Source organism: Vicia villosa, linkage group LG1 (assembly GCF_029867415.1).
Source record: "Vicia villosa cultivar HV-30 ecotype Madison, WI linkage group LG1, Vvil1.0, whole genome shotgun sequence".
Taxonomy (NCBI): domain Eukaryota; kingdom Viridiplantae; phylum Streptophyta; class Magnoliopsida; order Fabales; family Fabaceae; genus Vicia; species Vicia villosa.
The window spans coordinates 249,735,010-249,807,098 of NC_081180.1; the positions used below are offsets into that span (position 1 = coordinate 249,735,010).

General features: G+C 32.5%; 1 protein-coding gene, 2 long non-coding RNA genes and 1 pseudogene across 4 annotated transcripts in view; 1 reads left to right on the plus strand and 3 right to left on the minus strand.

Moving 5' to 3' along the window:
- The window catches only part of LOC131645134 (uncharacterized), a 1,195-nt gene extending 738 nt beyond the window's left edge, over positions 1 to 457 (minus strand). Inside the window, exon 1 of the long non-coding RNA XR_009296880.1 lies at positions 1 to 457. This exon is cut by the window's left edge and continues 323 nt beyond it. This is a non-coding gene — a long non-coding RNA (uncharacterized LOC131645134).
- A 16,492-nt stretch (positions 458 to 16,949) lies between these two features.
- Positions 16,950 to 23,184, minus strand: LOC131625484 (uncharacterized). Of its 2 annotated transcripts, XR_009290866.1 has the most exons (5): positions 22,717 to 23,184; positions 22,552 to 22,640; positions 22,317 to 22,441; positions 21,136 to 21,278; positions 16,950 to 17,111 (listed from the first exon to the last, which is right to left on the minus strand). It is a non-coding gene; the product is annotated as an uncharacterized LOC131625484 (long non-coding RNA). The 2 variants fall into 2 exon arrangements; XR_009290865.1 differs by lacking the exon at positions 16,950 to 17,111 and having other exon boundaries at positions 20,882 to 21,278.
- Positions 23,185 to 24,666: 1,482 nt separating this feature from the next.
- Positions 24,667 to 27,234, plus strand: LOC131599008 (uncharacterized). The gene is made up of 2 exons (XM_058871535.1): positions 24,667 to 25,168; positions 27,167 to 27,234. Exons 1-2 carry the CDS (start codon positions 24,667 to 24,669, stop codon positions 27,232 to 27,234), a joined length of 570 nt encoding a protein of 189 aa, XP_058727518.1.
- Positions 27,235 to 64,705: 37,471 nt separating this feature from the next.
- Positions 64,706 to 66,009, minus strand: LOC131599018 (UDP-glycosyltransferase 88F4-like; annotated as a pseudogene).
- Positions 66,010 to 72,089: the final 6,080 nt, after the last annotated feature.

The window sequence follows — 72,089 nt, forward strand, 5'->3', positions numbered from 1 at the left end:
CTAACATATGCCAGTCAGTCCCAAGCCCCGCCCTGCTACAAGCCTACAACAGATTATTAGAAATATCTATAAATAGATCTAACTCAATTGTAATGATTCAATAAATCAATAACATAATTTTTCATAGATTCCAAGAGAATCGTGAACAATATTAATCCTTCCAACATGGTATCAAGATTCATATATCGTCTCAAGATTCATATGCAGTGCTCGTAGCCATGCCACCACTGGTGTCGTCGATGACACTGCCCTCATTCTCTTTGCATACATAGTTTTTTTTAAGACACCTGACTCTAAAAACTATCTCATTTGGTGTTAGTAGATCTAGCTAATGATCAAAGCTCACAAGTTTCATCACTATCTTGTTAACCGGATGAATCATGTCAAATTCACAACAATAACAGGTAAATATTGTTGAACAAAAGAAGAAAATGGAATAATGAATAAAATACACATTAAATATTGTTCTCAATTTATTTCGGCCGCACATCCTTTACCCATGGTTGACTTCTTCATCTCTTTCAATGTTGCTCATCTGAAATGCATAGTTCTAAATCTCTAGATAAAAAAATCTACACAGCAAAGAACCATAAAAATCCACTAAAACAGCTAAGAAATTAAAAAGAGAAAGAAAAGGAGAAATTGGAAAAGGAAGCTTAAATAAAATACTTAATGAAATCAAATAAAGTCTTAAACTTCTCTATCCCTTCATTTTCTATTGAGATTTGTAGATCAATCTTTATAAAGGAAGAGAAAAAGGATCTTAAATCAATGTATATATCCCTTCATTTTCTTACCTGGTAAAAACATGAAAGGGAGGATATGAATGCAGTTCACCACTTTTATCCTTAAAGATGATGTCTGTTTCTTGTTTTTTACATACACCGCCTTTAAAATGCAAATGTTTTTTTCTTCACCCGAGTTGAGCTTTTGAAAATTAATTGATTTGTGATAGCTTTGTTTATGAATGATATTGTTCTTCCATGTTTCTAGATTTGAATCAGAATAAAGAGATAGAGAGAGAAGTTTGGGGTTTATTATTATTTTTTTTTTTATGATTTAAGGGTTTCAGGAAAGAGAGAGTTGAGCTCTCAAATATGTCTGCCCGCTCCGTTTTTTCGCAGGCTTTTGCAAGGCGGACCTAAACGGGGTGGACATGTCCGTTTGCCACCCCTAACCTCACCCCACTACTTCTCAAAACTTTACACAAATGTTAATAGAAATCAAGAAATTAATCATGCATTAAAAATTGTTTTCTTTGTTATATATTGGCTTTGAAATTTTTTTAAATAAAAAATTATGTTAACTTTTTAATATAGAAATATTTAAAATTGATTTTGTTGTTAATTACTTATTTTGATAGATTATTTGAAAATTATTTTAAAAATTGTTAAAAAATAATCATAAAATTTATCATATGATGTTTCAGGTTATGATCTCATTGTTATATATATATATATATATATATATATATATATATATATATATATATATATATATATATATATATATATATATATATATATATATATATATGATCTTCCCAGTTAATCAAAATCAGAAAGTGGGTCAGTATGATCTGGGTCAGTATGATCTTCCCAGTTAATCAAAATCTGAAAGTGGGTCAGTGGTTTCGAGCACAATGTTATTGTTGAGGGGAGAGGGTGTACCTGCAAGCACTTTGACGATCAAGTCAGTAGGAGCACAAATACGTTTTAGTGTTTCAAGGGTCTGAAATTGTGTTACCTGACCCTATCGAATGAGAGGGTTTATATAATGCCCCCAGCGCTTGGCCATTGGTCCACGTTTTGGGTCAGATCGAGAATTTAGGCCCAAAATGCGTGACTGCCAAGATTCTAGGAGTAAACTTTGGAATCCTGGGAGGCTGCCCGAATGTAGCCGTTGGTTGGGCAGAGGGACGTTCCTGGTCGATAGGGATGCTTAACGAGCAAGAGTTGGTATTCTCTTCGACGGGGAGCAGGACACATGTCTTGATGGTGGCGCTGAGGTTGATCTGGTCGAGCATAGCAAAGGTGAGCTATGCTCGACATGAAGGGGAGTGAGTTCGACCGTAGGGCAGGGGAGATGACGTTATGACTGCCCTTAGGTGATCGAGCCAAGGATATTGGGTTTTCCTGGGATTAGAAGTGGATTGGGCCATGCTTAGCCATTGGGCCAGTCCAGAACAAGAGCTCCCCAAGTCGTTGCTCCGAGCATGAGAGTGATGACTTAAGAGTAAGCCTTGATCCGAGAGAATAGACGGAGATAGTTCCCGTTTTCTAAAGAGATGGTTTGTTTCAGCCGCCCGAGGAGGGGAGGCAGTCGAGGAGACTAAGCATTGTCGAGGAGATGAACAACTGAGGGAAAACGAAGGGGTGACATTGCGTGCGTGCGTTAAGCCACGTGCTCCCATAAATGCATAATGATGACTAGGCTATGCTAGGTGCGTGCTCGGGCACGCACTGAGAGGGACCTCTATAAATACGAGGGAACTCAGTCATTTGTCACTTTTCGCTTCTCTCCCTTCTCAAGCACTTTGCTCGATGCTGCTTTCGCCATTAACCACCGCGTGACGCTCCAACCATCGTCAATCTCCTTCCGACCACGTAAGTGTTCCTGTTCCTTTCTTTTCCTTAGTGTTTGAATTTAGTAGAATGTATGTGGTTTAGGATACGAGGAACGTAGTTTTATGATGTTTACCGATGGAGTGTTGGTGTTTGACGGTGGTTTTGCCACTTTCAGACGCCGGCGCTCCGATTATGACGCGATAGAGCGGTTCGCATGAATATTTTGATGAATAACGATTAAAAACCAGGTTTGTACGGTGGTTCACATGAGTTTTCGGATGAACTTCATGCGAAGCTTAAACCCCAGGAGTCGAGGAGGCACTTCCTCGGGGTAACTTTAAGGTTTACCCTCTTGAGGAGGTCCTCGGTATTCTTTTCCTACTATTTGAGTTAAGGGCTCTGGCCGAGGACGTCATCCTCGTCGCCTTTGCGCACACCCTTTCACTTGATTAGAAATGGAAGGGTAGATTTGATGCTTTAAGTCGAATTCACTTTTTTCTACTGCTTTTCAAGTAAATGGCTAATCAATCCGAGGAGTAGAAAATGAGTAAGGCCACCCACTCGGAATTGGGAAGCCCGGCGAGCCACAAAACGACTGAGCAGACGTCCTCCGCTCGAATAGATCCCAGCCAAAGGGAGGATGCCGCCACTTTTGGGGACGAGTGGGTGTCCGATGAGCCCAAAGATACTACTTATTTTGTTGTACGTCTCGAGGATGCATTCACGATGTGGGCAGCCGAGACAGATCCGCCCGCTGGCGAGGAGGAGTGGAGAGTTATTTTTCTTGATGAAGATGATAGGGTCTGTTCGTCATATCTGGACGACTGATTCCCGATGTACGATATTTATTTTTGAGAACTGGGGCTCCGACTACCCTTTACCGACCTCCAGGTGGCCGTATTCGACTACTTGCACCTCTCGCCCTCCCAGTTACATCCGAACTCGATAGCTTTTCTCCAAACGTCGAGTTGGTTTGTGACTACCTCCAGATTGGGGCCACAGTGCCCTTATTTTTCTATTCCTTCCATCTTCAGCGGGGCGTCCCTCCTGGTAGGTATGGCTGGGTTTCCGTGAAGCAGCCGAAGAAGCTCTTTAAGGCTTTTTCGGAATTCGTTCGAGGATTCAAGGATAAGTATTTCTTGGTTAAGCTCGTCTCGAAGAGGGCTCTTCTCAACGTTTTCTCCCCGGATTATATATATGGGTCGGACGGGCAGCCGATGTTGAATGACCAGGGGAGGTCGAGGAGGCAACGTTTTATTTTGCTTCTTTTTCTTCTTTCTGGTGCCATAATTGTTGCTTCTTTCTAATGACTGGTTGTCTGCTGTCTTCCTTACTCTCGATATCTGAATCTTCAACAATCTCGATACCTTCGTATGAATCCTCATCCTCAGGAAACTTATTCAAATCAAAAAGATTTTTCACTTTTCTAGCATGAGATTTTTCAATCTCAGTACTTTCATTAGTGTGATAAGAGTTCATATCCATGCTTTTCTTTGACATATGAGTAATATAGTAGTACTAGTTGTGAGATGCTTCTCTCCTTAATAACTAGTGGGGAATTTTCTTTCCCTCCAAATCATTAATATGAGGGGAAGTTAAATAGATTTTGTTTCAGATGTACTACTATTAAGTGTATGGGGAATACACACGAACAAATTCCCTCCAAATAATTAATGCACAGTGTTGTTTAACAAGGATATAAATAGAATTACTCAATTAATAAAATTAAATTTTATATTGTGTCTCTTATAAATAGGACCAAAATAAAGTTTTCATTTGTCTCTTACAAACAAACGTGTTTTTTTTAAATAAAATTTAATTTTATATTTTGTCTCTTATAAATAGAATTTTTATAAATTATACAACCAAACCTGTTTTTTTTAAAACAATTTAAAAAAATTGAATTACCAAATGAGTTCTTTTTATTTTTTTCTCAAAATCAAATTTGCAAAAATTTGCAAAATAGATTTTAAAAACTAAAACTGAAAAAGGATTTAAACATACCCTAAATCTCTCCTTGACTTAACATGTTATCTGAGACTATTGAATTTTGAGGAAAATACACTTGGTGATGAAATGACTATTTTGCTCCTAAATCTTGAAATTCCATTAGTTGATAAAAAAAGCATATTTCCAACCTGTATTTTTTGGGTTGTATTGAAACTGAAAGTGCTCTGCACTTTTCTATACTTTGTATTATGTGAAATGGTTAACAGTTACAAGAGAGTATAGCACACTATATATATGTGGCTTATATTTTGTTACAATCCATTATTGTATAACTACTGCTAACAAACTAATCAAGCTATGTGCAAAGATAGTGTTGACTAAGTCAACACATAAAAACTATATCATATCAAATAGTCCCCCACAAGATCATAGTGGTGAGACTTGCACAACTTTGAGCTTGTTCCTGAGATCCTGAAATGCAGCAGTGGACAGAGGTTTAGTCATAATATCAGCTATCTGTGCAGAAGCTGGGACATGTTGTATTTTCAGCTTGTTGGACATGACCCTTTCTCTTACAAAGTGGATATCTAGCTCCACATGTTTCGTTCTTGCATGGAGAATGGGGTTATGGGAAAGAAGCACAACACTCACATTATCACACAGCAGTGTGGGAGACATATATTCAACCTTTAATTCAGTAAGAAGAGATTCTAACCATAAAATCTCAGAAGTAGTGTGAGCAAGAGCCCTATATTCAGCCTCAACACTCGATCTGGCTACTAGAGACTGTTTCTTGGAGCTCCAAGATATCATGTTAGGCCCTATGAAGATACATGTTCCAGAGGTGGATCTCCTATCATCAGGATCATTGGCCCAGTCAGAATCATTGTAGGCTCTCAAAGACAGTGCATGACTTGGATTAGTTGGAGATAGTAGCAGCCCATGTGTAGAGGTACCACTAAGATATCTGAGTATCCTCTTCACAAGACACCAGTGGCTATCAAGAGGAATTGCCATGAATTGGCAGACTTTGTTTACACAAAAAGCAATTTCAGGTCTGGTTAATGTGACATACTGGAGGGCTCCCATAACAGACTTGTACAGTGTAGAATCTTGCATAACATCAGTGCCAAACCTGGTGGGTTTGCTGTGACTTAGCATAGGGGAGTGAACACCATTGGCATCTTCCATATGTACTCTTGAGAGAAGGTCTTTGATGTAATTTGTTTGTGTTAGAATGAGAGATCCATTGGCCTGATACTTTACTTCTAAACCAAGAAAATACTCAGGTTTGCCTAACTGTTTTAGGGCAAACTGTTGATGCAACCTAGTAATCAACTGATGAATGAGAGTAAAAGAGGACCCTGTTATTAGTATATCATCAACATATACTAAAGCATATAGCACAATGCCCTGATTACTGTAGGTGAACGGAGAATGATCACACTTACTAGCTTTGAAACCAAACTGAAAGAGAGCTATATTAAGTTTTTCATACCAGGACCTTGGAGCTTATTTGAGGCCATATAAAGCTGTATTCAATTTGCATACAAGAGCTTTGTTGGAGTGTTCAAACCCTGGTGGCTGTTGCATATAGACTTCTTCATGAAGTGATCCATTTAAGAAAGCATTATTTATTTATATTTGTTGTATTTCCCACTTGTAGGTTAAAGACAAAGTGAGGATAACCTTTATTGTGGTTGGTTTCACAACTGGGGAGAATGTTTCATGGAAGTCAAAGCCATACTGTTGGTGAAAGCCTTTGGCCAAAAGTTCGGCTTTAAACTTATTGAGACTACCATCATAATCTTCTTTGATTCTGAACACCCATCTACAACCTATTGACTTTCTGTGAGGAGGTAAGGTTGTGAGTGTCCAGGCATTGTTGGCAAGAAGAGCTTCATACTCTTGCTTCATGGCTTCAAGCCATTTTGGTTGAGCCAGATCTTGCTTAACTGTAGAAGGTTCAGTGAAGGCAAGATAAGCCTTTGGTTTGGAGTTACCTGTCTTACCTCTGGTAAGCATGGCATGTTGGTTAATAACTAAATTGGAGGGAGGTTGTTGCTCATGGAAGGAAACGGATAGAGAGGTGTTTGTTTGAGTATGAGGAACATAAACAGATGAAGAGTTAGGAGCATTTGTATTTGACTGAGCATTAGGGGAGATATTTTGTAAAGAGAATGGAGCAACTTCATACTCATTTTGAACAGAGTTATATAAGGATCCTGTGGATAACTGGGTGATATGTTTGGCACTAGGAGGACTCTGGGCATGAGGTATAGACTGATTTTCATGAGCTGGCATAGCAGCACTATGTTCTGTTACAACAGTAGGAGTATTAGGTACCTCAATGGGTTGGGAATTTACAGGCTGTCCTGTACTAGGTCCAACAGTGATAGAAAGAGGAATTGACTTGGAGGGCCCAATTGTACCTGTTACTGAAAAAGACTTTTTAAAACCAGTGAAAGGAAAATGAGTTTCATTGAAAACCACATCTTTGGATACATAGATTCTGCCTTCCCTGCTTAGATATTTAAAACCTTTGTGATGAGGAGAGATTCCTAGATAAACACATTCATCACTCCTAAGTTGTAACTTGTTTTTGTTATAGGGTCTGATATGTGGAAAACATGAACAACCAAAGGTTTTGAGGTTAGCATAGTCTAGGAGTTTATTGTATAGTGAGTGCAAAGGAGATGTAAACTCAGGGTATGTTGATGTGGGAAGTCTATTGATTAGATACACAGAGGTAGAGAAGCTACGGTCCCAATACTTGATAGGTAGATTGGCATGTGCTAGAAGTGTTAGTCCCATTTCAACAATGGTTCTATGCTTTCTCTCAACTGTCCCATTTGGTGGGAAGTATGGGGACAAGTAAGCCTATGAACCATGCCTAACTCATTTAGATACTTGGTAAAGGGGCGAAATTCTCCCCCAAAGTTTGATTGAACAACTTTGATTTTGGTGTTAAATTGGGTTTGAACATATGCAACAAACTGTTTGAACACAAAAAGAGCTTCAGATTTTTGTTTTAAGAAATATATGCAAGTGTATTTGGTGTATGTATCTACAAAGGCTATATAATAGGAATAACCTTCACTTGAAGGATTAGGGGATGGTCCCCATAGATCTGTATGTATGAGCTCAAAAGGTTTGAAATATACAGTTTGTGTTAGTGGAGCATAAATTCTATGAGACTTCCCTATACAACAAGAATTACAGAATTCAATAGTGTCTTTATTGCTCAAGGAAATGTTACAAAATTTGAGTACATTTTTAACTGCAACAGAATTAGCATGCCCTAATCTAGAGTGCCACAAAGAAAATTTATTGAAACCTGAGTCCTGAGACTTGCTATTTGAGGTATTGACTTGGACACTAGCAGAGTTGGCTGTAGGTTGTAAGGAGGACTCCATCAGTGGTTTGTGAAAGCAATACAGTCCACTGGAATCAAGTGAGCCCTTTAGAAGCACTTGTTTAGATGCCTGAGATTTGACATAATACTTGTCAGCATGAAACTCAAAAAGTACATTGTTGTCCTTGGCAAATTTTGACACAGAAATAAGATTATGGGAAATGCTAGGTACATGAAGCATATGATTCAAGGATAACACAGTATTAGGCAATGTATTAGATTTAATCTTTGCTAAGCCTATAGACTTAATGGATAGACCTTGACCATTTCCTATTAGAACTTCATTGGATTCTGCATAGGGACTATGACTATGAAAATAAGAGTTATGAGAGGTAATATGGTGAAAGGCACCTGAGTCTGCAAACCAAGCTTGGGATTCAAGGTTTGCAAGTATGGTGAGGTCATCTTGATGAGCCAGGAATGCTGAAGCTTGAGCTGATGTTGTGGATTGAGGTTTCTGCTCTTCATTTGCCTGATTTACCTGAACATTTCCTTGAGTTCTGGCTTGAGCAGGTTCAAAGTTTTCATCATACCCGTGCCAACAGTCAGCTACAACATGCCCATACTTTCCACATAGTTGACACGTTGGACGATTTCCTGAAGTGTACGAGCCTCTGGCTCTGGCTCGTCCTCTGCCTCTGATAGTGTTCCCACGACCTCTTGCAGATTGGGGATTTCCTCTGGTGTTCTTGGTACTTTGATTCTCATTTGTGTGTGCTACATTGGCTGTAGCAGTTGTAAGAGATAGTTCTTGACGATACTTATCAAGTTGTGCTTCTTGCACATAGAGCAAGGCTTCAACATCATATAGTGTTGGGAGTTCAATCTTGCCATACACCATCATTACAAAAGGATTGTATTCTTCTGGAAAACCCTGCAATATAGCATCAATTTGGTCACGTTCAGAGATTGGATCTCCAATAGCTAGGAGTGAATCTGCTATAGCTCGAATTCGTAACACATATTCAGAGATGGATCGATTCGCTTTCTTGGTAATCTTTAGCTCAGCGCGTAACTGATGAACACGAGCTCTCATTAGCGCATTGAAGTGTTTGTGAATCTGGTCCCAAATCTGATAAGAGTGTTTGCAAGAAAGAACCCTAGGTAGAACTGCTTCAGAGATTGTAGATAGAAGCCATGTGAATAGAGCTTGATCTTGCACAATCCAAGCCTCATATTCTTCAGATATGATGTTTCCGATTCGATCTCCATCAGTCTTGAACATTGGAGGAATCTGCGGATTCACCATAAATTTGTGAAGCTTGTGTGAACGAATCACTCCTTCAACCTGTTGATTCCAAAGAAGAAAGTTAGTTTCTTGAAGTTTGATGGAGAGCTTTGGTCCGAACGCATTGTGACTCATGGCATTTGCGAACTGCGACGAAACTTGACCGTGTTGAGAGCTTTGATTGAATTCAGCCATGGAAGATTCTTCTTGGAAGATGAGCGCGATGCGAGTTTTTCAGAAACTCAGAAGCGATTGAGAGCGGAAGCAAGAAGATATTGGATCTAGGCGAGTGATACCATATTGAAACTGAAAGTGCTCTGCACTTTTCTATACTTTGTATTATGTGAAATGGTTAACAGTTACAAGAGAGTATAGCACACTATATATATGTGGCTTATATTTTGTTACAATCCATTATTGTATAACTACTGCTAACAAACTAATCAAGCTATGTGCAAAGATAGTGTTGAATAAGTCAACACATATAAAAACTATATCATATCTAATAGGTTGAGATATTACAGAAACATTTAGGATGAAAGTAGGATTTATTCTTATGAACTTGAAAGAATATTTTTTTTAACTCATCTTGCAATCTCTTTTAATCTCTTGTAAAACTTCTGAAGTATAATGAGTTAAAGAGTCACTTTTACTCCACAATACATCAATTTGATTGAACTAGGTACACAAATTAGTTGTGTATTCGTGTTTTATTTTATTCTTGCTCGTGTAGATTTGTTAACACTTGTTGCTAAAAGTTAATTTTACTTGAGCTCATTTATTTTGATTGTTATTAATCTCCGTCTCACATATTAAAAGTTGAGAAATAGTTAGCTAGAAACTAAGGTTTATTCTAATGGATTTGGAATGATATTTTTTTGTAACTCGTTTTGTAATTTCGTGTATAACTCTTGAGGTATAGTGAATCAGAGAGCTATTTTTACCCTATAGTACATCGATTTCATTAAATTGGGTAACAAAAATTTATGTGTGTACCGTTCCTCTATTTTATTCTTGCTCGTGTGAATTTGCTAACAGTAGCTACAAATTAATTTTACTAGAGATCATTTATTTTAATTGTCTTTAATCTTTGTCTTACACATTAATGGTGTGTGTATGGTTGAATCTTTTAATTTTACAATAGTTAAAATCTTAAACTCAAATATAAATAATAAAAATAATGGTCTTTGTATGGTTGAATCTTTCAATTTTACAATAGTTAAAAACTTAAACTCAAATATAAATAATAAAAAGAAACTTGATTTTACATTTTTTACATTGTGAAAACTAAGACGAAAAATAAAAAATTATTTACATTTTTTAGTTTATTTGAGTTTTCTCTAAGGGTTAGCAAGTTTACTCTTACGCAATACAAATCCAACAAAAAAACTTGATTTTATTACCGAGTTGCCTCTATTCAAGTTTACGGGTCTGTTTGTTTTGACTTTTTATAGAAATGATTTTTATAGTATTATTAGATTTTATGTAAAAAAAATTTAGAAAGAAACTTTTTATAAAGTTTCAAATAAAAATTTGGTTTGAATAGTTATACTTAACATGTTATTTTAGATATTTCATCATTTTATCGAAATTTTTTTGAATATCAACATTTCAAAAATCACTTCATTTTGAAGCTATTTCAAATAACTTTTCATAAAAATCATTTTTAAAATATAACTTTTTTTAAAAATGACGATTTCGACTATATTTTGATCTTCAATAATATATGTTAATGTTATAGGATGTTAAAATTATTTTTTCTATTTAGAAATAACAAATATAAAAATTGTAATATTTAAAAAAATAGTTTTATAAAAGAGAATTTCTTTCCTGATCCCCTACCTTCTTGGTCACCCCTGGCGAAAACCCCAAAATACCCCTAAATTTCGGAAATGCATTTTCGAAGTTTTTTTTTTTTTCAAAATTTTTCCAAAATTCGGAAATGCACTTCCGAAAACATCAAATGGGAGTGTTTTCGGAGATGCATTTCCAAAAACTCTCATTTTTGAGAGTTTCGGAAATATACTTCCGAAATAAGCTCTTGCTTTTCCCTCCTTAAACACTCGCATGGTCTGTGCTCCACTTTTTAAAATATGCATATTGTTTTGTCATGTGTACTGCGATTTATTTTGAGAGAATAGTTTCTTTTAGCTAATGTTTTTGCCCATTTAATCTTTTTGGTATCTCTCTCAAGGCCAGTGAAAAAATCATAGTATTACAGTAGTTGATAATAAGTATTAAAGATGATGTACCCTTTTTGCTTCTTGTTTTGTTTCTTGTTTTCATTAGTTCTGTATTCTTACTCATAGAAATCGGTGAAGAAGAATTATATTAAGATTAGATAGATTTTACTTTTTGGACATGGAAGCATATATAGCCTCCTTTTTACCTTATCAAAAAATAATTTAGGAAAGGTATTTTCCAGTGAGGTTCAGCTTTGGTGAGGAAGAGGATTTTGTTATTATTTTTTTGTCTTTTTTCGGAAGTATACTTTTGAAACTCTAAAAATGGGTGTTTTCGGAAATGCATCTTCAAAAACACCCCTCATTTGATGTTTTCGAAAGTGCATTTCCGAATTCTGAGAAAATTTCAAAAAATAATTACTTCGAAAATGCATTTTCGAAGTAGGGATATTTTTGATTTTTCGCGGAAGGTGACCCCATAGGGGGTGAATAAAAAAATTCTCTTATAAAATTCATTTTAAAAATACAAAAAAGAAAAATCTATTTTTAAACGTTAAAACAAACATACAACCCTATATCTGATTTAACTCAAAATTGATATATAAATTTAGAGAGAATAAAACTATTAGAATAATACTCTATGTTTTCATACCATCATCTTAGAGTATAAAATATAAAATGCAAAGTACATAAAATTAAAAATAGAAAAATAAATTATAAGGTTCAAATACAATAATTAAATAACAACTTATGTGATACTATTTCATAAGAAATATTACACATTTATTTTTCTAAAATTATATCTCTATCTTCTTGATAGAACATTTTTGAATTTTCATGAGCTTCATACTCATTGATTCAGTGAATTGTAGCAAAGATTTCACATAAGTTATTAACACAGTGACAATATATATAGTCGACTGTAAATTGGGGGCAATCAGAATCGGTTACACATGTAACATATTTACCTGTGATGATAATAGTTGATAGAATAGTGTTACAAAACCATGATAAAGAATGTGTGCAAACTACAAATTAAAGAATTATTTTGATAAAAATGACAAAAATAACTTACCATTATTATTATTATTATTATTATTATTATTCGTCACTGCAACAAATATGGAAAAGGATAGAATCAAAGTATAATAAAATTTGAGAATTTCAACCATATTTTTAGTATCTTGTATATAAGAACTAGAATGCAGTTTTATCTCTATAGTGTTAAAGTTGATGCTCTCCTAATTAATTGATTGGAAGTTTTAATATTTATGAATTTGTAAGAATCTTTTATATAATTTTATTATTTACTATTAAGTATCTCTTGAGGATAATAGTTGCAATAATGCATCGTTGGGGCGATAGGTATTTATGCACAAGTAGAACATAACATATTGCAAGATCAATTTATTTGTTGATAAGATTATTAAATAAAAAGAAAACATACTTAATTTTTATAATGACATGATTATTCTATATTATGATTCACTTATTGTAAATCAATATCGTCTTTTAAAATAAATCAAATGTGTGTACCCTTCTTTTATTTTATTCTTCCTCGTGTGAATTTGCTAACACTCGCTGCTACAAATTAATTTTACCTATAAAGTTTGAGATTAATCTATAATAATTTACTATACCATTAAGATATCCAAAGATTAACATCAAAATGAACTTTCATATAACGTTAATTTTGATGTAATTCAATGATATAGTAAATCATAATAGATTATTCTCAAACTTTATATGTATGATCTATATGATAGTATGTTTCAATTCAACGGTTGGTTTTAAAAAATATTTATTCAAAATGAAGTTACGAGCGAGTGTAACTCTACGGGTGTAATTTGATCCATCCTCTCTCTCTCTCTCTCTCTCTCTCTCTCTCTCTCTCTCTCTCTCTCTCTCTCTCTCTCTCTCTCTCTCTCTCTCTCTCTCTCTCTCTCTCTCTCTCTCTCTCTCTCTCTCTCTCTCTCTCTCTCTCTCTCTCTCTCTCTCTCTCTCTCTCTCTCTCTCTCTCTCTCTCTCTCTCTCTCTCTCTCTCTCTATATATATATATATATATATATATATATATATATATATATATATATATATATATATACACACACACACACATGATCCATTGATACCCGGTGTATGTCTAAAAGACTTATACCAAATCTCAACCGTTAAAAAAATTGATTAGACAGTCATATTAAACGAAATAAAAAAATAAAAAAATATATGGCATATTCTTTCTCCTATAAAGTAGGCTATTTATAAGACAGTTTGATCAAATACTATTAACAGTTGAGAAAAAATTTACACCTCGTGTCAATGGATCCTAACATATATATATATATATATATATATATATATATATATATATATATATATATATATATATATATATATATATATATATATATATATATATATATATATATATATATATATATATATATATATATATATATATATATATATATATATATATATATATATATAGGGCCGGTCCTTTGAATTTGGGTGCCTTGGGCAAATCAAAAAAATGGTGCCCCTATAATTTTTTTAAACAATAAATACATAAGGATAAAAGAAATAATTGAATAAAAAACACATTTTCATTTTACATTGTGCAAAAAGAATACAAGTATGGATCTTTGAATCAATGTATATACTACATCAAAACATAAACCACTATAACAAGAGTTATTTTTCTTCTTCTTGATCTGATCTTTTTTCCTATAAAAATATTGAACAAACTTTTAAAATTATTTAATTATTTAAATATTACCCTCTTATCATTTTTTGTTGCAAAATCATTAATATTTTGGTCATAATCAAGATTCTTCAAAAAAATATTTTCAATTGAAAATTTGAAATCAACGCAAGACTATTTAATCTATCTTGTGACATAATAGATCTCAAATAAGATTTTAACAATTTTAATTTAGAAAAACTTCTTTCATCAAATGCAACACTGATAGAAATAATCAATATTATTCTATAAGTTATGTGTGCATTAAGAAAACAATTAAAAGTCTTTAAAGAACTCAATATCATATAGCTTGATTTTGATTCAACGGTTAAAACTTCTCTAATAAATTTCAGTTCTTCAAACAAAATCTCATCATCAAGATCAACAGCTTAATCCAAATTTGACACGGTCAGAAGATTTCTAACCTATCTAATAACATTATCAGTAATATAAAATATTCTCTATATCAATATTTTAATTTTAGTGCCTCAATTAAATTCTTTAGTTGCTAAAATTATGGATATATTAATTGATTTTAATTTAGGGGAATTAATTGATTTTATTCTGCTCTATATTTTATTAATTTTGACTTTGTAGTGCCTCTATAATTTTGTTAGCCAGTATTTTTTTCAAAAAAAATTCTAACAAGTTTTTTTATAATAGAAAATTTTCTTTTAATATATATATATATATATATATATATATATATATATATATATATATATATATATATATATATATAAAATACCTTTTTTTATATGAGAATGTGAGAATGAATCTGAACCATTGGATTTTAAAATAAATGGTGGAGATTATGGGTGAATCTTTTTTTTCTCTCTCTCCTACATCATTTATTTCAAAATGTAGGAAAGAGAAAAAAAAGATTCACCTATAATCTTCACCATTTATTTTAAAATCCAATGGTTCAGATTCATTCTCACATTCTCATATAAAAAAAGCATTCTCATATGATATGCCCTATATATATATATATATATATATATATATATATATATATATATATATATATATATATATATATATAAAAGCATTTTTTTTATTTAATTTTGATAAAAATTTGTCAAAAGTAGAAAATATGTTATTTAATACACATTCACTTTGTAAATTTACTTGAAACTTAAATTTATTTAATATAGGATTCCGTAATACATTTTATTTATTTTAAAAACGATATTGATATACAACAACTGATTCATAATATAGAATAATCATGTATATGTAAAAGCTTGAAAACAAAACTACACAAGATTCAAACAAGTAGTAGAAACTCCCAATAGTTCATCATTCACGAGAAATCTCAAAATAGTTGATAAAAAAACTAAATCATGCTCCAAATTGTCTTCCTTTTAAAGTTGATATTTGAAATTGTCGACAGAATCCCATGAGTAGCCATACACCTTCGATTGGGTAAGCAAGGGCTCTCAAGTTCGAGTAACACTGGCCTGTAAAGTTTGTATCTCCATAAGAAAGCATTACAGAGAAGAGGCATTATGTGATGTGTTTGATATGGATGTTTATCATATTTTACTTGGTAGGTCATGGAAGTTTGATAATGATATCACTTATTGAGGTTGAAATAATGTGATGATGCTTCCATCAGACACACATACAATTTTCATGCCTCCTGTTTTGCATTTTGATAAGATTTCAGGAGGAAAGAAGTCTAGTTTCTTGGTGATGACGTAGAGTGAAAAGGAGCATGATGAGCCTGTTAAAGAAACTGATTTTTTATGTCCATTGGTGATTAAATGGTTAATGAGTGTTGTAAACGAGGAAACAACAATTCCTGAAGAAATGCAAGGGATCCTATAGGAATTCGAAATGTTGACCGCAAATGATCTACCAAGTGATTTGCCTCCTATGCGAGATAAATGTAAGAAAGTTAAAGTTTTCAATATGGGAGATAATGTGATGGTATTTCTGCGTAAGGAGAGGCTTCTAGTTTGTACTTACATCAAGCTGCAGTTACGTAAGTATGGCCTGTTCAAAGTGACGCGAAAGATAATTGATAATGCTTATATGGCAGCTCTCCCAGATTCCATTAATATGTCCAATACTTTCAATGTTGTTGAAATTCACGAGTATACAGAAAATGAGACTCTTTATCAAGAAGAGAACTCAGGGTCGAGTTCTTTAGAGGTGGAAGAAATTGATGTAGGAAGGTTGGTTGCGCGTATCAAAGAAGAAGTCACCCATCGAAAAGGTTTGATAGGAATTGTGCAAGTTTGGCGTCTGATATCATAATGATAACAATAAATGATCCTTTTTGGGAATCGACTCGAACTCATTGCTTCGCCTTGCAGTGATATATGAGCCTTTTAAGCCATCGAGTTTGCTCCATGCCTGAATACAATATTTTAGTATTTTCTGCAATTTTTTATTTTTATTTTTGTATTAGATTAAAATTCTTTTAGGGTTTCTTTTTCTGTTTTGGATTAAATTTGCCCTAAAGAACTAAGGGATCATAAGATATCACCATATAGAATTTTGGACATGAAAGATATAGGTTTAAAGGCTTTTATTGGTGTTCTATTGCTGAATCTAATAGAATTACGTGTTGGCCATAATAATTATTACGCCCGTAATTTTTCATAGGAATAACCCAATCTCACACTAATGTTCATTGCAAGGGAAGAGTGTAACACCCCATTTCTACCCGACAAATATTCAAGAATCAGAGTTTCAAAATTTCTCAATGAACAAATGAGGCGTCACATATTCACTTAAAATAAATCACTTAATCGCATTTAGCGGATACATAGCACTACCTTTAATCAATCAACAAGTACTCAGGCACATAATACTTTTTTTAAAACAGAATGACTTCTTTCATTAAAACAGCGGAATCATAATTCTCAATCTTTGAATCAATAACATCGTATTCAACTAAGATAAAACAATAAAACAACAACATCATAAACATCATAAATTATCCCCCCGAGTGCTACGTATCAGAGCGACAACCAACTCGATAAATAATAACTAAATCTTCATACTCGAACACCTGCACGTTACCATTATAAAGGCAACATCGAACAAGAGAAAAGGGTGAGATATCAAATCATATAAGTGAGCGTATGATAAATTGTATATTAGGATTCAAACATATATTGTTATCACATCGCAAGTGTTAATATTGCCATACACTTCATACTTTCACTAACTCACAAATCTCACATACTTCTCATCGCATCAATTATATATAAAAATATCAGTCATTCGCTTGCAATTCAAATCATAATACATCACGAGTATAAATCACAATTTTAGTCTCAAAACATCACAGCATATAAGTCACTCATCTAGTCACAAAACATCACATCTACATTTAATTACAAAACATCACATATACGGCTAATCACAAAACATCACATGTAAGTCACACCAGAAATATTCAGTTAATCGCATTCACAAATATTGACATCATCATACTATTCATAAAATCATTAATTCACATCTTCACATACATTCATCATTTAACAAGTCACGGAATACAGTCACGATATAGTCACAAAACGTCACAAATATGAATCACATAAGACACATGGGACATGACTCATGTATATGCATGTGGTACCAATCGGAGTTTCAGCCCCCGTCACCAATTACCCGAATCTGAGGCATAAGGCAATAGGCTTCGTCACTAATTTGCCAATCCAGGCCGTCACTAATTTGCCAATCCAAACCATCACAGAGTATGCATATGATATGTGACTCGTCAAACAAGACATACACAACATACTCATCACAATCACACATCATCACTAGGCATACACCCACGTCACTTATAATTACCAATTATTAGGGGTAATTCAACGTCATAATTAATCATTCATCTTCACTTAGTTACAAAATTATCATCTCAAATATATATGATAAGTGTAAATTGTATCTGTTTTTGTGTATAAGTTTTGTTGCACTTATCTATTCTTTTTGACAATATCGTTTGAATAAACGTCATTTTGTTGTAAATACGTTTACTTTACGGATTATTGTATTTTATTGTAATTGTGTACCATTTGATAGTTTTAATGTCTTTTTGTAGGTATTCTTGCATGTTTGGAGTCTCGAGTAATAAAGTGTCGAAGGCACGGCTCCGGATGCGCGTTTTGAAGAAATAAAGAGCCAAAGTTCTGTCAAACACGCTAAGGGCAAATTCTAGTGTGCTATGGCCCTTTTTGTGTTAATCTGGCAGTAACTTTTGCTTCGCAAGCTCGCTTAGCCAGCTTTTCTCGCTTAGCCAGAAATAGCTCACTTAGCCAGATCAATTTTTGTTGTTTAGTGTAAAATATCTGTAAATAGTGTACGGATTAGTGGAAGCTCGCTTAGCGAGATCTGTGTGGCTTAGCGAGGTGTGCGAGTTCAGAATTGTATATATGTTGTAAAATCAAATTTTGTTAAGTTTTATCATCTCTTCTTTGACAAGTTGAGCTCTGATCCTTTCTTGATGGTTTAGAGGATTAGGAAACACCATTGGGTGCTACATCATGTGGATTGGCTATGGATTTGTCTCGATTGCCTTGATACGGTGAGAGTTTCCAGTTCATCTCCTTTCTTCCCTATGTTTCATTCCAATGGTGGGTTTTGTATGTATATTTATACTCTTATTGTATGTACATTTTTTGATCTTGGGATCGTTCTTATATATTTGCTTTATAAATCATCATTGTTGTTGTTCTTGATCTTTGTGCTTAAATGCTCTGGATTTGTGTTGTTTTAGAAATAGACATCATAGATCTTGATTAGGAATGATAACTGTTAGTTTCTAGATTTCAAAAATGGATTTAGGGCTAATAACCGTATTGGGTATCGAATTAAATGCCTCTGTGTTGTTTGTGTCGGTTGAGACATCGCTGATGTGAATAGTACGGTTGAGCTTTCGTCGGTGTTTCAGACATGGACACTGATGTGGCGTCTCGATTGATGCTTGGTGATTTTGATGCGTATTGTGAGTGTGTTGCGATAAGATCTTCAGGTTTAAGTATTCGACAGGTAGAACGAAATGCAATTCCTTAACTATTTCTCTTAGACTATTAAGATTGTTTATTTGTTTTTACTTACTTTTCCCGCATTTACTTTTCGTAACCCAATCATGAAACTTAAAATGCGAGATAGTTGAACGGCAGTTTTTCTCACCAATCTCTGTGGACACGATAAATCCTAGATAAATACTTCCAAAACTTTTGTTGCTTGCCGCTTTACCGCTTCAACACTATACAACATCACATATTATCAATCATCACAAACATCGTCATGTTTCGACACATCATCGCAATTGTACAACTTCTCATTAGGGGTGGCAAACGGGCATGCCCGCGCCCGTTTAGCCTGCCTCGTAAAAGCCCGCAAATAAACGGGGCGGGGCACGGCGGGCATAGTTGAAGATGCGGGCCTAAAACCTAGCCCCGCCCCGCAAAAAAGTGAGGGCGGGGCGGGCAAAGCCCGCGGGCATTGCACCTTTTAAGCCTAAAAACATAAAAAATTATGAAAATGCACATGCCCGCAAAAGCCCGCGTTGAAAACGGGGCGGGGCGGTCACATTAGAGGGTGAGGGCCTAAAACCTTGGCCCGCCCCGCACTAAAGTGCGGGTAAAACGGGCATGCCTAACGGGCCGGGCCCGTTTTGCCACCCCTACTTCTCATATAAACAAGATCATCACAATTATCATCATGTTCGGCACGTCATCACAAATACACACTTCATCAGGACTATCACAATTATCGTCGTAATCGACTAAACTAACGACAACTCGCTAGGATTCATGCCATAAGGCTAATCACATATGATGCACTTTAATAAACATATTGGCAATCACAACATTATTCGCAACAAAGGCATTCAAACCGAAATCACAATTTTCGATCGGTTCGTAGAGTAATCTCAACATGCTAATTTTATCAAGTAAACCGAATCAACTTCCAATTAACATTTAACTAAATTAGATATCATGTTAAGTATCAAAACAACAACGTCATGCTTCGTTATATCACAACAATTCGACTCATTAAGTCAATTCAAATTAGTCTCATAATCCTCTATAATTTAGTCTTCTAATTAACTCACTAATCCACTATCAACTAACCAAAATTATTCACAAAGCATACTTCAACTAATTGTGCAAATCTCGCGTCGCTACCGGTTATCTAATTTTCGGTTATATTCTTAATATTCACGACTTTATGAGTCTTCGGGTTACACTTCCAAGTCACCAAAAACACAACTCAACCGGTTAATTCGGATACAATTCTATTCTTTCCCGGTTATTCGATTCGTTCGGTTAAATTCTCAAGATATCGTAATTTACCGATAAAAACCGAATAGTTAATATAAATTCAAGTTTATTCCAATTAAATAGGCTTATTAAAAATTAATTCAACTATTAATTTAATCGACCGATTAATATCACAATTTCGACAAACGAACACCACCATGTTAATGTACTAATTAAAATTAGCTACCACGTAAATTTTCATCAAATTCCGGACAACTAATTATACCGATTAATTCAACTATTTCGGTCAAACGAAACTGTTTTGAATTACATTTTGTTTTCTAACTACTGTTACATAATTCAACATACTACTTATGTTTCTATTGTATTTCAATTTTCATTAATATCCTATCATTTCTAAATATAACTTTCATTTTATCATCATGGTTCCATTTCATGTTTCTATATGTTCATTTTTTAGAAACAGCATACCATATGAATAGGCACATAAGAAAACAACAAGGAAAACAACTAGCATACTGTTAATAGCTGAAACGAAACATAATTACGGTACAAAATGAAATAACAAGAAAATGAAATGGCCATGGAGTTACCGGTCGGCACCCCTCACCATACATCCAGCATCATACATTTATTAACACAAACGGCAACAATCAGCAACGCACAACAACGACAAAAACTCATAATTTCAAGTTTCGGTAACAATTTAACACAAGAAAATAATAACTTAAATCCCTAATCGCCAACATACAAGGTTTCATAAGCCCCATTATAGGAAGAGAACCTCACCCTTACCTTATCAATTGAAGCAAGTCAATGGGTCTCCAATTGCATCTCCAATTTGACACCATGAATAGAAATCTCCAAGCTTCTAGTCTCCCCTTCAAGACATAGCCTCCTTCTCTTCTACTCTTGTTTTCCCCCAAATCTCTAAAACCCTATTTAATATTCCAATTGGGCTTAATAAAATCAAAATATTCTCCACAAATCAATTTAGGCTCAATAAAAATAAATAACTCCAATTAAATCAAAATATCACTTTTATTAATATTCCAACAATATAATAAATTTCGATTTGTAAATAATATTATTCTTAATATTATTCTTCGACCGTCCGACTAAAATCCGACTTTTAACTTAATAAATTCAAGGCTTAAATGCACTTTTGGTCCCTGTAAGTTAGCGAGTTTTTGATTTTCGTCCCTGTAAGTTATTTTTTTGGATTGAGTCCTTATATTTCACTTCCGCGTTCGTTTTAGTCCCTAAAATCAAAATCCGCAGGAAATTTCGCAGGAAAATTCGAAGGAAACCTGCAGATTTTCCTGCGAATTTTGGCTTTAGGGACTAAACCTCAAGCAAAAAGTAACATATAGGGACTCAAACTAAAAAAAAACTTAAAGAGACGAAAATCAAAAACTCGCTAACTTACAGGGACCAAAAGTGCATTTAAGCCTAAATTCAAATACACTTCTTAAAATAACACCGACAATCCAAATTCGACCAATATATCATATTTCCGGTCTAATCTTAATTACTCAGAAAATTCCCAAAACTTCAAATATTATTCCAATAATATTTCTAATACTGAAAATATCAAAACTCTTGATTAAGTATCGATCCGCTATCCCGAACTAATACCGACTAAATCGTCTCAAAATACGAAAACTTCACTAAACACTCCGAACGTCTAGATTAAGAAAATAATTGAATTTTCGGGCGTTACAAAGAGCATATTATGGATGACCCATGAATATTCATCATGCCCATAATTTTGCTTAGAAAATCCATTTTTTCAACAACATACCCTAGATAGAAAATTTAGGTGTCAAACCACCCACACACTCATATCCATTATCAACTAATGTTTTGAGAATCATTAAACAACCATAATATAATAATTATAACATGCGTTCACTGATTCTTATATTAGGATTTGTAAAAGGTAGAATCATAACTTAAAGGAAGGGAAATCGCACCTCTTTCCAGAAGTTGAAGAAGATGACAAAGATGATGATGATGATGAAATCTTCCTTCCTACCCACTTACATGAACTCCAATTTTTAAAACTATATGCGCTTTCCTTCATTTCTTGAGGCAAGGGCTTCAATTTATCATTTGACGATTTGATCATGGAATACAATTCGAAATAATTATTAGAGAGATTAAACTTGGATAATAGGATGATGATGATGATGATGTTAGATTTCTTACAAAATTTTGAGTTTGAGACTGGAATAAGTGAAACCCCATTGCCTTCCTTCAAGGGTTGTTCTTGATGATGAGTTCCTCTTTCTCTCCCCCTTTTCTCAACCGCAGAATGATGGTTAGAGGGATGAAACTTGGATAAGAGGATGATGATGGAGTTAGATTGCTTACCAAATTATGAGTTTGTGAGTGAAATGAGTGAAACCCCTTTCCTTTCCCTTATTCAGGGGTTCATCTTGATGATGACGGGGGATCAAGGTACAATGTTAACTTAAAAGGAGTGGAAATCCACCTCTTTCTCGAAATGGAAGAAGGTGACAAAGATGATGATGAAATCCTTCCTTCCTAGCTACATGCATGACCTCCAAACCTTAAAACCCAATATTCTTTCCTTCACTTCTTGAGACCAAAGCTTCAATTTCTCATATAAGGGTTTGATCATGGAATACAATTAAGAATGATGGTAAGAGGGATTCAATTTAGATAAGAGGTTGATGATGAAATTAAATTGCTTACCAAATTTTGAGTTTTAAAGTGGAATGAATGAAACCCCCTTTCCCTCATTCAAGGGTTGTTCTTGATGATGAAAGTGAATGAAGAGGTCCTATTGCTCTCTCCCCTTTTCTCAAATATGTTCTATCGATTAGAAGTGAAGGATAATACTAATATTTTCTTATGTTACCTATATATAGGCCTTGCCAACCTAAAAGAGCAAAACACTATCCACTTAAAAAGTGGAATCTCAATTTTACCTGTTTTGCTCAAGTGAGTGGATTAATGACTCTAAACATAATTTTTATTACATTAAGTCTCTAATTGACTTAATATGTTAGGTGATACTATTGGAAATTGACCATTATATTATTGGTGGTAAAATATAATTGTACCCTAAGGTCTTTAAATTATACTCTCTCCGTTTTTTTTATTATAAGTCGTTTTGGAAAAAAATTTGTATTTAAATATAAGTCGCTTTACAATTCCAATGAATAATTAATGCTATATTTCCTATTATATCCTTAAATATTTATTATTCTATCTCCTTTCAATTGTATAAATTTATCTTCCACATGTCATTAATGAAGGATAATTTTGTAAAAATCTTCATAATATCTTATTTTCATACAACAATTATTATTTTTCTTAATTTGTGTGAAAAGTCTAAAACAAATTATAATAAAAAACAGAGGTAGTATGTTTTCTTTAAATTATATTACACTACCGATTTATCGATTATCCGTTATCTTTAATTGGTTTTTTTTAAACAAAATTGAAAGTGCAAGAACCAAGTGTCAAACCCAAAACTTAGTGTAATGGAATACCACCTTACCACTACACCACTTGAATTCTTTTGTTTAAAAATCTATTTAAAAATATATAAATAATACTATTGAAATAAAAAATTTTAAAAGTTTGAAATAATATTTGAAACATTAATAATTACTACCTCCGTCCCTAAATATAATACCCCATAGACAAAATTATGCTAATTAATAAAGTTTCTTAGAGTATTAAATTTATTGACTATTTGAACAAATTTACAAATTTACACTTAGGGGAGATAAATAATTGATTTTCATACATGAGTATTTATTATTGATTGCAGAAAAAATGTGGTATAATTAAGGGTGTGTTTGGAAAAAAAATAATTAATGCATTTTGAAAGATGAAGAGAGTCTTATAAAAAAGGACAAGAAAAAAACTCAAGAGGTCTTATAGTTAGGGAAGGTAGTACTACCTCTGTTCCTTTATATAAGAGACATTTCACTTTTTAGGTTCATTGAATAATCAATGTATCTGGTATGTATATTGACTAGATACATTAATTATTCAATGAATCTAAAAAGTAAATTGTCTCTTATATAAAGGAATAGAGGTAGTATTATTTTATTTAATTGATGTAATGAAATTTAAATTTAAATTTATCATACAATTTTAATATGCAGATATAAAAATCGTGTAATAAAAATAAATACATATATAAAAATAAAATTGCATAATTTTTTTAGATAAATAAATTTTAATTGTAAAAATAATAAAAAGGAAAATTTATGGAGTCAACGGGAGATGGTACCAGCTATACAACCTTTATGGATAATGAAGGGTATCCTGCATCAACGGGAGATGGTACCAGCTATACAACCTTTATGGAGTCAAATGCAGATAAAGTTCCAGCTGGGAGCAGACTACAAACTGCTAGCAGATGATGGACAACGGGTTCCGTGGATAAACATTATCCATCAGAACAATGCGAGACCTCGGGCGATTTTTACTCTGTGGCAGGCATGCCACAAAAAGCTGGCAACACGGGACAGATTGAGACGGTTTGCCATATTGGCTCATAGCGAATGTAGTTTCTGTCCTTATGAGGAAACTCATGAGCACCTCTTTTTTGAATGTGAGGAAACAAAGAAAATCTGGAAATCTGTTTTACTTTGGATGCAAGTAACACATGAACCTCTCTCTTGGTGTGATGAAATCTCATGGCTGGTGAGCAAAACTAAAGGAAAAGGGAAACTTGTTGCACTTCTCCGCCTTGCTATAGCTGAGACTATTTACAGTGTATGGCGACATAGGAATGATACATGTTTTGGCATTAGACAACATATAGATACTATAGTCAAGGGTATTATAGACACAATCACATATAGGGGTGGTATAGTCCAAGGCTTAGAGCATACCTAGCTTTTTTGATGTTATAATGTTTCTTTTGGTGGGATGGATCTATGGTCGCCATGTTTGTAACTGCTTTTTGATCTAATAAAAGTTATTATTTCAAAAAAAAAAGGAAAATTTAACAATAAAATTTCCTGAAATTAAAAATTAGGGGGGAATGAAAATCTTTTAAAAATAAGATAAAAATTATGAGTTAATTAACAAGTTAATAAAGAGGAATAAAAAATAGTGAAAAAACAAAATTGTTAGTGACCGAAATTTCAGTCACTATTTTTTTTTTTTTATAAATTAGCCTTTATATCAAAACAATTTTTGAAGACTGAATTTTTGGTCACAAAATTTCAGTCGTTAAATAAATAGCTCATTTTATTTTATGATCGATTTAGTGACATATAAAAATTTACTCTTGAATATTAAATTTTAGTGGCTAATTCGGTGGTTAGTATGATTGAAATTTGTTAGTCATTAAAAGCGAATTTTCTAGTTGTGTTAGCTGATAAACAAAGCGGATTTTCAGCCTATATTATGGGTTGGGATATTACAAAAACACTTAGGTAAAAGCTAGGTTGTATTCTTATGAACTTGAAAGGATATTTTCTTGTAATTTATATTGTAATCTCTCGTAAAACTCCTAAATTAAAGTGAATCAGATAGTTATACTCCCATTTTATAGTACATCAATTTGATTGAACTGGACACACAAATTATGTTTGTGCTCATATTTTGTGTTATTGTTGCTCATGTAGATTTGTTAAGACTTGTTGCTATAAATTTATTTTACTTGAGGCCAGTTATTTTGATTATCATTGATCTTTGTCTTACACATTAAAATTTTCTGTGGTCGAATCTTTCAATTTTACAACAATTAAAAACTTAAACTCAAATTTAAATAATAAAAAAAACCATTGTCATAATGAGGGAAAGTGTAAAATCCAATTGTGAGCAAAACATAGAGAGACACAACTAGAAATTCTTAGGATTCGTTGACCTAAGAGCTCACGCACCTTTGGGGATATCTTGAGAAACACTTAACTGAGATGTATTTTTATGACCTTGTAATTTTTAGTAAAACTCTTGAAGTATAGTGAATTAGGGAGGTACTCCCGCCCCATAGTAAATCAATTTTATTGAACTTGGTAAACAAATTATGCATGTAGCCGTCTTTTATTTTATTCTTTTTCATATGAATTTACTAACATTCGTGACTACAAATTAATTTGACTTGAAGTCATTTATTTTGATTATCATTAATTCTTGTCTCAAACATTAAAAATATTTATATGATTGAACTTTCCAATTTTATTACGGTAAAAAAAAAATAATAAAAAAAACATTAATAATTTTTATATGAATGAACCTTCAAATTTTGTTAGGGTTACAAACTTAAACTCAAACATAAACAATAAAAAGAAACGTTTGTGAATACTAAGACAAAAATAAAAAATTATTTACATTTTTAGTTTAGAGTGAAGGTCCATTTTAGTCCTTCACAAAAACTGCTAAGGTTAGATTAGTCCCTGAAAAAAAAAGTCACCATTAAATCCCTTACAAAATTTAACTGAGTCATATTAGTCCATCTACTAATATTATTTTCAAACCAGTTTTTTTCTTACTTTTGAACCGTGATTGGACTGCCAGTGAAGACCCATTTTAGTCCCTCACAAAAAAGGGAGAGTCCAAATTAGTCTCTGAGAAAAAAAAGTCTCTATTTAATTACTTACAAAATTTAACTGAGCCATGTTAGTCCCTCTCTTAATATTTTTTTCAAACAATTTTTTCCTATTTCTAAACTGTGATTGGACTCCTATTTTACGACTGTCGATTTGAAATTATTTGTGAAGGAATTGTAGATAAATCACCGCAATACCATAATTTTTTTTGTTGGGTTTATTATCAGGCTTATGGGTGAGTGACAATGATTTTTCTTGTTTGTATTCTTATGTATTAGGTGTTGTTATTGTTTATGTTGTTAAAGATCTTTTAGGAAGGATTAGTTCTGCTGCTGGAGTGATTTAGGCTAATTTCTTACTTTTGTAAATAATACTTATGGCGAAAATAATACACATGATAGGTTGGAAAAAAACGGTTTATACCATATTTCTTAGATTTTGATGATAACAAAGTATTTAATGAACAATTAGGTATACTAGGTAACCCAACTTCTGGTGAAAACTCAGACTCTAAAGACCATGTGTAAAGGAACTTAACCTCTTACCCGTAATCAATTTCTAAAAGCAGTTCTATCTTGTCAAGTGCATTCACGATTTAAAACTAGAAAAAAAAAATCATTTAGAAAAATATTAAAAGAGGGACTAACATGGCTCAGTTAAATTTTGCAAGGGATTAAATAGATTTTTTTCCATAGGGACTAATTTGGACTTTTTTTTTTGTGAGGGACTAAAATGGGTCTTCATTGCCAGTCCAGTCACGATTCAAAAGTAAGAAAAAAACTGGTTTAAAAAAAATATTGGTTGAGGGACTAACATGTCTCGGTTAAATTTTGTAAAGGATTTAACAGAGACTTTTTTTTTCTCCGGAACTAATCTGACCTCTACAGTTTTTGTGAGGGACTAAAATGGACTTTCACTCTTTAGTTTATTTGAGTTTTTTCCGAGGGTTAGCGTGAAATACAAATCCAACAAAAAAAATTGATTTTGTTACCGAGTTTAGCCTATTTGAGTTTACATTTGATTCGAGTCAAAATTGATATCTAAGCTTGTGGAATCATATGATTTTACGAGTTCACTCACGACTTTAACAAACTTAAATGAAACGTATTGTGATATAAAAATATAGTGAATCAGAGAGCTACTTATGCTACATAGTACATCAATTTGATTGAACTAGGTACACCAATCAGTTGTGTACTCGTGTTTTATTAAATAATTTTGTTTTACTACTAAAATTTAGTTTTAATATCTGAATGCTTATTTACCAACTTCATCTTTATATTAACCAACATTTTACACTTCATTAACCAACTTTATTTTACTATTAAAAATTATTTTTAATATTTGGACGTTTATTAACCAAACTATAACTATATTAACCAACTTTTATTCAATTAACCAATTTTATGTTACTATTGTTCATACACTGTTCATATCACTATTCACGACTACTGTTTACGACTATTCACTGTTCATGTCACTATTCATAGTATTTATAAACGGTAAATTAGGTGTAGGCGTAAAAAAACGTGTATGAATAACATAGCTGAAAATTATAAGCCTTAGATACAATAATTAAATGACAACTTATGTAATACTATTTCATAAAATATATTACACATTATTTTTCTAAAATTATATCTCTATCTTCTTGATAGAACATTTTTGAATTTTCATGAGCCTCATACTCATTGATTCAGTAAAATGTAGTAAAGACTTCACATACGTTATCAATACACACAAAATATAAATAGTTTACTGTAAATTGGGGGCAATCAGAATGGGTTACACATGGGGCGATAGGTATTTATGCATAGGGACGGAGCCATTTGATTCAAAGAGTGGGCCCATGTCCCCACCAAAATTGTCACATTTTTAGTAGTAATAATATTAATGATATATTCTAATATTAAATATGTTTTTTTTTTAAATAAAGGCTAAAATATATTAAACAAAAGAAAATAGTACAAATAGGAGGGAGGACAAAACCAAAACCCTCAAGAAGAGCAAAGCGAGAAAAAAAACAAAAGATAGACAACAAAAACACATGAGATAACTCATATCAAAGAAACTAGTGAGGCGTACGGTTGGAGGCACCTACCTTGAAACTTTTGCACGCCTCAGGCGATTTCTTCTTGTGCTTCCTATTTCTTGAAACCACCAATTGAAATGGTTGACTAGTATTTTCATCCAAATCAACAATCTCATCTCTCTTATCCATGTTAGCCCAAGATTCACTAAGAAATTTCATAGCTTGTTGAGCATCTGAATCTGAATCTCCATCATGATTCTTGTAAATTTTACCTTGATCAATGGTATCTATATCAACTAAACCACGCAAATTTTCATTACCTTGCGCACCCAAGACATTTTGATGCAACACATCAATACTCACATCATTCTCATCAACAGTGGTTTTCAAACAATCAACAAATCCTAAAAGAGGATTATTATCAACACATGTAGCATTTTCACATTCAACTGATTCCTTTCTTAAATCTTCATTCTGAGACTTATTCCCCGTGTGTTTATGCTTCTCCTTAGATACTCTTTTCTCTTGATCCACTTTAACAAGTTTACAAGACGAAAAACTATGACCAATGTTATGACAATGCGAACAGAAATAGGAAGAAGTTTTCATAATAGCCCCCACTTAATCAATGAGTGTTAAATAATTTAATTTTTCACATTATCATCCCATTATAATAACTCGGTATTTTTATTTTTCTATTTTAAATTATTAATTTTATATAATCAATAAAATAAATATTTTAAATAAATTATAAAAAATTGACTCTTATTTTCACATTTCTATTCATTTTCTTTTGATTTTTACAAGCACAAATAAACCATTTTTATATTTTTGTTTGTATCAATACAAAGGACTTCTCTCTTATTAGTTTTTTCTCCATTATTGATCTCTTAAAAAATAAATGTTTTTTTTTTTTTTTACTTTTTTAGTAAAAAATTATTTTAAGAGGTAAAATTTTAATTTTTAATCTTTATTCTTTATAATTTTTTTTATTGTTGCAATAAGAGTAAAAAATATATTATTGCCATATTGAGTTTGAGATTGTGTTAATGGTAGAAATTTAGTATTATTATAGTTTTTTAGTTTTGGTTTGAAAACTTCAATATAAATTTATATTTTTGAAGATAAAATCTTATATTTAATTATTAATATATAATGTATGTATATTGACCCCACTACTCAAAAATTATGGCTCCGTCACTTTATGCACAAGTAGAACATATTGCAAGATCAATTTATTTGTTAATAAGATTATTAAATAAAAAGAAAACATACTTAATTTTATAATTCATTTATTGTAAATTAATATCGTTTTTAAAATAAATCAAATATATTATGAGAATTCTATATTAAATAAATTTAAGTTTCAAGTAAATTTGTAAAATTCATGTATATTAAAGCACATATTTTTCCTACTTTTGACAAATTTTTATCAAAATTAAAGAAAAAAAATACACATATATATAAAAGCTTGAAAAAAAAACACACACATATATAGTTGATAATATAAACTAAATCATGCTTCAAATTGCCTTCCTTTTAGAATTTGATATTTGAAGTTATCTACAAAATCTAATGAGTAGTCATACACTTTTGATTGGATAAGCAAGGACTCTCAAGTTCGAGTAACACTAGCCTACAAAGTTTGTATCTCTATCAGAAAGCATTACAGAGAAGAGGTACTTTATGATGTGTTTGATATGGATGTTTGTCATATTTTACTTGGTAGACCTTAGAAGTTTGATAATGATCATATCGCTTATTGAGGATGAGATAATGTAATGATGTTTACATCGGGCATACATAAAATTGTCATGCCTCCTGTTTTGCACTTTGATAATGATTTAGGAAGAAAGAAGTATAGTTTCTTGGTGCAGGTTTGGCGTCCGTTGTTATAATGACTTTTATTATACGTTTTTGGATAGTGAATCAACTCTAACTCATTATTCCGTCTCTCAATGATATATGAGCCTTTTAAGCCATTCAAGTTTTCTTTTAGGTCTGAATACAATATTTTAGTATTTTCTGCAATTTTCTATTTTATTTTTGTTTTGGATTAAAATCACATTAGAGTTTCTTTTTATATGTTTAAACATCTTTGAGTGTGACTGTAAAAGTTATCTTTGATCACAATAAAATTCAAGTATTTTCTCTATTTGATGAATTCTAAAACTTTATCAGACACGTTTGTCGCTTGCAATCTTGTATTTTTATTCTAAACTTAGTGATTGCTAATTCTTTGTGATTCCGACCGCGTCAAAAAATAGAAGTTATTTTTTGAAAGTTTTTGAGTTTATTTTAGTTTTTTTAAGGGCACACAAGTTTACTCTTGTTCACTTAAAACCCATCTAACAAAAACTTGTCTTCAACCTAACTACTAAAGTTATTTTTATAGGTGGGCGCAATTGTAACTATTGTGTGATTCACAAGAATTTGATGTCATAAAGGGCACCTCCTAAAATAAGAAATAATTAGATAATTGAAATAGTCTTTGTTTCCTTATCGTTTTTTTAGAGTACAAATTAAAATAGAAATGTAAAATATATGAAATTAGAAGAATAAAACTATAAATTATAAAGTGTGCATACAATAAAAAAATGACAACTTATGAGGTATTATTTCATAAAGTATATTAGACATTTATTTTTCAAAACGATTTCTTGATCTCCTTAATGTGACATTCATTTTTTCAAAACTCTAATGGGCTTGGTACTCATAGAATCAATCAACGAACAAAACCACGACACACATTATCAATGCAAATAAAATACATGGTGTCCGTCTCATAAATGAGACAATTGAGATTCCTTTTGCATTTTATATCTTCCCCTGTAATTAAAAAAGATGATAAAACAATCGTAAAAAATATGATAACAGATGGCTTAAATAGTCAGTTGGTCCCTGTAAGTTAGCGTGTTTTTGATTTTCGTCCCTGTATCTTTTTTTTTCTTGGGAATAATCCCTCAATGTTAAAATCTTTTTGGTTTTAGTAATTTTCCTGCGGATTTTAGATTTAGGGACTAAATTCAAAAAAAATCAATATTTAAGAACTTTATTCAAAAAAAAAAAAAATACATGAACGAAAACCAAAAACACGCTAACTTACATGAACCAAATGACTATTTAAGCCATAACAGATTGTATGAAAACTACGAATTAAAGAAACCTTTTGAAAAAATGAAAAAAATAACTTACCAACAATATGCGTCATTGAAAGAAATAAGGAAAAGTATAGAATCAAAGTATAATAAAATTTGAGAATTTCAACCATATTTTTTATACCTTGCATGTAAGAAATAGAATGTAGTTTTATATCTTTATAGCGTTAGTTTATTATTTATTAAGTATCTCTTAAGTATATTAGTGTGTTGTGTTTATCTCTTTAACTTGTCTAGCAAAGAGGTCAAATAATAATAAAGGGACAATTATCTTTTTATATCTTGGTAAAGTTATATGTTGCAATAATGTATTGTTGGGGCAATAGATATTTATGCACAAGTAGAACATATTGAAAGATCAATTTATTTGTTAATAAAATTATTATTAAATAAAAAAGAAAGCATACTTAATTTTATAATGACATGATTATTCTATATTATAATTCACTTATTGTAAATCAATATCGTTTTTTTGAAATAAATCAAATGTATTATGGAATCCTATATTAAATAAATTTAAGTTTTAAGTAAATTTACAAAGTGCATGAGTATTAAATAACATATTTGTTCTACTTTTGACAAATTTGTATCAAAATTAAAGAAAAAAAATGCTTATATATAAGACTGTTTTATCAAATGCTAATAAGGGTTGAAAAAAGACTTATACCTTGTGTCAATGGATCATACCTTATATATATATATATATATATATATATATATATATATATATATATATATATATATATATATATATATATATATATATATATATATATATATATATATATATAAAATTTTGATAAAAATTTGTCAAAAATAGAAAAGATATATTATTTAATACGCATGCACTTTGTAAATTTACTTGAAACTTAAATTTATTTAATATAGGATTCCATAATACATTTTATTTATTTTAAAAATCGATATTGATATACAATAAGTGATTCATAATATAGAATAATCATGTATATGTAAAATCTTGAAAACAAAACTACACAAGATTCAAACAAGGAGTAGGAACTCCCAATAAGTCATCATTCTCGAGAAATCTCAAAATAGTTAATAAAAAAACTAAATCATGCTCCAAATTTTCTTCCTTTTAGAAGTTTATACTTGGGTAAGCAAGGGCTCTCAAGTTCGAGTAACACTAGCTTGTAAAGTTCGTATCTCCATAAGAAAGCATTACAAAAAGAGGCACTTTGTGATGCGTTTGATATGGATGTTTATCATATTTTACTTGGTACGTCATGGAAGTTTTATAATGATAACACTTATTGAGGATGAAATAACATGATGATGTTTGCATCGGACACCCATACAATTTCCATGCCTCCTGTTTTGCATTTTGATAAGATTCAAGAGGAAAGAAGTCTAGTTTCTTGGGGATGACGTAGAGTGAAAAGGAGCTTGATGAGTTTGTTAAATAAACTGATTTTTTATGTTCATTGGTAATTAAATGGTTAATGAGTGTTGTAAACGAGGAAACAACAATTCCAGAAGAAATGCAAGGGATCCTAGAGGAATTCGAATGTTGACTGCAAATGAACTACCAAATGATTTGCCTCCTATGCGAGATAAATGTAGGAAAGTTACAGTTTTCCTTGCGGGAGAAAATGTGATGGTGTTTTTGCGTAAGGAGAGACTTCTACTTTGTACTTACATCAAGCTGCAGTCACGTAGGTATGGCCCGCTCAAAGTGACCCAAAAGATAATTGATAATGCTTATATGGTAACTCTCCCGAATTTCATGAATATGTTCAATACTTTCAATGTTGTTGACATTCATGAGTATAAAGAAGATGAAGCTCTTTATCAAGAAGAGAACTCAAGGTCGAGTTCTTCAAAGATGGAGGATATTGATGTAGAAAGGCTGGTTGCGCGTATCAAAGAAAAAGTCAACCATCGAAAATGTTTGGCAGGAATTGTGCAGGTTTGGCGTCCGATATTGTAATGATTACAATATATTAACCTTTTTAGGAATCGACTCCAACTCATTGCTTTTCCTTGCAGTGATATATGAGCCTTTTAAGCTATCGAGTTTGCTTCAGGCCTAAGTACAATATTTTAGTATTTTCAGCAATTTTTTATTTTATTTTTGTTTTGGATTAAAATTCCATTAAGGTTTCTTTTTCTGTTTTGGATTAAAATCCCATTGGAATTTGTTTTTATGTATTTAAACACCTTAGAGTGTGATCGCCAAGGTTATCTTTAATCATAATAAAATTCAAGTATTTCCTCTATCTGGTGGATTCAAAAGCTTTATGTGATATGTTTATCGCTTGCAAACTTGTGTTTTCATTATAGGCTTAATGCTTGCCAATCCTTTGTGATCCCGACTGTGTCCAAAAACAAGAAGTTATTTTTTTAAATTTTTTTGAGTTTATTTTAGTTTTTTCAAGGGCACACAAGTTTACTCTTTGTCACTTAAAATCCATCAAACAAAAACTTGTCTTTAACCTAGCTACTAAAGTTATTTTTATAGGTGAGCACAATTGTAAATATTTTATATTTCACAAGAATTGGATGTCAAAAATGCACCTTCAAATATAAGAAATAATTAGATAATTGAAATAATATTTGTTTCGTCATCGTCTTTTTAGGTTATTATTGAGGAGTTATTGAAGAGTAATTCAATATTTAGAAGATGAGCATCAGAAGTTCTGATGTGGGCTGATCTTCTGATGGTTACTCAAAAGATAGTGTTGACCAGAAGATAATACCTTCTGGGTCCTGATAGCATAGCTGTTTAGTAGTAAGGGTACTTTAGTATTTTGTAGTATTGTACTGTTTGTACCTTAAACTTGTTCACTAAGTTTAGTCAGTTAGGGCTTAGGTGGCAATTTTCTTTTGTATAAATAGCCTTGTAGTAGCTATCATTTATAATCAACAACAACGCAAGTAGAATATACAAATTTATTCTCTCATTAATCTTTGCACCGTTATTCCTTTTGTTCATTCTCTTTGTCATTATCTTTATTCATTGTGCACCAATAATTGGTATCTAGAGCTCCGGTTCCAAACACAGGGAAACACGAGTGAACGTGAGTTTGTGTGACTGTGTGATTGATTTTGTTTATGGGAAACAAAGTTGTGTTGAATCACATTTTCTCTTGGTTGTTTGTGGGTTGGGAAACACTGTGTGAGTGTGAGTGAAATCTTTTTGTCTGCACAAGTTTAAAGATGAGTGGAAGCAACTTGAATACCAAACTTCCAGTTCCTGATGGTTAAAACTGGAATAGATGGATGATTCAAATGCGTGTATTATTTGGTGCTTAAGATGTTCTAGATCTTGTCACTGGAGGATATGTTCCGGTTGCAGCGGATGCAACGGAAGAACAAAGAGAAGCGCAGAGAGAGACGAAGAAGAGAGATCAAAAGGCGTTGTTCTTCATCCATCAGTGTGTGGATGTGAATGTGTTTGAGAAGATTGCTGATTCTATGACGTCAAAGGAGGCATGGGATATACTGGTCAGGTGTTACAGTGGTGACGCATCAGTGAAGAAGGTGAAGCTTCAATCCCTGAGAAAGCAATATGAGAATCTCAACATGAAGAACAATGAGAAAGTCTCTGAGTACATCTCTAGAGTAATTTTGATCACTAATGAGATGAAGGTTTGTGGAGAAACCCGTTCTGAACAAGTAATCATAGAGAAGATATTGAGGTCACTTACTCCTCAATTTGATTATATTGTTGTATCTATTGAACATTCTAAAGATCTGGAAACCATGAGAATAGAAGAGTTGCAAAGCAGTTTAGAAGCACAAGAGTTGCGTATGACTGAGACAACTTATGAGAGAGAAGTTGAGCAAGCTCTGAAGGATTCTTTTGTCAAGAAGGACCAGAAGCATAGACGTGGTGATAGATTCCAGAAGGAAGCCTCAACTTCTGATGAGAAGAGATATTAGAAGGGAAAGGATAAGAAGAAAGTTCAATGTTACTGTTGCAAACAGTTTGGCCATTTTGCTAGAGACTGTTTGGCAAACAAAGGAAGGAGATCAGAAAAAGCAAATATAGCCAGAGGAGTTTCAGATGATGAACCTGTGCTATTGATGGCTTCAGAGTCTGACAGAAGATGTTCGTCAGAGTGGTGGTATATGGACACTGGCTGTTCAAATCACTTGACTGGAAACAAACAATGGCTGATAGATTTTGACTCTGAAAGGAGGACAAAAATCAGATGTGCTGATGATAAGTACCTTTATGCAGAAGGAATGGGAAATGTCAAAGTCAGAGTGAAGAATGGGAAGAATGTTTTGATCAAAGACGTTTGGTATGTTCCTGGAATTAGAAGCAATCTGATGAGTGTAGGTCAGCTCATTGAGAAAGGTTTCTCAGTTGTTATGAAGAACAACCTCTTGAAGTTGTATGATTCCAATCAGAAGTTGATTATGCAATCTGAACAGGGAAGCAACAGAACATTCAAGGTGAATGTAGAAACAGCTGAAACAGAGTGTCTGAGTGCAGAAGGCTCAGAAGGTGATAGTAAGCTGTGGCATAAGAGGTTGGGGCATCTGAACTATAGAAGTCTGGGACATCTAAGTTCCAAGAAGCTTGTACATGGAATTCCAAAGATTGTGAAGCCTGAGAAGTCATGTGAGGTATGCATGAAAGACAAACAACCCAGATTGCCATTTGTATCAGAAGTTGCTCCAAGAGCAAAGCATGCTCTGGGAGTAGTGCACTCTGATGTGTGTGGACCATTTCCAGAACCTTCACTTGGAGGAAATAGGTATTTTGTGTCTTTTGTGGATGAGTTCACAAGAATGACGTGGGTAACACTTATCAAGTTTAAAACTGAGGTGTTCACAGAATTCCAGAAGTTCAAGGTGGAGGCTGAGAAGCAGAGTGGTCAGAAGATAAAGATTCTCAGAATGGATGGTGGAGGTGAGTATAACTCCACAAAATTCCAGAAGTTCTGTGATGATAATGAAATTGAGCATGAGGTTACTGCTCCTTATACTCTTCAACACAATGGTCTTGTTGAACATAGAAACCGTACTTTGCTTGATATGACGAGAAGTATACTAAAAGAGAAGAAGCTTCCTCACAACCTCTGGGGAGAAGCTGTTGCTACTGCAGCATATGTGCTTAACAGGTGTCCAACGAAGAGGCTAAAGGAAATTGTTCCTTTAGAGAAGTTGACTAAGGAGAAGCAAAGTGTTAGTCATATGAAGGTTTTTGGTTCTGTGTGTTACAAACACGTTCCAGAAGCTAGAAGGAAGAAGCTGGATGATAGGAGTACAGTGATGTTATTGGTGGGGTACCATAGTACAGGTGCATACAAGCTCTATTGTCCAGAGACTAACAAAGTTGAAGTCAACAGAGATGTCATTGTGAAAGAATCAGAAGTTTGGGATTGGAGAGAGTCTCAACCAACTTCTGATGTAGAGATAACTTTTGAAGAAGAATTAGAATCATAAGATGAAGAATCTTCTGAAGATGAGTCAGATGGTGAATCTGATTCTGATCCAGATTCTGATGATGATCTAGAGTCTGGTAGTAGTCATGATTATAGAAGGGAAAACTCTAAAGACGTATAGTCTGGAGGACAAGCTTCTGGAGATGATCATGAAGGTGGTGACTCTGGAGTAGCTGACTCTGAAGTAGCTCAAAGGCCACAAAGAGTCAGAACTATACCTAGAAGGTTTGCAGATTATGACATGTTGCAAGACACAGAAGTTGACTCAGAAGGAGATGTCATTCAGTGTGCCATGTTAGTAGATTCTGAACCAGGGGGTATTGAAGAAGCGCTCAAGAAGAAAGTCTGGCTGTATGCCATGAAAGAAGAACTTGAGGCTATAGAAAGAAACAAGACTTGGAAGCTGACAAAACTTCCAAAGAAGAAGAAAGCAATCAACGTCAGATGTGTTTTCAAGGTAAATTTGAAGCCAGATGGATCAGTTGGCAAACAAAAAGCGAGGCTAGTGGAAAGAGGTTTTCTTCAGAAACCTGGGCTAGATTACTTTGAGGCGTTTTCTCTTGTAGCTAGACATGAAACAGAGGTTGGTCCTTGATGCATCTGGATGTAAAGTCTGCATTACTGAACGGTCCATTACAAGAGGAGGTATACGTGTCACAACCCCCTGGCTTTATGAAAAAGAATCAGGAAGGGATGGTGTACAAATTACACAAAGCTCTGTATGGATTGAAGCAAGCGCCCAAAGCTTGGAATTTGAAGATTGATTCATTTTTCAAGAAGCAAGGGTTTCAAAAGTGTGAGATGGAATATGGAGTTTATGTGCAACATTCTGGAAGCAATATGATTCTTTTATGTCTTTATGTTGATGACATATTACTTATAGGGAGTTGTCCAGAAGATATGATGAAGTTCAAGAAGGTGCTGATGAATGAGTTTGAGATTACAGACCTTGGGAAAATGTCATATTTTCTAGGGATGGAGATTCTGTACTCAGAAAATGGTATCATTCTGCATCAGCTGAAGTATGAGTTAGAACTTCTGAAGAAATTCAAGCTGGAGAATTGCAAAGCTGCTGTTACACCGTCAGAAACGAATCAGAAGTTGGACTCTGACTCTGAAGGTGAAGATGTTGATGCTACAATCTTCAAACAGCAGGTGGGTTCTCTGAGGTATTTGTGTAATACCAGACCTGATATATGCTATGTAGTTGGATTGGTTAGTAGGTTCATGAGTAAACCTAAGTGGTCCCATTACCAAACTGCTATTAGAATCTTGAGGTATGTCAAGGAAACTCTGAAGTTTGGCATATTGTTTCCTTCTGAGAGAAAGAAAGAATCAGAATTATTGAGTTACTCTAACTCTGATTGGTGTGGAGACAGAGTTGATAGAAGGAGTACTTTTGGATATTTGTTTATGTTTCTAGGAGGTCCTATTTATTGGAGTTCCAAGAAGCAAGTTGTTGTTGCTCTATCAACCTGTGAAGCTGAGTACATTGCAGGAGCTGTAGCTGCATGTCAAGATGTGTGGCTTCTGAACTTATTAGAAGATCTGAAGATTAAAGTGAAGAAGCCTCTGAAGCTGATGATTGATAACAAGTCTGCAATCAATCTTGCCAAGAATCCGGTGTTACACGGAAGAAGCAAGCATATTGAGACTAAGTATCATTTCTTGAGAAGCCAAGTCCAGAATGGAACATTAGAAGTTGTGCACTGTAGCACCCAGAAGCAGATGGCAGATGTTCTGACGAAGGCGATCAAGACGGATCAATTTCTGCTCTTAAGGAATGGAATTGACGTTGTCAGCTTTGATTGAAGAATATGAATTAAGGGATGGTATTGAAGAGTAATTCAATATTCAGAAGATGAGCATCAGAAGTTCTGATGTGGGCTGATCTTCTGATGGTTACTCAGAAGATAGTGTTGACCAGAAGATGATACCTTCTGGGTCCTGATAGCGTAGCTGTTTAGTAGTAAAGGTACTTTAGTATTTTGTAGTATTGTACTGTTTGTACCTTAAACTTGTTCACTAAGTTTAGTTTAGTCTGTTAGGGCTTAGGTGACAATTTTCTTTTGTATAAATAGCCTTGTAGTAGCTATCATTTATAATCAACAACAACGCAAGTAGAATATACAAATTTATTCTCTCATTAATCTTTGCGCCGTTATTCCTTTTGTTCATTTTCTTTGTCATTATCTTTATTCATTGTGCACCAGCAAGTACAAAATAGAAAAATGCAAAGTACATGAAATTAGAAAAAGAAAAATTAAAAATTATAGTGTGAATACAATAAACAAATGACAATTTATTTTTTTAAAACGATTTCTCGATCTCTTTAATGTGACATTTGAAACTCTAATGGTTTGTACTCATAGGATCAATCATAAAGAACAAAACCACGACACACATTACGAATGCAAAGAAAATACATGGTGTCTGTCCCAGAATTGAGACAATCGAGATTTGTTTCACATTTTATATCTTCCCCTGTAATTAAAAAAGATGATAAATCAATCATACAAAAACATGATAACAGATTTTATGAAAATTACAAAGTAAAGAAGAAAATATTATAAGAATAAAAATTTTGGCTTACCAATTACATGCATCGTGACAAAGAATAAAGAATAGTATAGAATCAAAAATGAATTTTTCTTTACCCACCTCCCTATGGGGGAAACCCCCAGCGAAATCCCAAAACTGCCCCTGCTTCGGAGATGCATCTCCGAAGTTATTTTTTTTTTGTTTTTTTTTAGTTCGGAAATGAATCTCCGAAAACATCAAAAATTTGATGTTTTCGGAGATTCATTTCCGAACTAAAAAAAATTCAAAATCCGTGCATATTTTCGGAAGTTCATTTCCGAAACTGTTGCTGCATATACAAATTTCCCTCCTTCACTTTTTCATCATTTTTCTCCAAAAACTTATCAAAACCCTCTCTAAACCCTATCAATCTCCATCAATTTTTCGCCCTAAAAGCAAGTTTCAAACCGTTGATCACGTTAAAGGGGGCATAGAAAGCTACAATTTCAGGTAAACATCTCTCATTTCATCCCCTATTTCACTACATTGATTCAACAAAACACAATTCATCCTCTTCACACCACAAAACACAAATGACACAAACCTACCCTCACCTAGCATTCGTCTACTTTGAAACCGGCTACCCGATGTCGTTCCAATTTCGCTTCTCGCGCGACACGCCGTTTGCGGAATTGATACCTTCGCTCAACACGCTTTTGCGCTATCCCGAGAATCGAAAGGTTGTCAAGCTCGAGTACCGCTCTCCATCGCTTAACGACGAGGGAGACATTAAGTTCACACCTTTTGAGATCAAGAACGACGAAGACTTAGCGGTTATGTGGACAACGTTCGACCGATTTTCTTCGAAAGCCCCGATCGAGTTGGACGCCAAACTTCAAAGATCGGCGGACGACGTTATCAAAATGTTGACTCATCCCCACCTACCCGTGTTCAACAATATGTAACTTTGATTTTCAGTAATATTATCGTTGTAATCTTCACCCGATTAAATAAAGCGAATCGTTGTTATTTTTCATTTTGCTTCTGTCCAGACATAACTTCGGAAGTGCATTTCCGAATTCGATCATGGGGGTGCGCTCGGAGATGAACTTCCGAAACACCACATTTTCTGAAAATTTAACTTTATTTCGGAGATGCATCTCCGAAATCAATTTTTTATATTAAAAAAAAACACTTTTTCGGAAGTTCATTTCCGAAAACACTTTTTTTGCAAAAAAAAGTACCGTTTCGGAAATGAACTTCCGAAACAAGGGGTAGTGTGGAAAATTCACTAGGGGTGGGCAAGAAGGTTAGGAGGTGGCTAAAGAAATTCTCATCAAAAATTTTAACAACTTGAGAATTTTAGACATTTTTTTTTTTACTTTGCATGTAAAATTTAGAATGCAATTTAATTTTTTTATAGCATTAAAAGTTCATGCTCTATAATAAATAATTAAATAACAATTTTCTCACTTATGAATTTATATTATTAATTTTCACTAAATATCTCTTAAGTATATTAGTGTATTGTGTTTGCCTCTTTAGTCCACCTAGAAAAGAAATCACATAATAATAAATTTAATAGTTTTTTTTTTAGAATTTCATTACTCCTAACTTTTAATTACCTTAATCCTTTCATTAGTATGTTATTTTTGTCTCTTTAACTCATCTAATGAAGAGCTCACATAATAACAAATTGAATGATTTTATTTTTAACCTTTCATTACTTCTAATTTCTTTCAATCTTTCATTGCATGACAATAAATTAAATAATTTCTTTTCTAGGCTTTTAATATTCCAATAATATTCCAAACTTTGCATTACCCTTAAAATTTCTAATAGTTTAGTAAAAGAAAAAAAAATAGAACATTGAATATAAACTTGTTGCAATAAAACATCTTTGGGGCAAGAAAGTGTTTATACACAAGGATGTATATATATATATATATATATATATATATATATATATATATATATATATATATATATATATATATATATATATATATATATATATATATATATATATATATATATATATATATATATATATATATATATATATATATATATATATATATATATATATATATATATATATATATATATATATATATATGGCGTATCAAATGAGAACTTTGGCTATAAGAAAACTGAGAACTTTTAATAATAACCACTGAATTTGAATTAATGACTCAGATTTACCTCATGTTTTAAAATATTTAATTAATGTTTAAGTGAACAAGATATTTATGTAATATGTATTTAATATTCGAGGTAAATCTGAGCCATTAATTCAAATCCAGTGATTATTATTAAAACTTCTCAGTTCTCATTATAGCCAAAGTTCTCATTTGATACGTCCCCATATATATATATATATATATATATATATATATATATATATATATATATATATATATATATATATATATATATATACTTTTCTCTGATAAAAATCTGACAAATGTATTTAAATACTCTTTAAGGAGTAAAAATAGGAGAAAATTATATGTGTAGGAGGAAATTATACATTTGTCATATTTTCATTGAAAAAAAAATTAAAACTTTCACTTAAGAAATTGTATCTAAGTTTTTTCTCTTAAAAATTGCTATATATATATATATATATATATATATATATATATATATATATATATATATATATATATATATATATATATATATATATATATATATATATATATATATATATATATATATATATATATATATATATATATATACTTTTCTCTGATAAAAAAAGACAAATGTTGAGTACTATCATTTAGTGGGTTATGTTTCCATAGACATACACCAATTTAATAGTGTACTCTAAAATTATCTTTAAAAACTTAAAGATTTTAGTATAAATAATTTACATTTTTTATAATAAGAGGTTAAAATCCCAATAAAAAATTACACTAAAATCAAATTGAGAGTAAAAACTCCCAATAATGTGTTATGAACACACTTAAAAATCTAATAAATAGTTTGATAATAAAAAATTAAGTCCTTATTTAAATTGCATTATGGTTGCGTTTGTTCTAGTTTTTTTTTTTTAAATTTATTTTTTTAGTTAAAAAATAATTTTTAACTATTTTAACAGTGTTTGTTTCAGTTTTTTAAAGATGATTTATGTTCAAAATTTTTTTTTCCTACACATGACAAGTTGATTTAACTAACTTTAAAAATACCGATTTGTGATAGATGAGAGATAAAGTGATAATCAAAAACTATAGCGAAGTTACTAAGTTACCCTTAAAGTTTTTGAAAAATACCGTTTTATGAATGTAGTTTGTTCATTCCAACAAAATATGTGCAAGTTATATATAGAAGTAGAGGATCATTTTAGTCTTTGAAGACGATATATAAACAAATTGCTTTTTAAAATAGTTTAGTCTTATAATCTCTTTTGATGAATAACTTTGACTATTTCTTGACAAAATTAAATAACTTTTTCTTCCACCATGTAGATATTTTTCATTTTCTTTTAACGGGTGATTTGATAATAATGTATACTATATATTTCATTACATGCATTATCATGATAACATAATTCAACACATGAACCAAATATTCCCCGTGGTGTTAAAGACTAGAAAATAGAAGCTAGTTCTTTTGAATTAAGGATAAAATATAATTAAGTAAAATAAACCAGGACACTAAAAAATTACATAAAATATGTTATAAATTATGCAAAATAAAATGGTAATTACATGCATGACCATAAAAAAAAAAAAAACTTTTAGAGTATTAGGAGGGAGAACAACTACCTCTTTAATAATCTGAGATTATATGATCATGACAAGATTGACATGGTTCATAATACAAATCACATAATTTTATTTGTGATAAAAAATCATCTCCCTAGTGATTTTGCTGCATCATCAAGCTTGAGAACTGAAAAAATATGTTAGTGCAATTCCAAGTGAAGATTCAAGTAAACATTATTTTGCTGCATCATTATTTTGTGCTAGATTAATATTAATGTAATTAAATCTTTCATCAATTGTATATAGATCGTGGATCTGTTGTAATTGATGTAATCACTTCCATAGGTTGAATCTACTTGGTGTTCTTTGATTTATACTCTACTAAATTATTGGTGGATTTAAAACCTTACTAAATTCATAGGTGTATACCAAAATGGATAGGTGTTCTTTTCCTTAATAACTAGTTTGTATGACATATGTCATTTTCTTAGGATTGAAACGGTTGAAGTTGGTATTTGTGTTTGTTAGAATTTGTTAGAAGTTCTACATTGCTTAGGTTTCCAGACTGTTGGGTGTATAAATATGTGAGGACAACCTCACCTCTTGAGCTAGCTTTTGAGGTAGAGATCCAAACATATTTAGCATGGTATCAGAGCCGGGTTAAGGACACTAATGTGGGCAGTTGACTCATGCCCAAGCTAGGCGGGATGGTGGGTGTTGAAGTTGTTATTTGTGTTTGTTAGAGTTTGTTTGAAGTCCCACATTACTTAGGTTCCCAGATTGTTGGACAGATAAATATGTGAGGGTTACCTCACCTGTTGAGCTAGGTTTTGGAGTTGAGATCCAAACATATTTAACAGAAACAAAGTCATAATTATATCGTGCACACTTTATTTGGACTCTCTTTTCTAATATCCCACATATACATCTTACCTATTTGTGATTGTTTAGGTGTTTACCAAGTTAACTAGTATCAAAGATTATATAGAGGCAATAGATGACACACATATTAAAATACACGTCCTAGAAGATAAAAACTGTTTTTCAATAAGAAAGGACATACAAGTACTAATATGATAGCAAGGATCTGTTCATGATGCAAAGATTCTTATGGACATTCTTCATAAACCCAATTTGAGATTTTCTAATTATCCAAAAGGTCCGTTTTTGATACTTTAAATTTTTTTATGGGTAATGTTAACTAGTGCCCCAATGACACAAATTAAGAACTAATTGAAGAAAAAATATCTTGAAAATTATGCACTAATATTAATGAAAGTATAAAATTAATTTTTTAATGCTTTTTTCAAAACAAAATTTCTTTAAGTGGGTTTCTTAACTTGTGTCCTTGGGGCACAAGTTAACATTACCCTTTTTTTATTTGTATAATAAATATTTTATATTCTTGTCTGATATATATTTTTATTCAAAGGAAAATACTACCTTGTAGATTCAGGATATCCGTCACTTAAAAGTTTCTTAGTAGCATACAAGAATGTAACGTATGTACATTTTATACTTGCTCCAGGTTTCAGATCAAGAAATGAAATCTTTAAGTATTGTCATTCTAGTTTGAGACGTGTGTTTGAAAGAAATTTTGGTGTGGTGAAAGAAAGATGGAAAGTATTACAAGAAATGACTCATTTCAAGCTTCAAACTCAAATGCCTATTATTTGGGGTTGTTTTGCACTTCAAAACTTTTTAAGAAGAAGAGACTCAAGTGACTTGGATATTCTTGAAAGTTTAGAGAACATGAGTGGTTTACGAGAGAGTTTGAGCAAGATTTCTATGAAGAAGATGAAAATGGTGTACATTCTCATAGTGAATGGCAAGCTTCAACCCAAGCTTATTGACCGGTAAAATAGCAAGTGTACTATTTTTACCGATGTAGTAATAAAGGAGTTAATTTCTCAAGTATCGAACTCGCGGACTGCGTAGGAGTTATATGTTTCACAATAGTGCAATTGAATAAAAAGTCATTGGGGTGTTTGAATTTGATTTTTAATTTAAATAACAACTTATGTAAAACGAAAGGATGAAATAGTTTGACTAATGAAAATATGCGAAGACCAGTTAGGATAGATGTGTGAATCGCTCTGTAACGAAATAATTACCAGTTAACAGATTAACTTAAGAAATTCTCAACTACCAATGCCGAACATTGATTTTTCCTAATTCCTTAGTGAAAAACTTCTTGAGATTAAAACCATCTTTTCATTCCTGATCACGATAATTTTATACCAAGATTCTATAAGACATAGTCCGGGTATTATGATCGCTATTCATCAAACCCTTATTCCTAAGTGATTATCAGTGATAACGTTATGATTAAAAAGCATTGAGACGGTTTGTCAGACCAAATCCCAATCGTGAATCAACAAAATACTTTCCAATATAATGAAGCAATAAGAACTTTTAATCATAAACTGAATTTCATAAAGATAATCTGAAAACAAACGGTAAAGGTAATTCATTACATCACATGATCCAGGGACATCACCCTAACAAGTAATAGTTTAGCTACTCATGGCAAATGTCAAGATAACATAAATTAAGGATGAAGACATTACAATAAGAGAAGTGTGAATGGATCTTCAATTGCGGATGCTCTTGAATATTTCTTCACCGTAAACCCTATCGCTTCAAATCCTTGTTCTATCGTTCTTCGGTAATCAAAAAGTGATTTTCTCCTCTCTAAACAGTGACTAAATATCTCTCAGCAATTATTTTGCTTCGAAAAGTCCATCATGCCCTTCCTTAAGTGACTGATTCAAGGATTTGAAAACAAAGATTTTTCTGCGCGCAAGTCTGACACGGCCGTGTCATAGGACACGGGTGGCCGTGTCAGATCTCTGACTTCTTGGCTTTCACAACTTTAAAGTATTTCTCTTCAGCAAGTGTGTCACGGCTGTGTCACATGACACGGGTGGCCGTGTCACAGCTCTGTCTCACCAAATCTCACTTCTTCTTGTCTCGCATCGTGCCCTGTATCTGCATAACTTGAAACACTACCAACACAAGATCAAAAGCAATGGGAAAACAACAAAAACTAGAAAAGACAACACACAAAATTCAAATACGAAAATAAATAGAACTAACAAGAACTAGACTGAAACAAATTAAAATATCACCGAATGAAGTGCTTTTCCATTGATTCGAACACAGGAACAAGGTGAAATTGGTGGCCGATCACAACCCCAAACTTAGCTCATTACTTGTCCTCAAGTGATGGACGAGAAAACAAGAGGACACCCATGAACTTTTCTTTTGCTCCAAAACACAACTGATGCTTCCACACTTGATATTTACTTCCGTGTCAAAGTGTTCGATTCCCCTCTCCGAAGTTTTTCCGTTGCACTTCAATGTTGACTCATTCTTTTACCTGCAAGCTCAATCACACTCCTCGCAAATTCTCTCTTGGTTAAGTGTTTCACTCATTCATCAAGGCATGCATATCTACTCATAAATTTTTGTACACATTCTAACACAATTCCACATAATCAATAACACACACTTTTTGAGGACTTACGGATTGTAACGGGGCTTAGGTTAGGTGGGATAAACAAAGAAATTGGGTACGAGGGTTTATGGTTTGGTATCAACTAATCCGTCCGAGGTCTTTTTGCACATTACATTGTATTTGGAGTGTTTAGCGATTTTTTTTCTGCTTTCCCGAGTTTTAGAACTCTTTAAGTGATGGCAAGTGTGTAAAACAAAGTCAATTTCTTTTTCCTTTTTGCAATTTCTTTCTTTTCCCTTTTTTTTATATTCTTTTTTTTTCTTTTTACACTTGCCTTCTTCTTTTGCTACCGGACTCGGTTACCCCAAACTCATCTTTTCGCATGCTTAGCACAAAAATTTTGTACGGACTCATAGTTAATACCAAAAATAAGGGAAACATGAGGGGTTATAAATTTTTATATATATTTTTTTTTATTTTCAGAAAGAAACAACATGGGCGATGGGTCAAGATTGGTTAACGAAGGATTACAAACATAAAGGTTGGGTGAGAAAGGCTCAGGGTTAAACAAACAAAAGTGCCTCAGTGTGTGTGATCAATTTGTGTACTATATGAAGAACAAATGCAAAATTAGAGTGATAATGCCATACCCGATGCTCTCTCATGATGAAATAAAGTGTTTGGCTTATTATATCCTCACATGTTGAGTATTGCTCACAGGTTCAACAATGGTCTCCATTTTGTACAACTTCATGTCCGGTTCGGGTTACTCTAAACTCATTCCCTTGGCACCATCAAGTTGCGTCTAGCATTTTTCTTCAGTTGTGCCAACTTTCACAGGTGCCTCGGAAGCCAATTTAAGATGCGTCTTTCCCCTTTTTCACCTTCATTCCCATGATACTTTCCTCTGGAATCACATTCATCCTGGTGCACAGAAGACTCAAAACACACATAAAATAAGGAAATAACAAAAACGGAAATAACATAAAATAACTAAAAATGAAAGAACCTCCCCCACACTTGGACTTAGCATTGTTCTTAATGTATAAGCAAGCATAAGGGAGACTTACAGTGCTCATAGAGGCGGAGGTGGAGGGTATGGAAATTGCAACATCATGCGTTGCATCATTTCCTGAATGTTATAAATAGCAGTCCCTTGCCGGGTCTGCTCCTCTCCTTGGCGAGTCTGCTCGATCCCTTGCCTCAATAGCTCCTCTCCTTGGCGAGCTTGCTCCGCCCTCAAATACTCAATCTCAGTATGCATCCACCCCCACTGGTCCTGCGGCATATGAGATGTGCCCTCATCAAATGTGTTGGGATGTGGACCTGCTTGCTCGTCTTCCTCATTCTGCTCTTGGTCATCTTCACCACCTGCATCCAAAAACTCAAGATCCATGTCACCTTCCCCATTCGGGGTGGTGCTTGTATATAACCAGTTAGCTCTATCATAAATGGACACACGATTAGGATTAGGCAATTCCAAAATGTGAGCCCCATGAATCATCAAAGAATAAGTTTAGGGCTGCACAAAGATCATTCCCTGTTTGATCAAAGCAGCCATATCAATCTTTAAAATACGAGGGAATACTTCTTGAAGATTCTGCATTTCTGCACTATACCCTAAACCATCAGCCAATGCAGTTACAATACCCCCAATAGAAATATCCCCTGATTTTGCCCGGCTAACCTTTTTCAAATGATCCGCTATGAAAGCGGCCGCATTAAGCGATTTTTGCTCAGCCATGCAGTACAAAAAATATAATTCCCGAATGGAAACGACGCCAGGGTTGTCTCCTCTACCAAAGAGGGTATATGCCAAAGCCTTCTGGGCATAGCGGAAACATGGGTTTTGGATACTCGTCGCTTTTGCCTCTTTAGGACAATAAGACTCTTTCCCTGTGATAGCTATCCAAAATGCTTCTGGGTTAAATGAGTTCGGTGCCCTACCCGCACCCAAACTCGGTATCCTCAAAGCCTCACCAAATTCTTCCACACTTAAAACATGGTCCATATCGAACATACGGAATTTTAATGTCCCGTAATGCTCTGGTTCCACCCTGTTTGTTCTCAGCTTCATCTCAAACTCATAAGTGCTTAAAAATTCATAAGTTAATCGCTCAAAAGTGGGAGCCTCAAACTGAATAAATCTAAGCAAACCTAGTGAGTGAAACATACGGTGAATCTCTGTTTGAATTCCTAAACATTCAGTAGTAACATCACAAACATACCTTGGCGGGACAATCTTTCTCCGAAGGTGGGCATTGTACCTCTCTCTGTGAGCATCCAACCGAAAAGTAACACAAGTTGAAATGTATGAAAATGATGGGTTTTACTATGTGGTCAAATTAGAGAGTTCAAGCAAAATTAGCTTGTCAATATGAGAAATTAACTAAGTTTTTCATATAATAAATAATATTAAAAAATTTGAGAGTTTTTTAAGAAATAAGTTCGACATAACCAACTATCATTTTGTTAGGTTTTGACGAGTTATGTTTTATATTCCTCATTTTTTATTTTCTTTTTTATTGAATAAATCATCTTTAATAAAAATAATATTAAAATTAACGTATAAGTAAATTTATAGGTATAAAATAAAATAAATGCATAATAACTTGAAATTTCAACTCAATTATATATAAATATTAAAATAAACCAATATAAAAACTAAGGAGGAAAAAAACTATTTGAAATTTTCGAGTTCTTTAGTTTCCTCAAAGGCACACACCTTTACAATTGTACATTTACTATTGTTCACTTTAAATAAATTTAACAAAAACTTTAAATAAATCTAACTACTAAAGTGTGTGGTACCTTTGAATTTAATTGGATATCGATATTTTTGTCTAATTAAATATTATTATTCAATAATACATATTTTTTATAATTATTTTATTTAAAAATAATTTTAAATTTTAAATCAATTTGCATTAGAGATATTAAACCGATATCCAAATAATTATTATGAGTATCTAAAAATATACATAATGTTGTGTGATACACACTAATTAGATGTCATCAATGATGAAACCTCCAAAAATAAGATAATTGGAATATTCTTTGTTTCCCTATCATCTTTTTTTTAGAGTACAAGTTAGAAAAGACAAGGTACATGAAATTCAAAAAAAAAAAAAGAAGAAAACTATGAAATTATAAAGTGCGCATACAATAAATAAATTAAAATTTATGATATATTTATTCATAAAATATATTACACATTTATTTTTTTAACATGATATCTAAATTTTTTTAATATGACATTTTTGAACTCTCATGGAATTACTTATAAAATCAATAAGGAAGAACAAAACTATAACATATATTACGAATGCAGCGAAAATATATGAAGTCAACCACAAAATTGGGACAATCAACCATAAAAAAATATAAAAAATAATGATACGAAAAACATAATAATAGATTATGCAAAAACTTGAAAGTAAAGAAGAAAAATTTATAAAAATGAAAAAAATTGTCCTACCAACAACATGTGTCACCACAAGGAATAAAGAATAGTATAGAATTATAAATTTAAAAAACTTAAGATTTTCAGCCATATTTTTTCTACTTTACATGCAAAAACTATAATGGATTTTGACATCTTTATAGCGTTAAAAGTTAATATTCTCTTATAAATAATTAAATAACAATTTTAGCACTTATTAATTTATAATATAATTTTCACTAAATATCTCTTAACTATATTAGTGTGTTGTGTTTACCTCTTTAACTCAACTAATAAATAGGTCAAACAATAATAAATGTAATAGTTTTTCTTCTTCTTTCTTTACATTTCCATACTCTTAACATTTCATTACTTTTATCCTTTCATAAATGTAATGTTTTCTCTCTTTAACTCACCTAATAAGAAAGTCACATAATAATAAATAGAATAGTTTCATTTTAAATTTTAATTATTAATTTTAATTTTTCTTATAGTTTAGTAGAAGGAAAAAACTTTTAGAATATGGTAAATAAATTATCTTTTAAAATGTAACTTTGGAGCAATAAAGTGTTTATGCACAAGGATGGATAATGTATTGTAAAATAAATATTTTGTTGAAAAAAATATTGAATTAAAAGGAATTGCATTTAATTTTAAGGTTAATATCTATTTTGTTTCTAGTTTGGAGCATTCTTTCCCTCAATTTTGGATTATATGAAAGAGGGAGAAGCATACTCTCACGAGGAGTAGAGTATACTCTCTACTCGTGTGAGGGAGAGTTTAATCACTCCAATTTTATCTTTTTGTTTTCTTTTTTACCACCTTCCTGGGAGATTAGTTGTCATAATAAAAAAGGTGGAGAAGATAAAATATATGTATTTGTAGGTATTGTCAAGGTGGTGGATTTTGTTGATATCAAAATGAAAAACAACTGATTAATTGTTTGGTTTTGATTATGACAACACTTGATATCCAACAATATTTTTTGAATTCCTCATTTATTAAAGATAGCTGAACGGTCGAAGATGCTCAAGTTTTTCTATCAATATATCATTTTGAAAATGCTCTTGAAGATCAAGTTATTTCTTTAAGTCAACACTTGATATGCAACAAGGTTCAAGTGAAGACTTTTGGTTATCTGGTAGTTTTCTCTTTCAACTCTCTGATGATGGTAATCAATTTGAAGATATCTCAAGCCTCATCAAACTAGAAGATTCAAGGTTCTTGTGTGATGCTAAATTCAAATATAATGATGTCAAGACTTGAAGTTTCAGAGTTGTGAAAGAGAGGAAGTGTGGAAGCTAGGGCTGGCAATGAACCAAACCAACTCAAAAATAGTTCGCAATTCGGTTCGATAATTAAATCGTTGAACTAGGTTCATGAACCAAATGAGCCGAATATGAGCTAAAAACTAAGCTCGTTAACTAAATGACCCGAACTTAAACTATACATAGTTCGACTCGTTAGGTTCATGAGTCAACTCGATTATATATGAGATGAATTATATTGTCTTTAAGAGTAAGTTTAAATATTTTATCCAAATCTTAACCCTATCTTTTTTTTTAATCTAACCTAACGAGTTGAACCGAGATGTTATTGAACTTCTAACAAGTCGAGTTTGAGCTGGAAAAAAAATTCGTTATGAGCTCGAACTCAAACTCAAACTCGGCGAATTCTTAACGAGTCAAGTTTGAGCTAGAAAAAAAAGTTCGTGATGAACTCGAACTCGGCCAATTCTTAATGAGTCAAACTGAGCTGAGGCGAGTTCGACTCGACTCGACTCATTTCCAGCCCTAGTGAAAGCTCACCTGGTAATGTCCATCTAAGTAAAGAGTGTCTTGTAAAGGCATAAGGGTATTTATAGAAATACTATGGAAAAATCATATAAACCCTAAAATCTTTGAGAAGCCTTTCGTTATTTGTGCAAACCACCTGAAAATGTTTTTAAGGTTTAATCAATCAGTTAAGCAACCGTCTGATCAATTAAGGGTAGTTTTACAATTGAGTAATCGATTAGCCATAATGATCTATTTAATCATTTTTACTTTGTAAAGTCTACAATCGATTTGGACAATTTCTTAATGATTAACGACTAAATATTAAATCTTTCCATTTGTGGCTTGAGCAATCGATTATTCATAAGTGATGATTGATTGACCTAATCGATTATGACAATTAATTCGCAAATGGATTATTTTAAAATTTGAACCACAATATGACCGATAAATAGAGAGCTTCTATATCATTTCAAACACATCCAAAATGATTTTTTATCATACTTTCTCACTCTCTCATCATTTTCTATAAATATCTCATTTTTCTCACATATATTTTTCAATAGTACTTCGAGAGTGTTCTTGTGCTTAAGTGAGCATCATTGTTTTGAGTATGGTTATAGTTGTAATTTAACAAAAGAGTATTATCTCTTGAGTAAAATTTTCTTCTATAATAAGTAACTTAGTTGCAAAGTAAACTAGTAAAAACTTTTGTTTGGTTTGAGGATTGTCTTAGGAAGTCTTTGTTTAGTTCGTAAGTTTCATTAATATCAAAAGCCCTCTTTTGGTTCGTGGGTTTTCATACATCAAAATGTATCTTTTGGTTTGTGAAGATCATTCATTAAAATCTACAAAATGATTCTTGATTTCATCCTAGTGTAAAAGCTCTGTCAATTCGAGATTAGCCTATTTAAAATCTCATATTAGTTCTTGAGTTTAGCTTGGTCTAAAATCACAGATGGATCGAGATTAGCCTGTGTAAATATCATCTTGGTTTGGAGGTCAATCCTGGTAAGACCCTGATTTGGTGTGGAGGATAACTAGTGTAAAACTCCATCTTGGTTTGAGATCAGCCCGTGCAAAATCTATGTAGTTCGGAGGATAGCCATTGTAAAACTCCATTTTGGTTCGAGATCATCCCGTGCAAATGCATTTGGTTTGAAAGATGTCCACTTTAAACTCTGTTTGTTTGTTGGTTGGAGGTCAACCATTGTAAAACTTTAAATCCTTGTAAAAGGAGATTCGTGGGATTATGCTAATGAAAGCTCACAAGATAATGGATACTCTCAAGGCAAATTTTTGGGAATAAGAGTAGGTCAAGTTATTAGGAAGAACCTGTATAAATCTCAGGTTTCTTTCTCTTTTTCTTATCTCTTTTACTTTATAATTATTTTCTTTTCTATATTTTCCCATCTATCCTTATCTTTTCCGCTACTTATTCACTTATTCACTTGCTTGGTTTGACTAATGTTTTTAATATCTCACTTCATCCATACTTTTGTTTTCAACCAATGTTTTTAAAACTCACATAATTCACCCCATCTTGTGTAAGAAATTCCATGTCCAACATATATTTGAACCATCCTACTTTTCTCAAACTATTTAGCCCTTACATGCCTTGTGTTTGGGGGCTATGAATCATCAAGAACATTGTATCCCAAGGTCCGAATGCTACAATGATCTCAGCCCATATTGTTAAATTCATTTGAGACATGTCAGAGGTGTTGCATCATAAGAAACAATGTGATCATATGTTTGACATGTGGGCTAGATTAACACTTCACAAGATTTCCTCAAAATGATGTCACTTGTTACAATTTTTATTTTAAAAATAAGTGACTTAAGACCTCTTCCTTACCATATAACAGGCAAGACCACTATTATTATATACTCACAACAAGTGAAATCTTAAAAAAAATATTGCTACGACTGATTCATCTTCTCATACCTTGAAAAAGATATATTATCTCTCATAAGCTTGTCACAAAAAGATACATCTTTTTGAGAAGTATCATCATGTGGTTTCGTCATAAACTCCATAGGCAAAGACTAATTTAATATTTTACTCTAAACCCAACTTAAATAAAGTTAAAGACTTTGGTACAAGATATAATAATAGTGATTAATACTCATTATTAAATATTATAGTTATAAAGATTTATGCCTGTCACTAACTTGATTATCATAAACACTTGAAGAAAATGTCTTACTAGATTATTATGCACCCTTTATAAGAACTATCCTCCAACATTTCAACCTCACTTTTAGTTTCATGAAGAATTTCCAATGCATGCTAACCAGAATTTTCTAGTCCAATTATTGGCGTCTTTTATTGTGGACCTTGAGGTTCATATGATATCATATGATATCATGTATGCTGAGTTATTCAACACTGGACCCAAAATAATGGGAACTTTATTTGTTTATCTATCCATACTTGTGAACTTTACATCACCTATGAACTTTCTTGAAAACCAGTCATAGACAAAGTCTTGGTGGATTATGTAGCTAAGTGTTACCTGAAAATTCTAGCAGAAGGATTCACCATAACGAGGATAGCTACGTTTGAAAAATAACCAAGTACAAGCGACTTTTTCTTCGACATACTAGTCACGTCGATTAAGATGGTTTAATTAACTAGGTTTGGTTTGGAAGAGTCTCTGAAATTGATCCATCAAATTAGAGCTATTTTATATTCAAGACATGTCCAGAATTTCGAAAAAGGCTACACAAGTCAACCCTTCAACAAGGTATCAAGTTTGACGTATTCATTCACTACTACGGAAAACACCTTCGATAACACAATATTACCACGACCATTTATTCACCGTAGTCATACCTCCTTTCACAACACACAATGTGCCCTAGCAAACGAGACAACAACGACAGCAAAATATTCACCATCATCTTCGAAGAATCATTTTTGGAAGCGAAATATTCACCATCATCTTCGAAGAATCATCACTACTACAAATAACGTTTCTAACGTCGGACGAGAAACACATTTTATCTCGGCTTTAGAAGCGAGGTGAAGAAGGTCGTCATAAAAAGTAAAGACTTATCACCTCGGTGTTTAAAGCACCGAGGTATAATTTTATTAGCGCATGGGTTCAAACCCCAACTTTTGTACCTTTATTATTTACAAAATCTCGCGCATTTTTTATCTCAGTTTATTAAGAAAATCAAGAGGTTATTAGTTTTTTATATAATAAAACTCGTTACATTATTTACACAGAACATTAATAAAATAATTTGTTTACAAACTACAGTATTTATCCAGAATATTATATTTTTTACACAGAAAAAAATTAATTGTCCATGAAGATCATATGTTGGATCTTTAATTCCTTGATATACTCCAAACCGAAAAATAAGGTATTCTCTATGGCTTTTGCTTGTATTTGTTTCTGATATGAAGAAAAAAAGGGCTAGATATAAAAATAAATAAAAATTTGCTCAAATAAATATTTAAGAACACACACCTTAAACACAAATAATCTTATGCTCTTGCAATCCATCATAGAGAACTATTCATGGCAAACACTCTTACAAACCTTAAACTCTTCATGATGTTGGATCTTCATATCCTTGATAAATCTGGAGAACAAAAAAGGTTAGCTAAATAAATGATTTTCTCTTAAAGACTATTACAAATCTTAAAGTGGATGATAGTTTTAAGGGCTTTATGATGTTTCAAAATATTTTTATAATGGAAGTTACTTATGTTTTATGCGGATCACTATGGGAATTTCTTGAGCGTTGATAGTCATGAAATCGATGACAAGAATTTGATTAAGGACGGGTTAGAACATTTAATTACAAATTAAAAATACAATAAAATAGAGGTTCAAATGTTTCCTCAGGTTTTTAGAAAACCGACGGGTTACAACATTTATTTACAAATAAAAAATACAATTAAAAAAGAGTTTCCAATGTTCCCTCGGTTTTTTATAAAATTGACGGGTTTGGACCTTTATTTACAAATAAAAAAATAGAACTAAAAGAGAGGTTAGAACACCGACGTGGCGCGCATGGATTTGAATCATATCACTAGAATAAGAATGATAGCCTATATTTAAGTCGTAACACCTCTTTTGGATTATCAAGGAGGCTTTTGAGCTATTTTAACGTCTCGTTGTGTCTTTAAACATTGCTTCAAAGTTTTTTCCTATTTCCAACGTCTCATTACCAACTCTCTGTTTCTTGTTTCCTTGTTTCAAAGTCCTATTATTTCAAAAATGGATCCAAATCTGTTGTTCGTTATTAATGAAAAATATGTAGATTTCAATGATTTTGATTGTTTTGAACTAAGAAAAGTTGTTAACAAACAGAGATTGAATGGCTACTTTCACAGTCTTCATGGCCCCATATACACAAATCTCGTTAAAGAGTTCTGGATGAATGCCTCCGTTGTGCCGGCTGGTCATGATAAAGTCATCCAGTCTTATATCAATGACTCTCATTTCTTCATTACTCCATCATTAATTGCTATGACAATTAACTATAAAGAGATATGTAGTTGTGTTGAATATTATGAACATAACAATGTCTATTTAGCTCAACTTCACCTAATTTATGCCAAACAAAATAAGCGCTCTAGTCCTGTTTCTCTACTCCCTATTGTAAAATTTTGGTTTCAACTTCTAGTGACAAATCTCCGCCCAAGAGAGAAAGACCTGGAAACGCTTACTTGGTATGACAAACATCTCTTGTTATTCCTCACCTACAACATCAGAGTTAATCTTCCTCTGACCATTTTCAATTTCTTGAAGGAAATGATAATTATTTCTCGAGAAAAAACGACTTTCCTCATACCTTATGGAAGAGTTCTTTCTGAACTTTTCCATAAGTTAGGGATAGTTAGGGGTAATGTTAAAGTTGAGTGGATTGAGAAGTTTGTATTTGTTGAGTAGTTTTCTTTGTTATGTTATTTTTTTTATTATCAATGAAATATTTATTTTTTTCTATTATTTCCCATTCTTGTTTATTGATAACAAAGTTTCAAATGCGGAAACGGGGATTCGAAATGAGGTTCTTATAGCTATATTACCTCGGTTCTCAAGAAAACCGAGATAACAGGTTTATTAATTTTTTTTTTGGATAAAAAAGGAGCTAACTTATAGCTGTGTTACCTCGGTTTTTAATAACACCGACATAACATGTTGTTTATCTTATTAAAAAATAAAACATTGCGCTCCCAAGACATATTCTCTTTGTGTTTAGCGTGTTAGAGATGAAAGTTTCGTCATAAAAAGTGTTATTCGTTGTAATGCATTTATGGAAGCGAAATCTTCGCCATCCTCTTCACATATTTGGTATGTTACCATTCTCTAACGCTTCTAAATGTTTTTGATGAATCAATGGTTGCTTGTTTCTTTCATGAATCAATGGATTCTGTTTTCTAAATATGTTTTAGATAAATGTGCTTTCATGTTTTATTCTGATTTACCGCATATGCTTCTAGACCAAGACAACCTAGAAACGACATAGATTTTTATCTAAGTCCATTAATTGATGATTTAAATTTTTATAGGGATAGAGGTGTTGACGTTGATGATGCATATTCTGATGAAAAGTTTAAGACGCATGCAATGTTATTTTGCACAATAATCAACGACTTTCCCGCATATGGAAATTTGGCTTGATACAGTGTCAAAGAAAATAAAATGTGTCCTAGATGTGAATCTAATACATATTTTCACCTACTTAAGTTTGCAAAAAAACTATTTACCTTAGGCATCAAAAATTTCTAAAACCCAATCATCCTTATTGTAGATTACGGAAGCCTTTTAATAGAGAGCAAGAGTACAAACGTGCTCTTAAACCTTTAAATGTCGATGAAGTTTATCAAAGACAAGAAAACCTAAATATTGTCTTTGGAAAGAATAAATACGGTCCCGTTGAGAGAAATATTTGGATAAAGAGGTCAATTTTCTTTGAGCTTCCATACTGGGCTAGTCTTAATGTAAGACATTGCCTTGATGTGATGTATGTGGAGAAAAATGTGTGTGATAGTTTCATAGGAACACTTCAAATCATTCCAAGCAAGACTAAAGATAGTAGGAGTTTCTGTTTAGATATGGGGACAATGGGTATTAGACAACAATTGGCTCTAGAAGATAGAGGAAAAAGATCTTATTTGCCTCTAACATGTCACACTCTATCTAAAAAGAAAAAAAAGTTTTTGTGAGTATATACAAGGTATCAAAGTTCCCCAAGGTTATTTTTCGAGCTTCAAGAAACTTGTATCAATGAAAGATCTCAAGTTAATTGGATTAAAATCTCATGATTGTCATGTCTTGATGCAACAACTTCTAAGTGGCTATCCGTGACATCCTTCCAAAAAATATAAGAGTAACTATAACCAGATTGTGCTTATTCTTCAATGCTATATGTAATAAAGTTCTTGATTTAAAAAAATTAGATGAATTAGAAGAAGAGGTTGTAATAATATCGTGTCAATTGGAGATGTATTTTCTTCCATCATTTTTTGACATTATGTTTCACTTACTTGTTCATTTAGCCAGAGAAATCAGGTTTATGGTCCAGTTTATTTAAGGTGGATGTATCCTATAGAGATATACATGAAGATATTTAAAAGATATACAAAGAATCATCATCGACCGGAAGCTTCGATCGTCGAAAGGTACATCACAAAATAAGTTGTTGAGTTTTGTTCAAACTATTTGTCGAAAATATAACACCCCATTTCTACCCGACAAATATATGCAAGAATCAGAGTTTCAAAATTTCTCGACAAACAAATGAGGCGTCACATAATCATTTCACAATAAATCACTTAATCGCATTCAACGGATACATAGCACTTCCTTTTAACCAACTAAACAAATACTCAACATATAATACTTTTCAAAACAGCATAACTTCTTTTATTAGCACTAGTACAAAAATGTTAATTTACACCCGTTTTTTATTAAATTTACACCCATTATTTTTAATAAAAATCGGGTGTATATCCACAGGGTGAGAAATGTCTAACGAATTTACACCCGTTATTTTTAACAAAAATCGGGTGTAATTGGGCCTAATTACGTTTTTAATTACACCCTGTTTTAATAAAAATTGGGTGTAATTGAGCGTAATTACGTTTTTAATTACACCCTGTTTTAATAAAAATCGGGTGTAAATGGGCTTAATTACGTTTTAATTACACCCTGTTTTAATAAAAATCGGGTGTAATTGGGCTTAATTACATTTTAATTACATCCTATTTTAATAAAAATCGGGTGTAATTGGGCTTAATTATGTTTTAATTAAGCCCTATTTTAATAAAAATCGGGTGTAAATATGTTCTTAATTACCCCCTATTTTAGTAAAAATAGGGTGTAAATACGCCATTTATGAATGAACAATTATATCTATTTACACCCTATTTCATATACACCATTTAGTTATATTTCATTTTCAGTCATAATATTGCAAATACTATAAAATCATACACATAAAAATCATATTTTAACTAAGTCAAAATATTTTTAATATTAACCAAAAAGTATATAAAATCATGTGCAGTCATAATATTTCAAATACTATAAAATCATACACATAAAAATTATATTTTAACTAAATCATGACACTTTCTTCATATATAAGTTTTCTTCTTTGATTTTTGTTTTGGCAACATTTCTATGTCTTTATCTTCTTCAAAATCGCAGTTATTCTTCCTTGCAAATGACATCTCTATTCTTCCGGCGGCCAAACTTTGTTAGTATACCTATGACTACCAAAGACCTTCTCTTAGAGTAAGACCCATTGCTCTCACTGAAGCCCTTTGAAACAAAACCCTCTTGTTTAGAAGAATGAAGTTCCACCTTAAGTGCATCAAGCTTCTTATGTTGTTCCCTAAATAAATCAGATGAAATTGAAATGCAATTAATTACAAAAATAATAAAAAATCCAGATCCCTAACTTCATTCAGCAGCGATGATTCATGTGAAAATGATTAATAGCAACGAGAATCGATAAAACAGTAACTGAAATCGCAGTGGCAAAATCGATAGAACTTTTTGAGTGAGCAATAAGTGGAGGTTGATGATTCATGTGAAAATTATGACATTTTAAAGCTAAAACAAATGACATGGCAAAATTATTTGTTTCCATCCTTTAAAAAATAACCAAACTCAAATTTCATAAATATAATAATAAATACATTCATTTTAATATAAAAATTCTTATATAAGACAAAGTCCGTGAATAATCATATACCTGTCTAAAGAACCCTTTTTCTTTGCTCCTTTTTCAGTTCTTTTTTCCCCACCCTGCTCCCACACAATATCCCAATACCTACCAAATAAATAAATAAAAATAAAAATCAAATATAATAATAATAATAATAATAATAATAATAATAATAATAATAATAATATTTGAAATTAAATTGGTGTACCCTCTGTCAAATTCCTTATTTTGAACTTCAAGCAAATTATCAATTCCATTATATTGAATTCCATTGACATATTCTTCTGGGTTTGATATATTCACTTGGACTATGCCATTATCAATTATCACCTAATCAGACCAAAAAAAATAAATTAAATAAATTAGGAATTATTCATTGCCTCAAAAATATTATCCTAAAAATTCATAGTTAAATAATTTATATGGGCCTTGAGAGGCATTTTTATCATGTGCAGAAAGTATATTCTAGTTATGGCTATGATGATAGATTTTGGTTTTGCAGTTTCAAAACTCTTTCATTGGCTGTTTTGGTAGGATGGAAACTTTGGGGAGGACTTCAATAAAGATTCTATAGTGCTTGATGAAAGGCATCTCACATAATTGCAAATATTTGACCTTGCCCATATATTCAGGTATCATATTCAATTCATAATTTGGTTAACTACTCAGTTATATACCTCTTGATTTTCGTTCATGTTTTCTCCTTAATCAGTTTTGATGCTCTTTTGCATTTCTAAATTTTGTGTGTGTGCGTGCTGGTAATGAACCACTGAGCAGTAGGAATTAGGATCCTTTAATTCAATATATTTTATAAAAATTCAACTATAACCACAGTCAAAAAGTCTAAGAGGATAAAGGAGAAATTGAACTGAAACTTACTTCTCTTTCAAACTTATATAAAGACCTTGATGACAAATGAAGATGGATCCATATACCTGGTTTTCCAAGTATGCCTTGTGTCCATTTAGAGAAGCCTAAGTCACCAGAATTATCACTATCACCATTACTACCTATTTCCAAATCTGAAGCAAACAACAAACTTAACTAATAAGGATCCATAAATTGCACGGCAATCACACTCTCGCGGGAGATACAAACGAGGGGAAGGAAAGCCTCTGATACACTTAAACATGGCTTCTATAACACAACATAATTAGTACTATTGATGAAATAGAAGACACTTGCTATGTGTTAGAAACTCAGCCAAATAACCAATTTGGGAACTCTCCTCTTAGTTTACAGCTATTGAAATCAACATCAGTCAAATTATTTTGGTAAAGAAGAAAGTTTGGAAGTGGAAAGGAATTAGCCTCAGTTGTTGAAGACAATTGAAGCACTTGCAATTAAAATTTGGGAACCCATGTTTTCAAAGATGAGTGTGAGTTGGGGATGACTTTATTCTCATTGCCATAGATAAACTTTAGGTTTGAATGATTGGAAAATAATGTAAATGAAATAGGAAATTCAAATTGGGTTCTTTCGAAATTAAGATATTCAAGTGATGTAAAAGTAGCAAGATGAGGACCAATATTACCAATAAAGTGATTATAAGTAAGTGTCAGAGTTCGAAGTGATGTCATGTTCACAAAAGACGAGTGGAGCTTCCCCACAAAATCATTGTAGGAGAGATCTAAAATTTCCAATTTCTTAAGCTTCCACCAATCTGAAAATGAAAGGTTGACACAAATTACACTTACATTTGGGTTGTGATGCATACGTAAAAGTTGTTCTAATAATAAAAAATGATAAAAGATAATTACCTGCAATTGGAAGGGTACCGTTTATCCCACAATATTTTGCGGACAAAACTTTCAAAGAAGGCAAGTCTCCAATACTTTTGAAAAACTTATTTTTCAAGTTACTGAAGTCTAATGTCAAGTATTCCAAATTACTTAGGCCATGAAAAACTACACAGGGAAAAAAATAGAAGTACAAAAAAAAATTAATAATTTAGTTTATAAAAAATATTTTTCAATATCCATCCAATCAAGTATTACAATATCAATATTTTTGGAAATGTTTTAGAAACTAACAAACTACTAGCAGGTACAAAAATTGGTTGCGTTAATCATTCAAAAGTAAACTTTTGTGTCTAATTAATATCTATAAATGATGGGGTCAGATTCAAAAACTATGAAAATTATTTTCAAAAGATATTAGCAAAAGATGAATTTCAAAAATAATAAAAATAGCAATACTCACCACTGATATCAAACGATCCATTCAAGTCGGTATCGGTTAAGTCAAGAATCTCCAAATTCCTCAGTTTTGATATATCTAGCAATATATAAACATACATGATTGATTAGAGGCCCATATATATTTTAAATAAAAAATAATAATGAATATGTAAAACATGACATACTGTGAATTGTTTTTCGAGTAATTTTACTGCTCGCTAAACTTAAACTCTTGAGAGAAGAAAATCCACTAAGAGCAGATGTAATATCAGTGTCATTGAAGCGGTTGCCGGAAATATCAAGAATCTCAAGATTCTTCAATATGTCCCACAGTTCTACGCATTAAATTAATATAATTTGCATCAGTCTTAATTAAAAACCACCAATTAGCTATCCTAATATTATCCCTAATGAAAGAGTGATTGTTACCTTGTATATGGAGATCTGAGTCCAATCCAATGGTACCCAAATGCAGTTCCTTCAAAGATGTGAATCCCTTTAGTGAAGGCAGGATTTCATTTGTCAAATTGTATGCACTTATGTCAAGCACCTCCAGATGCGGCAGCTTTGATGGAATTGTCTCCAAAATTTTCTGCAAACCTAAGATACAAATAAGTTTGTTAAACGTTGCTGATTTCCTTTAACTATGTAATTTTTTTAATAAAGAAAACTATATTATTTGCCCTAACTGTGTAAAGGAGTGTTCTCAAAGTAAGACCCGACGTCTCCAGCTGCTAAAGATAGAGATGAAAGTCCATCCAGACAAAACAGAATGCTCATAGCATTTTTGAAAGGATTTTGACTCAAGTCAAGAACTTCCAAATATTTCAACCCTACATAATTATATATGTAAATGTAATTGTGAAGATAGGTTCATATTTCCTTAGTAATTGAGATAATTAATAACGATGATATAGAAAATTGAATTAATATAACCTTGATCAGTTCTTGTACAATTGGATATTTGGGTACGTGAGAGTTCCAGAGTTCTATGTGAATCAACAACATCTTGCACAGGGCTGCAAAACCCAGAAAGAAAATGCAAGTCCTGTTAGTATCTAACCAATTAGATGAATGAAGGTGAAATTGCAAAATATGATTCATAATTGCTTACCTGTATGCATTACTGGTATAGTATTCCGTAACAAATCCAATGATAAGGCTTGCCCAAAGACCAACAGACACGCACAAGAATAGCTGCCTGCAGAGCCAAAACCAATCCATTAAGTACCAAGACTGTTCAAAATTTATCATTTAAATCATTATTTAGTAAATAGACCGGGCCCTAACAATAAGTTATGAAACTAACCAGTTCTTGACAACTTTCTGCTCTCCAAAATCGAAGATGGTGAAGGAAGATGGGAGTGCTATCCAACTAACAATTACAATTCCAATAGTCATCAAAAAAGTCAGTTGCCATACGAAAATAAGCATCACAATTTCCATACGAAACTACCAAACAGCATGACCTCAGTTCATGACCTCAGTTCATATGAGTATTTCCCCAAAAACACGACAAATTCGAAAAAATATTATTCCAAATTTGTTTTCCTTTCTAGCACTTAACACTAGTTCACACCAATATCAAACAATGCCACATAGGAAACCCTAATTTGAAATCCCCGGTATTCTAAAAACTTACCTCCAGCCACATGGTAAACAGCGAATATACAAAAATTCGGAACAATCTAAGTTCATACCCTCTTCTTCATCCTCATCATCCTTGTCGATATCTCCACCTCCCTCTTCCAATTCTTCTTCATCCTCTCTCTCATCCATATCAAGCTCAACTTCATATATACACATTGAATACCGAAAAAGTTAGGGTTCTGATTAGAACCAACAGAAACACTTAGAAGAGGAATACATTATGCTGAGAATGAAATAGGGGATTAGGGTTCACCTTCGTCGGCTATTACGCCTTGCTGAGTGACTGCTGCAAAAGTGGGTGAAGGAATGTGAAATCGAACAAGTTTCGGAGCAGAGGCAAAGAACAAGAAATCGAAGCTTTGGAGTAGAGAATGAGAATCGGTAAAAAAGAAGCTGAAACTGTCACAAACATATCTCCTTCCCTTTGCTCCACCGCGATAGCCACCTTCATGTCCTCCACCATCACATTCCTATTAACATGCTGCTCGGCGTACAATGGCCATGCAATCATTGGAATTCCAGCACCGAGTTCCAGCCACAGTGACTCACAAACCCACCAACTGATTTGCGGCTCAGCACGTCCACTTGTGGAGCCCATGACCTTACCACCAGGCCCCTCTCTTTGGTTCTCTCTATAAACCCACTAGGCAAAACAGAATTCAACTCAAACTCCACTGTTGTATCGTGAACTTGGTTCATTCCAAGAAGTTCTTGTATTGGCGGCCTCTTCACAACCCATAAGAATCTGTGCCCACTCCTCTCTAAGCCTTCAGCTATTTCTTTCAACTGCGTCATCGAGAACGATCCACGGCTTCCAAAACACAGATACACTACGCTTCTACTCAGTTGTTTATCTAGCCACGACAAGCAATCTTTGCTGTCCCATGCTTCATCTGATTTTTATTCAAACAATCAATGCTTGTTAGTAGACATAAAACTTCATTATAATTATAATTTATAAAGAACAAAACAGAGCAGCACAAAAAATGCTGAATTTAAATTACAGATAAAACAAATAGATTGCATATATGATATATGTCTACTTTCACTGCTGATATATGTCTACTTTTGCTTCTGATAAATGTGATGAACTAATTGTTACACATCCAAGAATTTGGCTCAATGGAAGTGGACTACGATACGATGCAGATCATGTCAGTGTCTCATTATGGAAACGAATAGAAATGTGAACAACATCAAGATAGCAATGTCAGTCATAGTTTATGTTTTGAATAATATTCACTCAACTTGCCATTCATTATTCACCTATCATCAAATAAAGTCCAAGCCAAGTGGAAGTTTGTAATAACAGAAAATCTAAAAAATAACAGTAGCATTCAACTAACCTGGTTGTTGAGGGTCACCAATCAATGGTCCGATACAGTAAATGGGAGGAGGACTTGTACCAAGACCTGGAAAACACGCACCATCTTCAAGGGCCTTTACCGCTATAGTTTCAAGTTCAAGAAATGTATTCACCACAATTCCCTTCGCCAGTGAAATATGCTCACACATATACAACATCTCCCAATAAGCAAGATCTTCCCTATCTAGCACCGGTTCCGGCATCTCAATCTCTCATTCTCACAAAATAGAAAGTCACGTGGCCCAAGCCCAAATTTAACCTAGCTATCATCTCAATCTCTCATTCTCACAAAATAGAAAGTCACGTAACACTAACAGCCGCTGCCGCTTACAATTCCAGACGGTCATGCTCATAAAGGGTCATATCCGGAATGTCCGGAGTACATAGTTCCTCAAGCATGCTTTAGAGGGAGTGAGAGATGTATACATAAACTTTGGAATTTCAAAACTTAACATAGATCAGTCTTAATAGAAACCATTGAATTTTCAGTAAATTGCTGATGTGGAATGATCCATATTCTTTCCAAATATTCCTGCAGACCCTAATGTAAAAGGTATAAGCTGAAAGCCAGATGAGCAAGAGTGTCACAGTGCTGTCAAACAAAGCCACTGCTAGCAGGATGCAGCACTTGTTATAAACACTGCTAACTTTAATCCAACCTGGCTATCCCCTTTTAAACCTATATATACTACAATGTTTCTATTGCTGAAATTGTTATCCCCAATATTAGCAGCAGACAATCATGAAAAACAATTTATTTAACTAATAATACTTTTGATATATATTATGGATAACTTAATCTAGATGTAACTCAATTCGTGCACCGTTAATCTGATTAACAACATACTATACATATTAAATTTGATCAATTTAACAAATAAAAAAATAAAGACATACATATCTTAGATAAGGACTAGTTCTGTTTGATCACTAGAGACAGATAGATTACATACTATTTGTTTGATGGAAAAATCAAATTGTTCAAAGGTGAGGACTAGTTTTGTTTAATAACAAAGATGATTTGCTAAATAGAACATAAGTGAACACAGATACAGAATCATCAAATAAGTGCCTATTTGCAGAAACTCTCCTGTTAAAAATAAATTATACCTAAATTACTCGATTTGGTTTCATTGTAATAACAGAAAATCTATCTTAACACTAGTTCACACCAATATCAAACAATGCCACATAGGAAACCCTAATTTGAAATCCCCGGTATTCTAAAAACTTACCTCCAGCCACATGGTAAACAGCGAATATACAAAAATTCGGAACAATCTAAGTTCATACCCTCTTCTTCATCCTCATCATCCTTGTCGATATCTCCACCTCCCTCTTCCAATTCTTCTTCATCCTCTCTCTCATCCATATCAAGCTCAACTTCATATATACACATTGAATACCGAAAAAGTTAGGGTTCTGATTAGAACCAACAGAAACACTTAGAAGAGGAATACATTATGCTGAGAATGAAATAGGGGATTAGGGTTCACCTTCGTCGGCTATTACGCCTTGCTGAGTGACTGCTGCAAAAGTGGGTGAAGGAATGTGAAATCGAACAAGTTTCGGAGCAGAGGCAAAGAACAAGAAATCGAAGCTTTGGAGTAGAGAATGAGAATCGGTAAAAAAGAAGCTGAAACTGTCAAGGAGAAGGGTTGAAAGGGGATAAGGAAAGGTGAATCGAGAGATGGGTTTTCTGAAGCAGCGCGCGAAATGCATGAGTGGAACAAAATTAGATTGAAAAATGGGTTTTCTGAAAGAGTTGAAAATGAGTTTGATAGAAAATAGAGAAAGTATTTTACTATGTTAATAAATTTAAAAAATTATGTTTAAAGTATAATATTCCACCTAATAAAGAGTTTTTTTATAATATTTAAATTATTTTATTCACCTAATAAATTTAGACCCATTAATATTCTAATAATATTTAAATTTTTATTAATATGCTGTATAGATTATATACTTTGATTTATAAATTTAAACAAATTTTTTTTTCATATAAATTTACACCTTTTTTTTGTTTAAAAGGAGTAATTGAACTTTGATTATAATAATATTTTTAATTTAAACCCGTTTTTAGAAAATAGGGTGTATATTGTCACTTGATAATGTTTAAAATAACATATTATTTACAAAATTGCCACTTCATTTTTGATTTACACCCGTTTTTAGTATATTGGGTGTAAATTTTAAAATTATATTGATCTTTTTGTACTAGTGTAGAACATGGCGGAATCATAGCTCTCAATCTTTGAATCAATAACATCATACTCAGCTAAGATAAAATAGTAAAACAACAACATCATAAACATCATAAATCCTCCGCCCCCGAGTGCTACGTATCAGAGAGACAACCGACTCAAGTAACGACAACTAAATCTTCATACTTGAACACCTGCACGTTACCAATATAAAGGCAACGGCGAAACAAGAGAAAAAGGTGAGGTATTAAATCATATAAGTGGGCGTATGATAAATCGTATATTAGGAGTCAGACATATAAAATCATTACATCGCAAGTATCAATAGTTATCATACATATTATACTTTCACAATTCATGGATCTCACATACTTTTCATCGCACAACAAGTCACAATACTTCACATTCACGTCTTTCATATATCTCATTCATTTACGTCACAAGCCAAATCACAACACCTCACAACATCACAAAACATCACGTATAAGCCACCCATGTATTCACAAACATCACATATAAGTCATACATATATTCACAAACATCGCATATAAGTCATACATATATTCACAAACATTGCATCATAAACATCGCAAATCAAATCACCAAACATCGCAACATATACATCACAAAAGACATCATGAGACACGACTCGTGCATATGCATGTGGTACCAATCGGAGCTTCAGCCCCCGTCACCAATTGCCCAATTCAGTGGCACAAGGCATAAGCCTTCGTCACTAGTTTGCCAATCCAGGCCATCACAGAGTATGCATATGAAATGTGACTCGATAAACAGGACAACACAGCATAGTCATCACAATCACATATCGTCACGAGGCATAAGCCTATATCACAATCAATTACCATTAAACGAGGTAATTCACGTCACCATAATATTTCATCTTCACTTAGTCACAAAATTATCATCACAAATATATACAACATCACGTATCACCGATCATCACAAGCATCATCATGCTTCGACACATCATCACAATTATAAAACTTCTCATATAAACAAGATCATCACAATTATCATCATGTTCGGCACGTCTTCACAAATACACACTTCATCAGGACTATCACAATTATCGTCGAAATCGACTAGAATAACGACAACTCGCTAGGGTTCATACCATAAGGCTAAACATGCTAATTTATCAAGTAAACCGAATCAACTTCCAATTAACATTTAACTAAATTAGATATCATCTTAATTATCAAAACGACATTGTCATGCTTCGGTATATCACGACAATTCGACTCATTAAGTCAATTCAAATTAGTCTCATAATCCTCTATAAATTAGTCTTCTAATTAACTCACTCATCCACTATCAACTAACCAAAATTATTCACCTAATGTACTCTAATTAATCAGATATATCTCGCGTCACTACCGGTTATCTAATTTCCGGTTAAATTCTTAATACTCATGACAAATCACAATAACGGTCAAATTCTCAAGATATCGTAATTTGCCGATAAACCGAATAGTTAATCTAAGTTCAATTTTATTCTAATCAATTAGACTCATTGAAATTAATTCAACTATTAATTTAAACAACCAATTAATATCACAATTTTGACAAAATAACACCACCACGTTAATATACTAATTAAACTTAGCTACCACGTCAATTTTCTTTAAATTCCGGATAACTAATTATACCGCTTAATTCGGCTATTTCGATCAAACGGGACTGTTTTGTATTTTATTATTTCTACATTACACACTTCCTATTCCTAATTCTAATATCTACTGATGTAACGAGCCATTGTAAACTATCCCAGTATTTAATCTCAATCCATTTCTATTTTTGTTCCTAATTATAGTATCCAATTTTGTATCATTTCACCATTAAATTTACTTCCCATGCTATGAAACATATAATGAAACATGGCACAGAAGAAAACAATTCTACAAACCAAATTGCAAAAAGTGAAACTAAATCCATTCTTAATCATGTGTGAAATAGAAATGTGTACTACTACATAACCTTCTTACAAGGTAGTTAAAAGTAATAAAAATGGACAACAACTACAACATCACACCGACATAGAAGTTTTCAGAATCATATAAGTAACACCAACAGTAACGGAAACTTCAATTTCCAGAAACAAATAGCACGGCAATTGCAAATATTCAGCAATGAACATATTCAATACAGTAAGCAAAACCTAAATTCCTAATCCCAATATACAATTGCTCATAAGCCCCATTATAGGAAGAGAATCCCACCCTTACCTTAGATTGAGTGCAGCTCTAAGAAGTTTCAATGGAATTTTTGAGAAAAATTGCACTTTAGAGCAACACTTTTGGGTCCCCCTTTCTCCTCTTCACAAACCCTAATGCTCAACTTTTCAAAATGATTTCTATTTTCTCTTTTCTGGTTTTCTATACTATCTATACTATGCTTCTATTTTTATTTTTATTTTTAAAGTGGCAAAAGAGACCACTACCTAATGGGCTTAACCAAATATACCCCTTAACACTTAGAAATGTCATTAATTAAACCCAAAATTTATTCTACTCTTAATAAAAAATAATACTACCACTTAAATACCATTAAAATAAAATCTGATTATTTTAATATATCGACTGAATACTCAGTGTCTCATATTTACGGTTTAATATTAATTACTCAGAAAATTCCCAAAACTTCAAATATTATTCCAATAATATTTCTAATACTGAAAATATCAAAATTCTTGATTAAATATCGATCCGCTATCCCGAACTAATACCGACTAAATTGTCCCAAAATACAAAAACTTCACTAAACACTCCAAACGTCTAGATTAAGAAAATAATCGAATTTCCGGGCATTACCGAAAACAGAGTCTATTGGAATTCCAAAGTCTCGCCATGCTGTCATATTTGATGGTACATGTACTCAAGGTTTAAATGTTAAGACAATGAGTCGAGATGTAGTTCTTGAAACACATTTCTGGATATTGAATAATCCTAGTGTAGTTGAACCTTACATAGAAGAGCACAAAACAATTATAAAGAAAAAAATATATCCGAATGCATGTGGTTATTGACACAACATTACAACAGATTCATAAGTTAATTTAATAAGAGGATTTCTAATAATGGTGGTGAATCTCAGACACTTAAATGGTTGTCGTTGATGCCAAAATGTATTATTATAACTTGGACGACATACATCATTTCTAATTGTTCCTTTTATATAAAAGCAAAAGACGATCATAGCATAATGCAAAATAGTGAGGTTATGGTTTAGGCCGAATCCATGTATTTCTCTAGTTCGAAAGATAAGAATCCTATTTTGGCAATAACCGTGTTTATGGCGTCATTGAGGAGATTTTTGAGATTGATTATGTTACTTTCAAAGTGTCTTTATTTAAATGCAAGTGGATCCCCATTAACAATGGTGTACAAACAGATGAGTTGGGATTCACACGGGTTGACCTTGGCAAGGACAATTATAAGACCGAACCATTCATCATGGCTACTCAAGCAAAATAAGTTTTTATGTGAAAGACACTGCAGAATTATTAGGGAATTGGTCAATTTTTCTCAAAGGAAGACACATTTTTCATAGTGATGATGAAAGCTTTGATATTGTTGTCGTTCCTTCTTACGCAACACAAGTGCCTAATTCATATGAAGAAGTTGATAGAGATGATGTGCATGCTATTTGTAAAGATCATCAAGAAGAAATATGAGAAAATTAACAAGTATTTTATATTCTTTATTCATAATATATTGTTTGTTATAATTTCCAATGATGTTATTAAATTTCTAACAACTATTATTATTTGAAAATTATATGTGTGTAAAGTGAAGACACCAAAAGACAAAACCTCAAGACAACAAGATAGTGTAATTTGATGTAATGATGTGTAGATTGTATGTTCTTTTATCTCAATTGTAAATTTTTTTGTAATATACAATGTTTGATTCCTAATGGAATTGTGTCATTGATGTAATACAATTTTTGGTCTATTTCAATTTTAGTTCCTAATGGAATTTTGGGTGCATTTCTATTTCTGGTAGATTCGACTCAAAAATATTCAGGTTGCAAAATTGGGAATTTTGTAAAATTAATCT

Bases quoted from the DNA above. Each gene is read 5' to 3' on its own strand.
- LOC131599008 (XM_058871535.1), top strand. From the start codon at position 24,667: ATGGTACCAGCTATACAACCTTTATGGAGTCAAATGCAGATAAAGTTC. The intron at 25,169-27,166 runs GTATTATAGACA...CTTATGTATTAG, and splicing joins TATAGATACTATAGTCAAGG to GTGTTGTTATTGTTTATGTT.